Source organism: Danio aesculapii, chromosome 6 (assembly GCF_903798145.1).
Source record: "Danio aesculapii chromosome 6, fDanAes4.1, whole genome shotgun sequence".
Classification (NCBI taxonomy): domain Eukaryota; kingdom Metazoa; phylum Chordata; class Actinopteri; order Cypriniformes; family Danionidae; genus Danio; species Danio aesculapii.
The window spans coordinates 31,276,484-31,348,572 of NC_079440.1; the positions used below are offsets into that span (position 1 = coordinate 31,276,484).

The following is a 72,089-nucleotide window of genomic DNA, read 5'->3' on the forward strand; positions in this document are numbered from 1 at the left end:
CCCTGAAGGATCTGGTCCATTGTGTGTTGGAAAATTGCAGGTGCGAGGGAAATTCCATAAGCAAGGTGATGGTACCTAAACCTTCCTTTGTGTGTGTTTATGGTAAGGTACTGCTTGGATTTAGTATCCAACTCCAGCTGTTGATAAGCAAAAGACAAATCAGTCTTACTGAAAACTTTTCCCCCTGCCAAGGTAGCGAAAAGATCATCCACATTCTCTAGCGGATATTCTTCCGTGAGAATGCATTTGTTGACTGTAACTTTATAATTGCCACACAACCTGACTGTCTTGTCCTTCTTGGGCACCACCACTATCGGTGCCGCCAAATCACTCCTCTCAATTTGAGAGATAATGCCGTTCCTTTCCAAGCATTCAAGCTCCTTTTCTACTGCATCTTTAAGGGCATATGGAACAGGCCTTGGTTTGTGAAAGATGGGGAGAGATTTTTCTTGCACCCTTATTATCGCTTTAAAGTCAGTTTTTTTGCCATAACCATCTCCAAAGAGTTCTCTGTTTTTTTCAAGGACATCACACAGTGAAGTGACACTCACCGATACATATCTCAGGCTGAAAATCTCCTTCCAGTTTAAAGAAATTTTCTGGAGCCAGTTTCACCCAGGTAATGGAGGTGTCTCCTTCGACCACAACCAATGGAAGTGACGACTGTTGTCCCCCATAGGTCACTGGAACCTTAAGTTCCCCAAGTACAGAGAATTTGCCCCAGTGTCCCCATCAATCGAATGGAGGTTGGATGCAAACAACAGTTTCAATTTTTCATTACAAATGTGCTCAGGGATCAAAGACAAAGAAGCCTTTGTGTCTAGCTGCATGCTAACCATTTTGCTATTTAGCTGAAGACCAATGTAAATGCCATCTGTTTTGTCTTGAGCAGAGTAAACAGTGAATAGCTCGAAAAGCTCATCATCCACTGCGCACTCTTTCACTGTTATGTGGTTTGACACGTACTGGGCTTTTGCTGCACGCTATGACCTCTGACTCTTGCATACATGCTGTAAATGTCCAATTTTTCCACAGTTGTGACACTTTTCATTTTCATAACGGCATTCTGTGTGATGGTGGTTGCTTCCACCACAATGGTAACAGTTGCTTTTATTTTTGTTAGAAGGTTGCTGCTGGGCGCCTTTTTTGTTTTGCACTGAAAACTCCCCCGTCTCTTTGGCTCCATAGGTATTCTGCACTTTATGCACACTTGTGTCCTTTATAGTTGGCTGAACACCCTCTCCTTAGTGTCCTTGTGTGCTAATTCTAATGTGAGTGCAATATCACAGGCTTTCTTAAAAGCAAGATCCTTTTCTGACAGTAACCTTCTGTGATAAACTTCACCCGCAAGCCCACAGACAAATTTGTCCCGCAATGCATCATCCAGAAATGTTCCAAATTCACATTAATTTTCCAGACGTTTCAAAGCCAAAATCTAGTCAGATATAGTTTCTGTGGGACATTGGTTGCGTTGATAAAATCCGAAGTGCTCTGCAATCAAAATGGGCTTAGGCTTAAAATGATCAGAAAGAGACTGAGTCATCTGCTGGTATGTCAAGTCAATTATTTTGACTGGCTCAACAACGTTTTTCAAGAGACCATATTCCACAGGTCCTGAAACACAAAGGAACACATTTGCTTTCTATCCACTGTCAATTTAACTTGCTGCAATACAGTGCTCAAATCTCTCCAAATAGGTCTCAAAGTCCTCTTAAATACTATCAAATTCAGGCACCTGTCCTATTGGGCCATTTTCCTTTGATTTATTGTATTATTTATTTAGTACTTCTTTCTTTCCTTCTGACTGTCACAGATTAGCCGTTACCTCAGAAGATGCTGTCATCCCTACTGAAAAAACCAACTTAAACCAGCCTAAACTGGTTGACTGGTTTTAGCTGGCTGGTTTTAGCCACTTTCAGGCTGGTTTCCAGCCATTTACAGCCTGGTCTTAGCTAGTCAGGCTGGAAAATGACCAGCTAAAACCAGCTAAAACCAGCCTGGTTTAAGCTGGACACAGCTGGTTTTGGCTGGGCTCCCAGCCGGGCTAGGCTGGTCAAGCTGGTTTTAGCTGGTCATCTCCCAGCCTGACCAGCTAAGACCAGGCTGGAAATGGCTGGACACCAGCCTGGAAGTGGCCAAAACCCCTCTAAAACCAGCCTGGTTGACCAGCTAAAACCAGCCAACCAGCCTAGACTGGTTTAGGCTGTTTTTTTCAGTAGGGATTCCCCTTCTGGCCTGACAATGTCGCTATACTCCCACATAACACAGCAAGTGACTGAGTCTGCCTATGTTCATCTTTGTTTGACTTGTCCACGTTCTTTTCTTCTTTAAAGTTTTGCTCCGTTTTTTTTTTTCCGTTTGTGTCATTAAGGATTCCAAAACCACTTCGTCTCCACTGTTATGTTTTTGTGCTCAAGGAACAATGCAGACAACCATTTAGTAGGGAGCCTCGTTTACTGTGACATGCTGCTCAAATACACTTCCTGTTACCGTATTTCTCACACGCGCCAACTGGCGTTCATCATACAACAAAGTATCATAATACACTGTACAAATGTTCATTCCCAATACATTACAACATATTTATTCACAAAGAGTTCATTCAGATGTCAGACTTCTGTTAAAACAAAATGAGTAGGGAGCAATAAAATAACAAATTTTAAAATTACTAATAATAACAATTGCTTTATCCTGGATTCAAACCCAATACTTCTGCATGCCAGTCAAGAACACTAACCATTCCACTAAAACACTTGATATCTCATCAAAACAGTGTGGGGTATAATTGCTCAATTTGTGTAGCTATTTAGTTGTTGACGTTGTTTAGGAGTAATATTTAAAAATCACCACTATGTGTCACTGCAGTGTCAGGTTTCTAAATATTTCGTAGCCTCGACACATTTGCTTTGACTGTTTCAGTGTTTCACGAAGCCTCGCTCTGCCCACCACTAGGGAAAGGTCAAGGCTGGTAGAAAAAAACATAAAAACATAAACATAAAAAAACAAAGGTTCAAACACAAGGTTCAAACGCATCCATTCATTCATTTTCTTGTCGGCTTAGTCCATTTATTAATCTGGGGTTGCCACAGCGGAATGAAAAGCCAACTTATCCAGCACGTTTTTACGCAGCGGATGCCCTTCCAGCCACAACCCATCTCTGGGAAACATCCACAAACTCATTCACACTCACACACTACGGACAATTTAGCCAACCCAATTCACCTGTACCACATGTCTTTGGACTGTGGGGGAAACTGGAGCACCTGGAGGAAACCCACGCAGGAGGAACATTCAAACTCCACACAGAAACGCCAACTGACCCAGCGGAGGCTCGAACCAGCGAAGCCAGCACTACCTACTGCGCCACTGAGTCACCGGTTCAAAGGCAAGTCAGGGAAAATGCCTACATGATGCACACAACAGTGAAACAAGACTCAGCAATGAATGTGTGTGTAAATGGTCTCTATATGGTCCATGTATTTAGTGGTGATGAACTGCAGCTATCTGTGTGTATTTAGGACGTGAGCTGAAACTGGTGTGTGACTGCAGAGCATGAAGGGATTTGTAGTCTGGTTCAGTGGCAGATCCTATGATCTTCTGTGCCCTTGGGTTTTGTTGATACATTCAAAAATGATGGTTTCTTTGAGCAGGTAAAATTAAAGGTACAATTAATACACCTGGCTGCTTGTATTAAAAGACAATGTATTCTTGTGTTGTGAACTAAAATTTAAATTGTGGATGAAAGCTTAATCAATGCTATCAATAATCAACATGATAATCATAACCAAACTTAACCATGAGACCAGTGTAGGTTCACATTCTGATTCATAAATATGTATAAGCACATATATTCATTCTTCATTTTTCTATAGCGTAGTCCCTTATTTGTCAGGGGTCGCCACAGCGAAATGAAGCGCCAACTATTCTGGTATATGTTTTACGCTGCGGATGCCATTCCAGCTACAACCCAGTACTGGGAAACACCCATTTACACACACACACACACACACACACACACGCACACACACGCACACACACACACGCACACACACGCACACACACGCACACACACACACACACACACACACACACACACACACACACACACACACACACACACACACACATTGTGTTGTACAATGAGCCTATTTTCAAGGTAAAATGGAGTGTTCTTTTAAGTCAAGCTGTCAGTTTAATGTGATGTAAGTTAAAAATAACTTTTAGAATTCATTTAAAACTTAACTTTTTTACAGTGTAGTTAGGAAAAGATGTTTTCATCCTCTATTTGTGGCCAAAATATGAAAGTATTTTCTGTTTACAGTTTTTCTCAGTGGCTTTGGTGCTTTTCTCACAACACTATATACATTTGCACAACAGTTAATGCATTTCTCAAAACAATTAGTCATTTGTGCACATCATAGTAGCAGTTTCTCATTCCTTCCAACAAATTGCAAATGCCTTTGGACATGCATCAATTGCTTTCATACAACTCTCTGCTGTTTTATAACATTATCATTTGTTTATGTCATGTCAGTCAAAATTAACTAAACTTGTGAATGCTGAATAGTCATTCCATATAAAATAAATAGTCCTCATTTCATTACTTGAGTCATTTCATACATAAATGTTGAACTAGTTGTCAAAATCTGTCAAGCTAATTTTATAAAAATCTTTTTTTTTCCTGAAAATGTCTACTAAATTGAACAATTTCTTGAATGATTTACAGACCTATGTATGCTGTAGTTTCAGTTCCAATATGTAGTGCAAAATTGTTTACTTTAGTTGTGCACAGTTCTACCCAAAGGAAGTTTATGTTTGTTGTAAATAAGGGTGTATTTATTCTTTTGCGCAATGCTGTAAATAAATTAGAGCATATGCAGTAAAAAAGTTAAACATATTCAGGGTCTTCTACTCAGATACCTCACTAAATGCAGTGATGTCTAACTTTACTGTAGTTTTCAAATGGCTGTGCAAATAGTATATAGTGCTGTCTTAATCATTTTCAGGACGTGTAACCCAAATCTGACTTTTTTTTCATTGAAAAGAATTTACAGAGTAAACTGTCATAATGAAAACATGACAAAGCCATCTGACTCTTGTTCATAAACAATAGTGTGAGAACTTTTCATCTTGATGACACTGACACTTTCATTGACATGAATACTTGCTTTTGAGGAATCAGCTCTCCAATTTGAGCAAGCGACACGCTTTTGCAGGTTATCAACTAGGTTTTGTAGTTTGTACTAATTGTTTTGAGAAATGCATTAACTGTTGTGCAAATGCAAATAGTGTTGCGAGAAATGCACCAAAGCGACTGAGAAAAACTGTAATCACAGATTTGTCTCCATCTTGTGGTTGTAATATTTCACTACTGCAAGCTGATCTTTGTATTGACCTCATGTATATTGACAATATATTGCTCTAAAAAATATAACTTATAGACAGACAGACAGACAGACAGACAGACAGACAGACAGACAGACAGACAGACAGATAGATAGATAGAAAGACAGAAAGATAGATAGATAGATAGATAGATAGATAGATAGATAGATAGATAGATAGATAGATAGATAGATAGATAGATAGATAGATAGATAGATAGATAGATAGATAGACAGATAGACAGATAGATAGATTTACACCAGTTTTCTTGCTATATTGCATTTAAAATGTGATTACCACTTGGATATATTTTTGTTTACTCCTTTCCATCTGTTGAAATGACTAAAATGTTCTTGCCAAGTTATGCTTTAAAACCAATTTTTTTGGGGACAAATTTTATATCTCCCATGAATCAACAAATGCAAATGAGAGCTACTTTTCTGTAACCTGATAATGACGTTCAGTGATGATGCTCATAAGAAAACAAAAATAATTTTACCAGTTGAACACAATTACATGTGATTTAAGGTAACGGCACAGGTTTGTGTGTTATTTCTGCCCACTCTTGGTAGTTTTATTAGTCATCGATCCACTCATGTCTTTAGTATATATTTTATTTAATGTATTACGTTTACAGTTTACAGGTTACATGTTTGTAGAACTTTGCAACCTTTTTTATCAGAATATAAATCAAAAATACCTTTAATAGTTAATTTTGAAGGATAGGGGTATTTATTGATTCATCAAAAGAATTCCATGCTTAAAAAAAATAATAAATAAATAAAATAATAATAATAATAATACTAATAATAATAATAATAATAATAATAATAATAATAATAATAATAATAATAATAATAATAATAATAACGATGATTAAGAAATTAAATAAATAACTGGCCGCAGAAAAGAAGCACACATTTTTACATTTACATTTATTAATTTAGCAGATTTACACCATAAGCGAAATGAGGGGTGCAAGCTATTCATCATGTGGAAAAGAGAAGGGCTAGTAATACAAAGTTTCGACTATTTTAAGAAAAACAAAAGTCAGACGAGGGAATGTACTTGGGATTTTTTTTTAAAAAGCTAATCAAAAGTTAGTTATTACTATATATTTATATATTTAGCATTTAGCTTTGCTTTTTCTTTTCTTCCTATCAAAACAAATCAGTGAGCCACTGATAATAACTGATCTGAACTCATAGATTAAGGTTTTGAAAAGGATTATATTTAGATTGCAATAGTCCATCACAGTGGAACACAAGATCAATAAAATAAAATAAAAACTACACAACAACCAACACAAACTGAAATTATGTTTGATTGCTACTGTCTGATTTCATGATTGCATTATGTGAAGATCTCATTCTTGTAAATACAAGTTGACGTAATCAGCAACAAGACATACTGCTGTCTTTTTCATTATGTGTATGCACTGACCACACTGATATACTGATATACTCAGAGGAGACGCTATACAGGCGAAGGTGGCACTGATGCATTCAGTCTGATGATCAATGAGACACAAATAGTTTTTATTTTTAATGGGAAACAAAACTAATTTGGTGGACGAGCGCTGAACTTCCATTTGTGTGCTTCTACTTAATGGTAAATACAAAAATGATCAATCCAATTCAAACAGTCCACGAATAGCCATGATTTTTCAATGTCTTACTATATATCCACCTAAGATTCAATTTCTATTGGATGGATTTTATATTATTTTAAAATGACATTGGAAAACATGATCATCAAGGTCATCATCCCTACTTGGTACATGGTATCAATATGTGACCAGGGGTGTAATGTGTATTCTGTAGTACATTATTCGTTCTGTATCAATACAGCCCTATTTTTTCTTCAACATGCAGTCACTACTTGTCAATTGGCTATGTAGAATAATCAGTTCCGAGATTCCAGTCCAATCAAATTCCACATAGAAAAATTGCATCCGACTCACCAACCTCAAAACACGGACACAAACTCATTGATGAAGAATGGTGCAAGTGTTAATTGTGTTAAACATCACTGCTAGATTTTGCCGATTAGATTACACAGATTTCCCTCCGCATGTAAAACACATAAACCTTTCTGTCGGCTCATCATAGGTGAATATATTAATCTCACATTTTAAATAGTTTTTAATGGCAAATAATTGAACTTACAATTTGAAACATCTTTAACAAAATACAGGTGTGTGCTATATTTTTTATTCGCAGGGTAATACGATGGATTACTTTTCACAGTGTAAATGTCATTACTTGCTGCTCTTGAGTACTTTTACAAGGGCAACTCTCATACTTTGATTAGTATATAGAACAGGTGCTTTTCATCTACTTGCACTTCGTTTTTTTTGGTAAGTAATGGTACTTTTATACTTGTATAATTTTTCAGTCGTCTTTCCACCACTGTATGTTATATAAGATTATCTGTTGTGTACAAATGTACAACACACACAAAAAAGTATTGATTTCTACATTTTTTTTACTTCTATTTCATTGCAGACAATACATCAAACATTATTTAATGTGTTCTTCATGATTTTTTTAAATATGTATTTTATTTTTCAAAATAAACACGTATTCCAATTTTGGTTCTTGCAACACATTTCAAAAAAGTTGTAACAGTAAAGCATTTACCACTTTGTAATGTTGCCACCTAAAAGACATTTAATAACTGAAGACAGCAAGTGATGAGTAATTTTGTCCCATTCTTCTTGCAAACAAGTCTTAAGGTGGACTACAGCATGGGTTTTTCACATTCTTTACTCTACACATTCTCTATTGGAGACAGGTTGGGACTGCAGGCAGGCCAGTCAAGTATCTGTATCTTCTTCCTCCGCAGCCAGTACTTTGTAATGTGTGCAGAATGTGGTTTTGCATTGTCTTGTTAAAATATGTATGGGGTCCCTGGAAAATATGTCTTCTTGAAGGCAGCATACTGTGCTTTAAAATCTCTATGTACTTTTCAGCATTAATGGTGCCATCACAGAAAAGCAAGTTACACTGACACAACCCCATACCATGACAAACCCTGGCTTTTGGACTTGTTGCTGGTGAAAGTTTGGATGATCCTTTTCTTCTTTGCTTTTGAGCACATGGTGTCCATTTCTCCCAAAAATACTGATTTATCTGACCACAGTACATGTTTCCACTGTGTGATGGTCAGATGCCTCTGAGCCCAGAGAAGTCGATGTCACTTCTGGACACTGTTAACATAGGGCTTCCATTTAGCACAGTACAGTTTTAACTGTAGTTTATGGATGTAACTACATATTGTATACTTGACAAAGGTTTGCCAAAGTAGTCCTGAGCCCATGTGGTGAAACCGCTTATAGATGATGAATGACGATTCGTGATGCAGTACCGCCTAAGGGATCGGAGATCATGGTTGTTCAGCTTAGGTTTGCGCCCTTGTAATTCATGCACTGAAATGTCTTCAAATTCCTTGAATCTTTTAATGATGTTTTGTACTGTTAAAGGTGAAAAATCAAAATGTCTTCCAATCTTTCTTTGAGGAACATTGTTTTTTAACATTTAAAAAATTTTCTCATATATTTGTTGGTAAACTGGCAAACCTCAGACCATCTTTGCTCCTAAAGGACTAGACCATTCTTGGATGCTGCTTTTGTACCAAATCATAATTACAATTACCTGTTGACATCACCTGTTTCAAATCACATCATTATTCAAGCAATTTGCCTGATTACTAGCCCTTAATTGCTCCATTTTTTAAAATGGAGCTGTCCAGTTGTCCAGACAAAACATGAAATATTTTGTGTTCATATTGTCTGCAATGACTATCACTTCTTTTTTATTATTATTCACATTTTCCATACTGTCTCAATTCACATTGTAATTTTAATTTAACCATAAATTTTAGCTTATATTTTTGACCTTCTCTTTCAGTCAAAAAAGCATAATGCTGTTTTCGCTGTTAAAAAACGCATTGGCCTTCAATTTTGTAAAATTATGTACTTCTGTCCATGACCCTGGCTGATTTAATACTCTGGTAGTAAGAACCTTTAAGACTCTTTAAAGTGAATAAATCATTCTCATTATTCACTTCAATTTAATGACTCATATTTTCCAGTTTTATAAGTTTTTAGTAATGATGTAATCTGCATGAAAGATCAAGAAATGTCTATCTCAATCAACATAGTGAAAACCTATAAATTATTAAATTCACTCAGAATTGCACCAATACATTCTAGTTATCTTTTGGTCAAAAACTGATTCTTTACTTTCAAAGATTCTATTTCCATTCAAAAACTATTCAAAAGTCAAAATCCCTGCCAACATACTTTGTTTCCTAACATTACTTAGTGTAGTTGTAATATGTTTTTTTCAACTGATTGTTGACTGATTCATAATACACAAAACATATTTATCACCATTTACTACTTATTATGTGACTTGCAGAAAGAACAAAAAAGTGAATAAATGTTTTGGTTAATGTACTCAAAGATTTATTGCGATAAAATGCCCCCGAATACATTTTACTTTCTTAGTAAATAAAGCATTTTAGAATATATGTTGTTTTGATCTTGGTCTGTGTTTGTTAATAAAGGGTTAGTTCACCTAAAAATCCCCATGATTTACTCAACATCAAGGCATAGGTGTATACATTTGGTCAAATCCAACCGGAGTTGGAAAAACATGTCCTGGCTTTTTCAAGGTCTACAGTGACAATGGCTGAGTGTCCAAAACAAGCCTAACAATCCCTCCATCTATAACAAAATGTGCCTCACATAGCTCAGTCGCATGAATAAAACAAGCTAATATGTCCTATACGTATTCTGGTGGACAGGCATGCTAGTGGTATTTACACAAAAACTGTTAATAAAGTTTTAAAGAGCCCCTATTTTGCATTTAAAAAGGTCATATTTTGGTTTTGGGGGTCTCCAACTAGATGTGGATATGCGTACAAGGTCAAAAAACACTTTCATTGTCTAATAATATGCATTTATTTTTACCTAATTATCCCAGCGACTCCCATATGATTTGTTCAGCGATTCATTTGTTCTCAAACCCCTCCTTAATGCGAAGCTAATCTGCGCTGATTGGACCAGTGACCCAATCTGTTGTGATTGGTCGACTGCGTTCAGTGCGAGAAAGAAAGAAATGCCTACTACGCTACAGCATGACGTAGAAGAAAGTATGTGAGAGCCCAATGCAGGAATGCAATAAAGCAATGCAGTTAAACACCAGCATATCACTCTACTCTTAACCATAACCCCAAGCAATAACAGCGACACACATTCAGTATTAATTCCCCACAGTGGCAAAAGTTGAACTATTTTGAAAATTGACCGCGCTGCGCGTATAAGGAACAGCTGATGGTGGCCATAGCAACAAACAGCAGAGGATCACTAGTTCAGAAACACATTTAAATCGGTAACGGAAAAAGCACGCATGACATTTTTAATGTGGTTTTGGATGCGATATCTGAATAACCCATAAAGATTTAACCTGAACAGTACAGTACAAGCACTGATCTATAACAGATCCGTGATTACAAGCCACGCGGGGCCATTACCACTCATAACACACAATTAAACACATATTTTGCAAACTACACAAAACGAGGCAACAATTTTAATTACACTTACATGTTATGATCCGGAGGAAGAAGAAACTAGCCCATTTGAACTGTAAGAGTTATTGACAAAGTCCCTGTCAAAGTCTGACAAAGTCCCACGGTCTCTGCTGCTCCTTCAATAGCAAGCGGCCGGCGAATCCCGCGTTGCAGTGTAGGTTATTATCAATTGTCAGAAAAATGACAGGAACAAACACAGCACTTGGCACTTGTTTGGCTATGCTGTGGTATTGTTCTGAAAATGAACTTTAACCGTTTATTCCCCTCAGCCGAATCTCCATCTGTCAGTGATCGTCATCTTCGGGTCATGATGAGTCCCGTGATCCCCTGCGCCTCTGCTAGTATGTGGAGAGAAAGCGCATTTACATTTTACCGAAACTGGAACTACATATTTGGTCATGTACATTGTCGACGTCGATGTGATTGATCAAAAGATCTGAACCCAACTCGATTCATTTATTTGACTCTGAGTCCACTGTTTTGTTAAAGAATCAATAGTTTTAAGCATGCTGCACTTTCGGATTTAAACCTCAGTTAGATGTTTTCATTCACTTAGTGCTGTGTTGCGCACTGCATGGAAGCTTATTTTCAAAAACCCATGATAGGGGCTCTTTAAATATGGATATTTTTTTCTTACCAAAACGCATCAATTTGCCTCAGTAGACCTTGATATGCACCCCCTGTTGAAGAGAAACACCTTCCTGTTGCCAGTGTAGAGTTTGAAAATATACAATTTGTTTGATGCCCTCTTCAATTTCTTAAATACTCCTTTTTGAACCAGGTGCTAGTTCAGAGCCAGTGCTATTGCCAGTTCAGATCTGGTTTGTTTGGTGAGCCTTAGCTGCTTTGTTTTTCCACTGTCTAGAGAACAGGTGCCAAATACAATTCCTGGAGGGCCGCAGCTCTTTACAGTTTAATTCCAACCCTGCTTCAATGTACTTACCTGTAGGTTTCAAACAAGCCTGAAGGACTTAATTAGTTTGATCAGGTGTGTTTAATTAGGGTTGAAAATAAACTGTGCAGAGCTGCGGCCCTCCAGGAACTGGATTTGACAACTGTGCTCTAGAGAGCCACTGTAGAGCCAGCTGAGACATCACTGCATATGCCTCTTTCTCAGCAACCCTAGAAGCACTAAATACGCAGTATCAATGATGCGTTGCTATTAATATTGATAACTTTGCAAACCTACACTGACAACAAAACACAGCGTAACCGATGTGTTCATGCAGCAGAGACAGAGACTACAAGTTAAAATAGCATGTTCATACAACACACCATAATACAGCATGACATGTTCACATAGCACACCTTAATTTATGTGATTACATGTGAGAAGATTTTCAGCAAATATGCCACTCAAAACGGGTGACACAGTGGCTCAGTGGTTAGCACTGTTGCTCCAGAGCAAGAAGGTTACTCGTTTGAGTCCCGGCTAGGTCAGTTGGCATTTCTGTGTGGAGTTTGCATGTTCTCCCCGTGTTGGCGTGGGTTTCCTCTGGGTGCTCTGGTTACCGCCACAGTCCAAAGACATGCGCTGTAGCTAAATTGTTCGTAGTTTATGTGTGGGAATGAGTGTGTATGGATGTTTCCCAGTACTGGGCTGCAGCTGGAAGGGCATTCGCTGTGTAAAACATATGCTGGAAAAGTTGGCGGTCATTCTGTTGTGGCGACCCCTGATAAAAAGGGGACTAAAGCCCTGGTCAGATTACACGATTTTTATTGTCGGTTACGAAAGTCACTATGTCAGATCAGGACATTTTTTCTTGATAAAATGTTGACTTGTCGTGGGTAGCAAATGTGCCAGACTACACTTTCCTTCATGATCAGTCATCCTGTGACGTCTACGACGAGCGTAGTTTCCCAAAGCAGTCACATAGGTTGCTATAACAATATATTTTTAATCAAATTTTTAATATGTTTTTTTTTAATCTTATTTTAATCTCATTAAACACTGATGCTTGCAGACAACTAATAACTAAGCTAACTTACATTATTTAACGGCGCTCATTAGGATAGGATCAAACCTATAATTTCTTTTTAACAGGGGTGTAGCCACGGGTGTGCCGGGTGTGCCTATATATATATATATATATAGCTATTGTGATTTTCGAAAGTATTACATCGCTTTGTAAATGTTTATTATTACCATTTGTTGAGTCTCCCCATACAGTTTGATATAGCGCTTGGACCTGGAAGCAGCTTCGCGTGATGTCACGCTTAACAAGCAGAACAAGGCTACAATTGAGCACTCAAACTGCCTTGGTGGAAAAAGGGTATGACTTCAGTTGACTGAAAGAAGAAGTCATAAACACAGGGATGCCTAGAGGGTAATTAAAGGTGCAGTAGGTGATTGTCTTTAGAAATATAATATTTTTTGTTGTGCTAGTTAAAAGTTTCTTCACATTTTAATAGTAATGATTAAAGTAAATGATATAAATGTGTTTATATGTTTTTTTTATATTCTGGGTGAGGCATAAGACTAAAAAATGTTCATCCAATTAAAAATTCTGATAAGTAGACCAAACTGTCTGTCAACAAATGTAGATTTGTACAACTGCGCACCTCTATTCACACAGATTTGCCATTTGCAGTGAAACTATTTAGTCACACAAAGCTTATGTAGATTTAGTTGTGTTACGAATGGGCTATATGCACAGAAGTGTTGGTCAGCCACTGAAATCCACTGAAAGCAAAAGATTGATGTGACTATTTTCAGTTTCATAAGGGACCTTTTACAGCATTGATAATACCGATAACTTTCATTTAGTTTAACAACAAAACAGAAGTAAATAGCACTATTCTGCCGAGCCTGTTTTGGTTGTTTTTAATATTCACTGCTGGTTTTATATTTACAATGGTTAATTTTTGAACAATGACAACCTGTGACGCGCTTTCTATATTGTTTACCATGGTACTGAAATATCATGTAAGTATGGCTTAGTATTAAGTGTAATTCCTGCATATGCCGCCGACCAACCACTAAGCATACAGTAGTCGCTTTAGGACAGCGCGTGAGAGAATAAGACCAGCGATCCTTGCATGCATGAAATATTGCAAATTATGACAAGCTTTGCTTGCTACACTGAAAATGTTCTAGATATAATAGTTTTTTGTTCAGAGTTGTAGTATTGTAAAGTACTAGTTTTCTAACTGGTGAATGACATGATCTAGTGGGTCACTGTAATCTTCAATGCGCACGTTTGTGTTTGTGAAAATGGGTGAAAAGCCAACCCCCACTATTATGTTTAATTTACATAATATTGTGTTGTAATATGTAGTAGTACATTTGATTTTTATTTTAATTAAAATAAGTATGGGTTGTTTTGACAGAAAGTCTATCTTTGACGAATGAATCACTGACTGATTCATAATACACAAAATACACTAACTTATCGCCACCTACTGCTGATGTAACCTGCAGAAACAATGAATCAAATTCCCAACCACTACATTTCTGATCCAGAGAGCAATGCATGATTCTGTACTGGGAATGTGACGTGAGGGAATGTGATTGGAGGAGGCTTGAGCTATATAACTCAAAGGCTGCTGCTCCTCCCTTTCGCCAGTGGAGTTTCACTACAAGCTTCTGCACCACACAGGGCAGACGGGAACACAAACACAAGTAAGTCACTCTTCGTTTCGCAAACCAGCCTGCATTATATGTTTGCGAGTCTCTGTTTTTGACTTCTGATTTACGCACGTCGACCTGAATGATCTGTCGTGAAAAATGTGGTCTGGCTCGACTCCATGTCAATTTCTCCCCACTGTTTCACCCTTTGCTCTAGTCTAATGCCTACGTGGACTTGGTGTGGACAGTCTCTAATGCTGATCTTTTGTAAACATTCACATTTGGCCATCAGAAAAGAACGTGCTTTTAGTGTGCGCTTCTCGGGCGTTGTCATTCTCCAAACGTTTTGTTTATAATGGATAAATAAGAGTAAAGTTTTAATCCAGAGTGTGTTAGCGCTCGCGCTAGCTGGTGTACGTGTCACTATCGCGCACGCGCAGCTCAAAGTTTATTGGAGTTGGTATCTTGCCAGGACAAGTTTTTCATCTCCGCAAACCCAGAAAACTGAAGTATGTCTTTATCACGCGCATTACTAATTCGATTAACTGCGCCCTTGCCATCCTTTCTCGTATTTAAGACATTTTTAGATTCGAATGATTGTGCCTTTTAAGTGTTAAACGAGAAACCCGTCTTTTCTAGCCCGTTCGTTAGCCGTTAGCATGGCGTGTCATGAGTTGACGTAGCGCGCATGTATACAGATTATTTTGCGTATCAGACTCGTTTTTATTCATAATCGCAAACCATTTATTTTATCTACTGTATGCTGACCTCCTTCCCGGGTTCCATGTTTGTGTTATTCCGAGAGAAAATGTTAATCCGCCATATTAAAATGTGACATACACCGGAATGGCCACGTTAGCAAAACGCATGAGGGCCATTTCAACACTTAAAGACATGCGTTTTTGTTTAATTTAGCCTATTTTAAAGTATTTATACAGATATATCGTCTACTCTGTACGTTAAATCGTTTTAAGGACGTTTGTGATTTTAATATTTGATCATTAAACGTTAACCATTTAACTGGCTAAACTGGATAAATCAGTCTTTTACTTCCTATTTCCAACTTCAGTTAATTAGTGCCATTTGCATGTATTTAAATAAATCACGCGGTGTCATAGGAAATTCAAGCAACTCGTGCCACGTAACTCTGTCAAACTAAAATGGTTTTGCATCATCAGTGACAGTCTGTTTTTTCTTCTTCTCTCCTTGACTGTTTTGTTTTTAGGCAAAAGCTGGCAGGCTGACACGAACGGGCAGCTTTACAGGACGGATTATCTGGTAACTGACCATTTAGCTGGTAAGACTGACCACCGCCTTTGTTTCTACTAGATTAATTTGCTGACCAGGCCCAATGTTTGCTTAGAACCACAAGATCCTTGTTTGTCTTGTGTTTGTAGCCATGGGGTCACAAGTTGTTCGCCTTGGTCATTAAGTTCACATCACATCTTATGAGTGATCATATGATTTAATGTGTTATATAAAACTAGTCATTTGAGCATCTGGAAGATTTTTGCTGTTGGGTTTGTCGTGAACGAGCTCCTGTGGAGTGCTTTTGATCTGCTTTGAAAAGCTATATGTATGTGTCTAGATTGTTTAGCCTCTGGGTTTGAGTCTTTAGGAGGGTTGTGGAGGAAGTGGCCCTGGGAGGGATGTGCAGAAAAGCACATTAAAACAGCCTTTTTACTGTGCAGAGAGGTTTGGAGTTTGATTTGGGGCACTTTGAGGGGCCAGATTGTCAGAGCGAACTGGAAGGAATGTTGTATGACTTAATACCAAAATGATTACCCAATTATCTCAAGGGTTAGTCCATCTATCGATGACAGTCTTTCACATTGCTCTGTTCTGCACACCATTTTCCCATCCTACGTATTAGTGTTTGAGAGCCATGTGTGTCTGACATTGGAATTTATACAGCAAATAAATGGTCTTTCAGAACTCAAGGCTGCATGGCTGTAACAGTAGCCTCGGCTTTTATGTTTTTGTCTTCGTTTTTCTCGCAGTTCTGTGTAGGGAGTGGACCACTAGTCTGCCAACTAGATATTTCACTTGAGGTGTGGCATGCATGTTTTCAATTAAATGCTAGTGTGCTTTGTGGACCTTTTTTTGTTTAGTAGAAAATTATTCTTTTAGCTACTCTACATACTGCACACGGGTGAAGCAAATGAGGGTTAGTAGGGAAATCCTCTTAGCTTTCGAAGCTCGTTCATCTAACTCCATGGCTTAGAATTAGCCCTTGGCCAAGGTAACAGACGGACAACTTTGACCTTCCACAAAATGGATCAGTTCTTAAATGGCACTTTAATGGTACTCCTACTGATAGTATTCACTTTATATTGGTTTTAACGAACTACATGTTTTGTTGAATAATTGTCAAGTTATCTAAAATAATATATGTATGTTTTTGGTAGTGCAATGTAATATAAATAACAGATTGAAGGAGATTGTAAGACCTTTTACTGTTTAAAAAATTCACTAGCAGATATCTACAATGTCAAAATCACTGATAATTTTGATCTGTAAAAGTGCTGTAATGTTCATTCTCTGCCAGTAGCTGAAATAACTGTAAACATAATAATAATAATAATATAAGCTACCCTAAGGGCTGCACGCTTCTGGCTAAAATAAGATTTTAAATGTGTCCTGGTTGTTAATTCACAGTATAGTGATGATATCAGAATACAACATTCATAAATCTGATGTTGAATTGTGTTTGAGACATGCTTGTCATTTGTCATTGACAACATTATTAGACCTTTTATTTTCACTGATAAAATGAGACTATTGTAATTATTAGATTAAGCTCTTTTGAATTATATTCAAAGTTATATAGGCTTGAATAGTTATACTGACCTTGTTACACGTTTGTTCTCATGCACACTCTGTTCAATATGAAAGTAAAACATATCTCTAAAACAAATCGTAACTCTAAATGCGATGTGATCATTTAAATGATGTGCACGCTTTTGGTTTCACTTTCACTGCAGAGTGCAACTCATGGCAACTGTCACTTTAAGAAAAAAAAAACATACATGCAGCGGCTCCCAAACGATTGCTCTGTGCAACAAACTTAACATTATTCACAACTTCATCCACAGCCTATGCAGGTTCTGTTTACTAAAGAAAACTACATTGGTGGGCATGGCACGCGCGCTTCCTCATGGTACTAAACAAACAGTGCTTTAGCTTATGTGTGATTTCGAGGCTGTGAATGCATCATTAAATTAAAAAAAAAATTGACATTTTGTGGTGAATTGTACATTATAAATTCTAGGGATGCGACTTCTCGGTAACAAACCTTATCGTCCCGTTGTCTCCCACGGTTCGGTGCGCCCTGTGATCCGCGGTTAAGAATATGCATTATTAATATTGGTTTGTTGTTAAAAACAACTGCAACAAAGCAGTTCCGCCTTTGTATTTTTCCGATTACCTTTCACATCCATTGCACGTGCGAAGTCCTGTCCAATCACCTCTTAGTATGTAAATTTGTTGTTGACATCACGTTGACACTCAATGTAAATTTAGACAGCCAAAAAAACACAACGAATGTCGTTTTTGTTGTTGTAAAGAGAGCTTGATCAGTGGTCACTAACAGTCAGATCGAGGTTCGTGTCCAGACCCAGAAGTGTCCCATACAGACGGGGACATACAACAGGTCTGTTACTTCAGTCCTGCTCCTGGGTGTTCTTTCGCACCCGATCGCTTCTGCTGTTCACTCTGTTTACCCACTGTCTGCTGAGAACGGTTTTCTTTTCGACTGACTGTTCCGGCTGAATTAAGAGAGATGAGCCGAATGCTTTTTCTTTGCTTAAATTTCATTCACTACGATAGTGCTAAGTAAAACAGAGCTCACTGGAATCATAATAAATCATATAGAAATCATAAATAAAAATGTAGTGTTGCATTGGTAATGCAAGCATAATGTAAACAGAAGTAATCAATACTTTAAAAGTGCTGAATAAGGATGTTGACATTATTATTATCTGCATAATTAGTTGAGACTGAGTCGAGATGTAAAATAGAAAAAAAGGAAATTTAAGCTTATTTTATTAAGCAATTTATTTGAGCATACAATTTCCAAAATGCTCTACTTTTATTTAATTAATCCAAGATCATGCAAATTTACAGTCATACATGTATGAAGCTGTTGTATTGTCAGATGTTTGTTACCCAATAAATATGTTTATTGTTCTTTGAATTGTTCTATAGGCATTTTTGTTCGAAGCATAGCACAAACCATACGTATCGAAACCGTGATGCATACTGAATCATGTGTAAATTGAACCATTGCATCCTTAATAAATACATTGTGACACTTTCCACACCATTTGGAGATGTCTATGCTGCTGAGCAACGAATATAAAATGTGAAGACTTGTGCGATTGCCACTCATCTCTCCTGACCTTCAAAGTATAATTTTGCTGAATCATAAAGCTGAATTAAGATTAAGGTTGAATCGAGATGATCTTTTTTTCAATCAATCATGCAGGCCTAGCTAACATTTTGTGCAAATGTGCATTATATGCACAAACAGTTCTTTACATTTACATTTACATTTAGTCATTTAGCAGACGCTTTTATCCAAAGCGACTTACAAATGAGGACAAGGAAGCAATTTACACAACTATAAGAGCAGCAGTGAACAAGCGCTATAGACAAGTTTCAGGTGTGTAAACAGAGGTGAATGTGGTATTTGTTTAAATTATTTCAACCTTTACATTTAATTGCATCCAAAAGCATAAATTAATGGCCAAATACACAAGTTTGTCATTTCTTTTAAGATTTTGTGTGAATGGTTAATTCTGGCACAATTCACAAGAAAGATGTACAAAATCGAATTATAGCATTTCATTAAACATTGAGGTTAAAAAAAAAATCTACAGCGATAAATAATTCACGATGAGTAACATGGGTGTAGAAAATGGGTTGAATACTTATTTCATTCAGACTTTAATCTGTTCATGGTTTCCGCTACATTCATTCTTCCATGGCGGGGCGCTGCGCCAAAATTCATCCCGCCACGGCTACATTACAGATTCTCATTCAAAACATTTAATTTTTTTAATAGCAGGTGATAATCGCACCAAAACGTATTAAAAGGTAAGTGAATTATAACAGCGCCAACATTTCTGACAGGTGCCTGATGCATGAGGCCAGCAAACATGACGTATAGCTGTTTCACTTTACTTTAGGACGCATTAATACCGCTCTATAGGTCTATTGGAGACATTCATAAATATTCCTAGCAAATCTAATAAATGTTGGGGACATACTCGTTTCATAAATGCACTAAATCACACTTCAGCAGCGTTTATTTGAGAGTGCACAAGAAGATCTGTGCTCAGTGTTGCCAGATGATGCTGACTGTTTCCAGCCCAAAAGCTGTCAAAAATCACAAGCGTTTATACACTGTTCTAAGCATATGTATGTTAAGAACGGGGGCTATGGCATCTCTTTGGGAGATCAAAAGGGTATTATTAGGGCAGACCGGGGCTGGCGGCCACGCTGTTGCAAAAATGACCAAATTTTCACTACCACTTCTACTATTTTCACTTTTTACCTGCAAAAATAAATTCAAAACCAAAACCGCCCAATCTGGCAACACTGTGTGCTTGAGCAGCGCATATTTGTGGGTGCGCAAGAAGCTTTGTGCACGAGCAGAGGAAATTGGCGCGCAAGCTAAGAGATTCGCATGCTGTGAGCTATTACATAAATGCTATCTCGACTCGTAATACTGCGCTCACGACATTTGTTATTGAAATAACGCCACAGGTAGTTAGTAGATCTGTGTAAAAAAGGTCTGCTGCCACAACTGAAAAAAATCCTAGAGGAAACACTGCTGTTATCGTGAAAGTTTACACTCCACCCTTGTTGATAAGGCTTTGTATCTTAACTTATGGTGTTTTTTCTGTTTTTATGGTTGTAACTTTACAGATATGCTGAACACTGTTCCTTTATGTAGTAGTCACCTGTGCTCCTTCTCTCTTAGTGGCACACTCGGACTCCGTGTAAACGTGGGATTTCGACCATGAGCTCAGTCGCGGTACTTACGCAAGAAAGCTTTAATGAGCATCGCAGTGGCCTACTGCCAGAGCAGGTCAAAGGTGAGTGGTGGTTGTGACTGTTTAGATTTGCAAGTAACAATTATCTGTCAGAATAAATGACGAATATCTCTCCCTTAGCTGCTGCAGGAGGAGACCCTAGCAGTGTGGAAGATGATGACAGCCTCCCCACCTACAAGGATGCCTTTCCTCCTCTGCCTGAAAAGCCTTTGCCAGAGGGGGTGCAAGAAACTGAAAATGCCTGGACGACTAAGATTAAACCTCTGAAGTCCTCAATTATCACCCAGGTTTGAGGATCAAGCTACTTGTAGTCCCTGTCCTACATTAGAATCCACATTGTTGATTGACCATTTTCTACTTTGATAAATATAGGTTTTTCATGTGCCTCTGGAAGAGCGCAAGTACAAGGACATGAACCAATTTGGAGAAGGAGATCAGGCAAAAGTTTGTCTTGACATCATGCACAAGACTGGAGCCCACCTGGAACTCTCCATGGCCAAGGATCAAGGCCTCTCCATAATGGTCTCTGGGAAACATGACGCAGTCATGAAAGCCCGCAAAGAGATTGTGTCGCGACTGCAGACTCAGGTTATCTACAAAATTTCCATTGTATGCTAAGATTTATATGATTGTATAGTACAATGGTGGTATAACTAGGACTGGGTGGCATGACATCTTGTATCAAGATATAGGTTATCTCATATATTATAATGATGTATATCACAATATAGTACCATCTCTGTAAATTCAGTCAATAGGTAGTTTTTATATACACTAATCGCATGTAAAAGACTTTCTTTTTTTACATTTTATAGTGTATACTCAGAAATGTACAAATTTTTGTGTGATTTATATTTCTCACTTTAAAAAAAACTTATATGATTAATTCCATTGTAAAATAAAAAAAATTGCTAGATAAAAGCCATTGTGTTTTCAAAACGGCAACTTTATCACAATGCTATTATTTGTTTGTCTGCATCACCATAATGGTGTACTATTGCACTCCTTTAAATTATAAAAAGTTATTACTGTAAACTTTGAATGCATAAAACAAACGATGGACCATAATATGAAATGGTAGGCTATGTAGTCCATACATTGTCCTTTCTTGTCAATAATGGAAAAATCTGTATGTAGTTATATTGCGCAGCCCTTATTGTAACATCTTTATATTGTAAAATTAATAACATTAATTTCTCTTTTATAGGCTTCAGCTACTGTGGCCATCCCCAAAGAACATCATCGCTTTGTCATTGGCAAGAGTGGGGAGAAGCTGCAGGAGCTCGAGCTAAAGACTGCCACCAAGATCCAGATCCCTAGACCCGACGACCCCAGTAACCAGATCAAGATCTCTGGAACCAAGGAAGGCTTAGAGAAGGCCAAGCATGAGATCCTGCTCATCTCTGCTGAGCAGGTTTTTAACTTTGTTCCAATTTATTCTAATCTCCTTTTTTCCTTGCTAATCATAGTTCCGCAACATTCAGCCTTGAAAAATTATGGTTTCAATAATTCATTGCAGGATAAACGTGCTGTGGAAAGAATGAACATTGATAAGGTGTTCCACCCCTTCATCACTGGTGCTCATGGCAAGCTGGTGGGGGATTTGATGCAGGAGACCGGTGCCCGCATTAATGTTCCTCCACCCAGTGTGAACAAAACTGAGATTGTCATCACTGGGGAGAAAGAGCAGGTGGCCCTGGCCATGGTCAAGATCAAGAAGCTTTATGAGGAGAAGGTGCGCAAAGACAGAAGACTTTCATTGACTTCTACAAATGCTTATTATGCTTCTGAAACTCACTGGACTGAATATCCATTGATATAGCTAAATGTTGACTCTGGAGGATGTTTAAAATGTGTCTTATTGCTCTTTTCAGAAAAAGAATGCAACCACTATTGCAGTGGAGGTGAAGAAATCTCAGCATAAATATGTGATTGGGCCTAAGGGTAACACCCTGCAGGAGATCCTGGAGAGGACCGGCGTCTCGGTCGAGATCCCACCCCTCGACAGCAGCTCAGAGACAGTAATCCTGCGTGGGGAGCCAGCCAGGCTGGGTCAGGCACTCACTGAAGTGTATGCCAAGGTAAACAAGCCTGTTTTCCTCCTCCCATGTTTCAATACTGGAATTCTTTCCTTCGAGCACTTTTTCTTTCAAGCTCTCTTTTGTGCTGCCTTTTTTAAATTTAGGAAATGCATGGATTGCATTACTGCAGAAACTTAATCAGTTTGATTGTAACCTTTGACCCTTACTTTCCCTGCACAGGCCAACAGCTACACTGTGTCCTCAGTCTCTGCTCCCTCTTGGCTTCATCGTTTCATCATTGGCAAGAAAGGACAGAATCTGGCTAAGATCACGCAGCAAATGCCCAAGGCGAGTCAACTTTCTACTAATGTTGGAGTGCTTGGTTTCTCCATTGTCTTGTCTAGATGTGACTTTGGTCACAAACATTTGTTGAAAATGAAGTGCATGTCAATGTGACCGTATAAAGGTCAGTAATTGCGTCAGGCAGTACAGGTTGTTGTGACATGTGAATAGTTTCAGCGAAAGTAATGCAATACATATAAAATGATGCAAAGCTACATCAAGTACTTTAAAGAAAAGCTTAAATCATGCTTGCTTGACCTGAAACTGAAAGTCTGTTCAAGCTGTCATTTTATATTCAAATAATGATTCGTATGAATTACATTTACGAGATCTTTAGTAACATTAGAAAAATGGTTGAATGAACTTTTTCATGAATGACGATGTAATATCTCAGATTTATTTAAGTGTAATAAGAGAATATGGTACATTTTTTTTTTTAGGTAAACAATTCCATTAAAATGAGGCCATCAAGCTAATTCTTTGTATCTGTTAACAGGTGCACATTGAGTTCACAGAGGGAGAAGACAAGATCACGCTGGAGGGTCCCACCAAAGACGTACAAATAGTACAGGGCCAGATTGAAGTCATTGTTACAGATCTGGTAGGACTTGTAACCTTCCTTTTGGATGACAAATGCAGGCTTCCACTTGCCTTGTTATATTTAGACTTGTATTGACCTCATTGCATCCTAAACAAATATTTTTTTTGTATTTTTATATAGGTTAGCAGAATGGACTACACAGAGATTAGTGTAGACCCAAAGTTCCACCGACATCTAATTGGGAAAGGCGGTGCAAACAGTTAGTATTTAGCATTTTCAATGTTTACAGCAGATGTTTTTTTTTAACCTTTTTAAGTCAATGTGGTTTTTTTTTTTACCTCATCAAGTTAACCGCATAAAGGAACTGCACAAAGTGTCAGTCCGCATTCCACCTGACAACGAGAAGAGTAACCTGATCCGTATTGAGGGAGACCCCCAGGGAGTGCAGGAGGCCAAGAAGGAGCTGCTGGAGCTTGCGTCACGCATGGCAAGTCCGACATATTTGAAATCGAATAACGAAGGCTGTGTTTACAATTGTCTTTACAATGTTCTTTTGGATGGAGTTTATCACTTAATGTGCATGTAATTTTTGCGTTTTGTCTTAGACTATTTACTTTGCTTCTGTACGCAGTGAACATGTTTGTGTTTCTTAAAGTGGAGTCAGGTGCATGTCAGTAGAGGAGAAAAACATCCGTAGGCACTTCAGCCTCAGAGTGTGAAGTCCTTTGGGTGTGCAGGAGTTGCCTGGCAACTCTTGACTGAACGTCTCTAAGAATGTCATGATTTCAACAGGAGAACGAGCGTACAAAGGACATGATCATTGAACAGCGTTTTCATCGAGCCATCATAGGACAGAAAGGGGAGAAAATTAAGGAGGTTCGGGATAAGTTCCCAGAGGTAAATGCTTTAAGATGCTTTGTCTAATTTCTTCAGTTGACTTGTGTAACCCTTTACACACACCAGTCTTCACTGGTCAATGAGATTTCATGTGTGAATGGGAAAGCAGGACCAATTGGTCATATCTGGCAAATTTCTGGATTGAGAAGTTTTTAGAACCAAAAAGCGTCTCGTCTCGGCGTGCATTTCTGAAAACCATCATTAGCTAACTAAGGTCACAATGTCTGTTGTTACATAGTTCATTGATTTGTCGTTTCCCAAATCCGTCGTTCCAACGAACATTTGCAATTTTGTATGCTTACAACTATACCTCTAGAGCTGTAGTTAGAAGCATAGTTCCTGGTTGTGTTCTATTCCCCGTTATCATCTGTATGCTCCATACCAAGTTGAAATGTTAGAATGTTCTAAATTAATGATTAAAAAAAAGCATTAAAGTGATCTCTCTTAGGTGTAATTTGCATTCAAAGTATTTTTTCAGGTCAGTTTTAGCGATCTTCATATTGACTATTGCGTTCCCTTCGTAGTGCATTTTAAAGGGTCACGAAACCCCAAAACATATTTTTTGAGCTGTTGACGGTCTTATGTGTCCCATGCTGCTAAAAACACTATTAGGACAAATATTTCACAAAAAAAGTGAAAATGGGTTGTTTTTGCATTATTTCGAGCAAATTCGTTCCGGTTTGAAACTCATTTTTGAAGCTGCGTCATGGCCATGAGATCTTGGCGTGTATTCCAGCGTGTAGACTGGCTGTACCTGGGAGTACTTTGTGTGACGTCTCTGAGTGTGCTGCATTCATTCATGAGAGACTTGGTTCAAACCTATCAGCGCGCTCGACTGTGTATGCGGTGCAACTTTATTAAAATGCATGATAGCCACGAAGACTGTTTTTACCTGAGACCGTGTTCAGACTGAAGAGAGACACTCACTTGTTTTGGCAACACAACGTGAAGAAAAACAAGAACAGTTTGGAGACACTGGTTGTCAGTGTTTATTATTGTGCTGCAACAAAGGTTTTGTTTTAATTTTCCCGCTATGAGAGCGCAGCTGGACTCACGTGAGGATTACAGTGCACGCGACGCGCATTACAGTGCACGCGACGCGCGACAAAAATACATGTCAAGGAACATTTTAAACACCGCTGTGGCTCATGACGAAAACTATAGGTGACCTATTATTTAAAAGTGCAATTTAGGCTATGTAACGTCTCCAAAGCTTGTAAAAACAAATATATACGTTAATACTTTTATAGTAGGTTATTTATTAAGAAATTTATCAGTGCAGTATAAGACATGGGCCTGTTGGTTAGAACATTTCTGCAATGGTTTGAATGTGTCAAATTGTAAAAGTAGACTGAAAAAAAAAAAATCATTAAACTATCCTTCTTAATAATAATAATAATAATTATTATTATTATTATTATTATTATTATTATTATTATTATTATTATTGTTGTTAAGTAGGATTTTTTTTTTCGTATCTTAATAAATAGGCTATTGTAAATTAGGCCAACAACCATTAACCATTTATATGGTTTATATATGAGATTAGAATGTGTTAGCTAGGTGATTTTTATATGGAATATTCTCAATAATATTTGTAAAGAGAACTTTTATGTAGGTCCTATGTGTCATTTACATTTCAATTACTATGGAAAACGAGTCCATGTCCATTTTTAAAATGAGTGCTGTAAAACAATTTGCACAAAAAAATGAGTATTTTTCTCTAAAGTTGTTACTCCACCCTGTTTAGAGCATCATTATGGACGTTTTACATTATAACCAACGTGGTTCAAATGATGGATCTGTGACAGCATCTATGGTTTTGGGAAACACTCGTTACTACATAGTGCGATGCATCGTTTGGAAAAAAGTACGATGAGAGTTCAGCCGCGAGTTATGTTGTTGTTTGGGAAATGCACCCCAGGTTGGAAAATGAAAACAGCCACACAGTTTGCAGTATCTTGGCACTAATGGTGAATGTCTAACCAGTAAAAAAAACACAAATGTGCAGTTTATTTACTGTAAAGTAATTCTGGTAATTTAATTAATACTGTTTAAAGGGCTTAATTCTGCATCCATTTGTTTCCAAATGTTCATTTGAGTGACATTTGTTTCCGCTTGCTTTTTAGGTAATTATAAACTTCCCTGACCCAGCGCAGAAAAGTGACATTGTACAACTGCGTGGGCCTCGCACTGAGGTGGAAAAATGCTCAAAGTTTATGCAGAAAATGGTGGCTGAAATGGTATGCACTAATTTCTAATGTGTTATTGTATTCTGCTTTTGTAATGAGTTAGAATTTCATGAAAACTTTGAGTTATTTATTGCTCATCTACTAAACAAGGGAGCTTACAGGCTTGTTAAACAATTATAACTATATTTGTGTCCGTACTAACGATTAGATGCAGACAAATGTAGTTTAAATAAGACCAAAGACAATTTAAAGACTATGGATATTACTACACAGATGAAACCCATTTAATGAAATTGAAAAACTACACTTTCACTTTAGCATTTCTAAGAACGCTCTACTTTGTTCTGTTCTTTTCCAGGTTGAGAACAGCTTTTCTGTTTCAGTCCCCATTTTTAAGCAATTCCACAAAAACATAATTGGCAAAGGAGGAGCAAATATAAAGAAGGTAAGTGGTTACTTTTTTTTTTGTAATGAAATAATTCATTCATTCTCAAATCTTTTACTAACTAACTCTTGTGATTTCTTCGTCAGATCCGTGAAGAGACTAACACTAAGATTGATTTGCCTGCGGAAAACAGCAACTCTGAAATGATTGTCATCACTGGGAAGAAGGCAAACTGTGAGGCAGCAAAAAACAGGATCCTGGCCATTCAGAAAGAATTGGTGAGGCTGTTTTAACATCGGATTTCAACACTGATAAATTTTATTAGATTTTTTTTCAAATGTTTTTTTTTTTGGGGGGGGTGGGGGATTGATTGGTTATGGTGGCTGATAATATAGATAGTTCCATCCCAAAATGGTTTTAAACCATAATTGTTAATGGGCTTTTCATGTTTCAAATGGAAATTTTACACTTTAAATCATAAATCAAACTATTAAGAGATTTTATGAATTATTCGTGTATATTATACACAAGTCAAATAAAATTCCTAAATAAATAAATAATTTATTTTTTTTTAAATCCGTTAAAAAGTTAAACAGTACAAATAATCTGCTTTAAGATGCAATTCTTAACTTCTGGCCATCAGAAAGTAGTATTTCAGCCCAGGAAGACCCAACTAATGTCTCAGTTATGAATTTTTGGTTTTGACTTCTAGGCCCAATTCTATTTTATACCCCTATGCCTACACATTATCCTTGGCACTTGAAACAGAGTCTGAAGGGGAAGGGTTGAAAATGTTCGCCTGAGAAATGGGACACCATTACTATACACCCGTACACATCATATGCCGTCACTAGCTTATACGTCACACATGATGTAACCACAGTATTTTCAGAAGCCGCAAGCACATTTACCAAATTAGTTGCTAACCAAGTTGTTTTGATCTATATGGACGAAAGCTGTTAATTCATCTCAAGAGTATGAGCCTCTGGGTTTCTTCAGGCAGCCCTGTTAGTAGTGGCAGATCATTCATCAAGAAGGACAAAACTGCACTTTGTATTTACACAGTGCTCCTATTCATGGATGTAACCACAAGAAAATGACATTAACATTATACCAGACATGATGTAAAAAGCTAATTCCTTGCTACCAGATGTTTCTGACGGACTGAACCTAATCTGTCAAGTCATCAGATAACATTAACAGAATATATAATGTGTTGTGAAGCATTTTCCAGTGGTTATCATAAGAGACTACAGTTAGTGAAATTTGGCTTTTTAATTTTATTTTTGAAGATCGTAACACATTAACGATGTTATGAATGTTATAAATCAGATGCTTGTTTGTAGTAATCCTTATGCCTTTTTAATTTCAATATTACATATTGCAGCCATGTAGCTGATGTATTCAGAGAAATGTATTATATCCTTTTTGTAGTGTGGTCCTGAAAAATGTATTGTCCTTGCCCTTACCCCGTATGTGTACAGCAAAAGGTAATTGGGACACCCCTACATGCACCAAACTGAGGGGTAGGGGCAAGGGGTACATTTTGGATTGGGCCTTAATGTCACCCCACAAGTGTTCAATTGGGTCGAGTTCAGAGGGTTTAGCTGACCACTCCATTACTTTTAATACTTTTTGCCTGAACCGAAGTTGTTGTTTGGTGACTCGTGTGATTGGGCCAGCCTTATTTTAAGATATTTTCTCTTTGCCGTAGGGTAACGTAGTCTCTTAAAGAATTTTGATTGTATTGAAACTGATTTATGATATTTGGTAAACGATAAATAATTCTAAAGTCACTATGAGAGAGCAAGTTACTCAGAACAAGCACCACATGACAACAGCTGAGTTTTTTGTAGTACACCAAGTTCACAAGTAAATCACTTGCAATGCATAAGCAGGGCTTAATGTATTCCGGCACCATGCCGGATCTCCGGTGTGCGGACGTGAGGGGAAAAAAAAAAATTATTTAGAGCCTGCGCATGCGGTTTAATTAGGGATGCTCAAAATAATCAATTAACCGTTAACCGAAAGGGTGCATTTGTAACCGATTAATGGTATCAGTTAAATGATTTAAAAATATATTTTTCAAGTTTAGCTGCATAAGGGGCAGATATCTGTTGAATGGTTTACTAATGGCCACGAGTGTTTTACGCGCTGCTTAGACCTCGTATTTTGCCGTTGCGCGCTGTGTGCTCCAGCGGAAAAAGCGTGTTTCTTCAATTGTGTCTTTCTTTCTTCAATCAAATGAAAGCAGAGCAGGTTTATTGTTGAGGTGACAGCGGGGTTTGGGTTTTCAAGGCGACTATGGCAAACTTTTAATGATGGAGGAGAGACTTGTAGTCGCTGTTTCAAATTATCCAGAGCTGTATTACTTTACAGATCTAGAAAATCACTATTATTAAAAATGACAATTATAACTTCAGCAGCAACACGACTCGCGCACATCAGACCAGGTTGGAAAACCTAATGTTACCTCGCCAATCTGGGAACATTTTGCATTTGGGGCAAAAGAGAAAGGCGAACCAATAATTTGGATGAAGCTATTTGTAGTTTTAAATGAACAAACACGTCGAATCTCCATAGCCATCTGCGGTCATGTCTCCTAGCCGTGCCACCCAGCCAGCCATAACATGCGGAGCCATCTCCGGTCTTCATCTTCTGAATGCAAACGCCAAGCTAGTCAGCCAGGCATTGCAAGAAATGGCCAAATACAAAAGAGAAAGTGATAAATAGTAGGCGTTGACAAGAAATGGAGCAGCATATTTAGTAGTTGAGAGCGCGTCGTTCCGCAGTGTAGAGAAGCCAGCTTTCCGAGAAACCCTTTCTTTGCCACGGTTGCGAAAAAAGCATTTACGCTACACTATCTGAACGGGTGTTCAGTGCTGTTTTTTTTTTTTTAATATCTGACTCATATAGTTACAAGCCTAATAGGCCAATATTTTTGTTTTTATTATTAGTTACTATTTATAATATTATTGATTAGTAAAGTGTCATTTTAGGCTATATGTGAAGTTCTTAATGTAACGTTTAATTGTTATACTGTTTCAAGCGGTTAAAGTTATTTAATATTTAGCTACATTATTTATAGGCTTTATTGCTTTATTGTGGTGTTTTATCAACAAAAGTTAAACAAACGCGTACGTTTTTATTTTAGCATAATACTTTGGTCTTTGTTCTTAATTTTTACATTAAATGTAAATTAACTAATGTAGGCTACTTTTGTACAGAGGTGTAATTTGTTGGTGGTACGGGAGAAACATTTTGCCAGTGAATATTGTCCTCATTTTAAAATTAATAAATAAAACACCTTACGGAAAGGATGCAATGAAGGAAAATCATGCTCTTAATCATTCTTCATAATCTGATTCATAGCCTACATGTAATAAACCTATATTGCGCCGACAAGAACAAGCTCCAAAAGGTAAAGTCTAAAGCGAGAGGAGTTATTGATATGTTATTAATATTAGTTGTTAATATTGATCTTAAACACGACCTGCGTTGTATGATAAATGCTGTCACTGTTGTGTCTGCTATCTTTTCTCGTTGAAGAACAGTTAATCCAGGTTATCGCCGTCTTCCCAACCAGGTTTTCATCCACAGTTTTCTCTTGTTTCTTCTCAAACAATAAAGTATCGCTATACAAGCAGGCCCGGCGGCAGGATGTCATAACAGAGGGGGCATTTTAATCCCATTACACTTGACCGGATGACTGATTTTGGTCTTTGTTCCTTTCATTTAGGCTTTTTATTCACTCATTACTTTGCACTACTGCCCAAGTTACTGACTTAAGGCAATAATATACTTTTCATAGTAACAATAGTGTGCACAGTTTCACTATTACCGATTGTATCAATGAAGGTTAGGCAACGATGCTGTTTACATTTAATGCAGACAGATCATGGCTAAGCACCAAACAAGTGGTTTAAATTATATGTTAATCTCCTTATTTCTTTCCGTTTTATTTAAAGTAATATAAATGTTTAAAGTTTTAGGTAAAGACGTCAAAATATGCCCAATATTTTGCGTTATGACAATATCAGCGTTATGAAAAAATTAAATGTTACAAATGAATGCCATTTAAAAAAAAAAAATAGTTACTAAAAATGTGCTACTTGGTTACATTTTAAGACGTTAGTGTAGCAAAACAGAGAGCCTGTCTACCTACCTACCTAGATTATAATTCAGCCTGCAGTGCATGTAAGGGGTAGATCTGCGGTAAATCCACATACTCGCGCACTATATCGCTTTTTGTCATTTATAACACTGTAAACTTTACTTCGCTGGCCTATCATCTTTAAACTCAAAAGGCATTTTTTAACCTAACTTGAGACTGCTGCTGTAGAATGGGATGTTCTTTTTACTTTATTTTTGTTATTATCGTCAATATTTAAAGGGCACATAGTTTACCTCTTTTTTTATGATTTAATATTATGGTTCTTCTGAGTGTGCCAGATTAGGTTCAGTTTAAAAGACAATTCAGATTTTTTTATTATGTGTTAAGTGTCACGTTGGGGGTGTGTCCAGTTCGCTGATTTAAGGGTCTGTTGCTTCACATGTAAATTAGTTTCGGCTTCCCACGAACGTAACAAGGAGGCGGGGCCATGAGCTCACCCGCTCTGCGTTTGCAACAGAGTCTGACAGGCAGACTGAGAGGATCCGCATTCAGTCGTACATGTACGACTTTGACACAGACCAAGCAGAGAGTACAAAATCATGTGTCTTTGTACAGTTTTACTGCCAACTGTGTGCTAGTTTCAAGTGCCGAGCTTGTACACAGAAACTAATAACCACGCACACTGAATTAACTTTGAGGCACCGGATGCGCTGCTCGAAGCCGTGACACGGCACACCAGACACTCTCTGTGGCGCGGCAGAAACATGAAGGGTCCCGAATCGTCGCGCCACGCATTTTTTAATTCTAAACATAGGTTTCTATCAGGGTACACACAACGGCAGCCTGGGATTGCGAGAAATGCAAATGCTGAAGTATAAGGTAGACCTAATGAGAAGTACACATGTTTGCAAACCTACCTAAAGATACAACCAATAATTCCGATTAGAGCGATAATCTAGAGAATATTGATCTTCTGTTGAGCCCAATGAGCCTTACATCTAAAAATAGAGCTAGGGTGTTTCTTTAGTGATATCGCTTCGACTCACGCTGAAAATGGTAGATGTGAATCAACAAACTGAGGATATGATGACGCACCTGTCAATCAATATTGGCGGGCAGGGGGACCGACCGATTGAGTTGCGGACGATCTGAAAACCGCTCCAATTGGTCCACCGTTTTTAATGTTGTTAAATTGGAAAAAAAAGCACTGGGTGTGCTTATATCACCCCAATATGACGGTTTATACACCATACATGCACATGTCTGTCCAAACAGCTTGAAAAGTAGATTTTTTTTACCATAGGTGCCCTTTAAAGTCCTTCTGTGCAGTGTCCTCACCCCCCCCCCCCCCCCCCCCCCCCCAAAAGCTAAGGATTGTTATTCACTTTAACCCCTGCATAAGAGTAGATCAAGGGGTTACTGATTGTAATGTTTTTAGATAAAATTCTATGGTCAAATAGATGAGATGTAAAAAATTGTTTTCAGAAACATTGCACAATCCAGTTGCATGATATTGATAGAAGAGAACTTATTTACTGTTTTCATCTGTGCAGGCAAATATTACAGAGGTAGAGGTGTCCATCCCCTCAAAACTGCACAACTCCCTAATTGGCTCCAAAGGGCGTTTCGTGCGTTCCATTATGGAGGAGTGTGGCGGTGTGCACATCCATTTCCCAACAGAGGGCTCTGGCATCGATGCAGTGACAATCAGAGGCCCAGCGGAGGAGGTGGAGAAAGCCAAGAAACAGCTGCTGTCCCTGGCAGAAGAGAAGGTATGTTTGAAGGGATGGGTTTCCTGAAGAACTTGAATCTAAAAGCCGGTAAGGCTGATGTTATGCTTGGAATGTTGTCTGGGCTCAATGTTTAATAAGTATTCAAACTGCTTTTAAAACAAGATCACTGAGTTATTGCAATAAGAACAGTTTAATTTGCTTTTAAACTGTACATTGACATTATTTTGTGAATTTTTTTATTTATTTATTTTTTCTTTTGAAACTAGCAAACTAAAAGCCACACTGTTGAGCTTCGTGCCAAACCTGAATACCACAAGTTCCTCATTGGAAAAGGAGGTGGAAATATCCGGAAAGTGCGGGACAGCACAGGTGCTAGGATCATCTTTCCCACTGCTGAAGATAAGGATCATGAGCTGATCATAGTCATCGGCACAGAGGAAGCTGTCGCAGAAGCACAAAAGGAGCTGGAGGCACTTATTAAGAGCTTGGTTCGTATTTTTGATGAGGAATATTTTCATGATGGGATCTGTTTGGTCTAATTATTTTAAAATGGTATTTCTATCATCAGGATAACATTGTAGAGGATTTCATGATTGTCGATCCCAAGCATCATCGGTTTTTCGTGGCACGTCGTGGGCAAGTCCTGAGGGACATTGCTGACGAGTATGGTGGTGTTATTGTCAGTTTTCCTCGAACTGCTGCACAGAGCGATAAGGTCACCCTAAAAGGAGCCAAAGACTGTGTGGAGGCTGCAAAGAAACGCATGCTGGAGATGATCGAGGATTTGGTAAATACATGTGCAACAATATGCAGTTATAACTCTGAAAACTGCGGTTTTTGTGCTGATGTAAGAATGGTAATGGACTGTGCTCTTCTCAATCTGCAGGATGCTCAAGTGACCATGGAGTGTGTGATCCCTCAGAAGTTCCACCGCTCCATAATGGGACCCAAGGGCTCTCGCATACAACAGATCACGAAAGACCACAATGTTCAGATCAAGTTTCCAGACAGAGAGGAGCAGCAGCAAGGTAATTGCCACAGTGGCGATCAATAATTAACCAACCACATAATGAAAAATGGAATGTTTCTAGATCATTTGATTAAACCAACTCTCTCGTGTAGTAGTAGTAGTAGTAGTCCAGGATCTTAAAGCTAAAACTCAAAAATGGCACATCAGCACTTGCTTTTTACACTGGTAGTCATTTTTCAATACTGTGTTTATTAGCACTATTAAAACAAAACCTAGTAATGCTGTATCAACTAGACCAGCAGAGAAGATGCATTCAATGTTACATAAGTCAGTTATTTTTAGGTATGTGCGTTTGCTGTCATCTTGCATTTTGTCTACTCATTGCACGAAAGAATCTCATCTGTTTATTTATAGAGCACAATTAAAAACAACTTGGTTGACCAATGTACTGTACAATGTTCAACTGTACAAACAGACAGCAAACATCAAGCCATACACCATAGTGAAAAGAGTTGAAAATGTATTGAAAATATTATTAACTTTTCATTTTAAAATATATAATGTAGGTGCTGTTCTAATGTGGATTGGTAGCATGTTCCAAAGTTTAGATGTGGCTATGGCAAAACCATGATCAGTCCAAGATTTTAATCTTGACTTGGGAACAATCAACAAACTCTGGTTGGCAGAACATGTTCCTTAGGCCGAACAGGCTTACAAGCTCTTTCAATGATATGTGGATAACAGATCAGAGAGGTAGGAATAAACAAGTCCATGTAAAGATTTAAATACAAGCAGAAGCACTTTAAAATCTATTCTAGACTGTACTTTGAGCCAATGTAAAGACACAGTTGTGATATGTTCATATTTACAACCAACTGTCAAAGGACTGGAAACTGCATTGAGCCATTTGTAGTGTACATATTTAATCACTGCTTATACCCTGATACAGAGAATTACAATCAATTCTAGAAGAAATAAAACATGAATTGATTGCAGATTCAAATTGCTTAAAGGGTCATGATAAAGATAAAAGACAAAGTCTGACATTCTTCAATTCTTGTACAGCTCTTCTGACAAAAATGCTTGCTGCAATCCAGCAGCTTTGCTGTATAGGCCCTGACAGAATCGTGGTAAAAGACATGCAACAAACTCCATAGATCGTGGAAACCACCCAGTCATTGGGTCTCACAGCATTAACAGGTCTGCCTTGCCTTCGGAAAGCATGTGCTCTCATGAATAATTAAGAAGCAGGGTCTTCTCATAGGATAAGAAAACTCCGCTATGAATAATAATAAGAAACCGCCGCGTCATCACTACACTACACTAGCAGATTTGAGCTGTCACAGATTTTGGTCGCACCCAAAAAGTTATTTTAAACCTGGAAGATGAAATTAGCTGACAACCTTAAAAATATCCAGTTTTTCCCACAATGAAAACTAACTGGTGCTAACGTTTTCTTAACTTATGCTCAACACACACAAATCTGTTAATTTTAAAAAAAGTACTCCAGGGTGTCTTGAACCTTTTAAATGTGAGAAGTCTTTACTTTAATCAACACTTATAATTGGTAAAGAATTGATGACTGAATTTATTTGTTTGTATCCCGTGTCCCTATCTGTTAACCCCACTGCATACAAATGTGGCATATGTATTCCGCTCTTCCTTTTTTACTGCATAGGCTTTAATCTTCATATCCAGTGCCCTCTCTGACAGTGTTTTTCTGCAGCACATGCAAACAGAACCACATGCCTACTTATAATGTGTCTCTTTTTCTGTTTCAATCCATCAGCTGATGCTTCAGTTCAGGAGAATGGGGAGGCAAATGGAGAGGTGAAGGAGCCAGTTGACCCTACAGCCCCAAAGAAGTGTGACGTCATTGTGCTCTCTGGCCGCAAAGAGAGATGTGAAGCTGCTGTTGAGGCGCTAAAGGTACGAATACCTTCATTTTCCTCAGTAGTTCTGATTTGAGGTTGGCTGTATTGTCATGCGTTTTTTTTTTTTTTTTTTTTGTCCTTTAGGCCTTGGTTCCTGTGACCATTGCAGTAGAAGTGCCTTTTGAGCTTCATCGCTACATCATTGGTCAAAAAGGAAGTGGAATCCGCAAGATGATGGATGAGTTTGAGGTTAGTGTCCATTTTGTGGCACTTAAAGCGTTTTAGAGATTTTTGGTCCTTTTATTCCTGACAAATATGCTTTCCTCCAGGTTAATATTCAAGTGCCTGCTCATGAGTTACAGTCTGACATTATCTCCATTACCGGCCTGGCCTCTCACCTCGACCGCGCCAAGGAGGGTCTTCTTGAGCGTGTCAAAGAGCTACAGGCCGAACAGGAGGATCGGGTAAGCTTAGTATTTTAATTACAAATGAAACGTTGTTTAAATAATTTTCAGTCTATTCATGAAAGTATTAAAACCATTGTTATGGTTAAAGGATGTGTGTGTGTGTGTGTGTGTGTGTATGTATGTGTGTAAATAAAAATCTGTTCTGCCTGCAGGCTCTCAGGAGCTTCAAGCTGACCATCACTGTGGAACCCAAGTATCACCCCAAGATTATTGGACGGAAGGGTGCCATAATCTCCCACATCCGCCATGACCATGAAGTTAACATTCAGTTTCCAGAGAAAAATGATGAGAACCAGGTAAAGGCTAAAAATTGCACTAAATTGAAAGGGTATTTTGAAAACCTAAAAATATATATATATTTTTAATAAGCTTTATTTATTTATTTTTTGGATTGGTGTTATAGGATCAGATTACTATCACTGGCTATGAGCAGAATGCTATTGCAGCACGTGATGCTATTCAGGCTATAGTGGATGAACTGGAGGAAATGATTTCTGAGGACATCACCCTGGACAGCAGAGTCCATGCTCGCATAATAGGGGCACGTGGCAAGGGAATTCGCAAGATCATGGATGAATTTAAGGTGAGATAAGAAGTCTTGCATTACAAAGATCTATTTCCTTCCCCCCAAATAAGTTTTTTTGTAAGTTCATTTGTAAATGCATATATCTACTTTTCTACATAGTTTAGCTCCTACCCTAGTCAAACGCATCTGAATAAGCTAATCAATGTCTTCTGGATAACTAGGAAGCTAAAAACAGGTGAGTTTGATCTGAACTCAACAAGAAAGTGGTGCTGGAGTATGGCATGGTATTATACATTTATATTTGGGTATTTTGAGGTCAATTCATAGACATTCTGAGGACTTTTTTTCGTTTCACACACTTAAAAAAAAAGTTATGTATGTTTTGTTTTGCCTTTTCCAGGTTGATGTTCGGTTCCCTCAATCTGGAGCTGCGGATCCCAATTTAGTGACTGTGACTGGCCGTCCAGAGCATGTTGATGAAGCCATTGATCACCTTCTGAACCTAGAGGAGGAATACGTAAGTTTACTTTGGTCAAATGTGTTCATTTGGAAATGCTAGGGTTGGGTGATAAGAAATGATTTAGTGATTTAGGTTATGCACATCGTCAGTGAAGCACCATGGTTTTGTGATCAGTAGTAAATATCTATCAGAAGGGCAAAGCGCTCACACATGGAAATTATAAGTATGCTGAAGAAACCAAGGAAATCTCATGGCAGTTGCTGAATATAAATGGAAGATTTAACTGCTTTCATTAATTTTCAATATTACTAATTAAACTGAACCATAACACATGGGTTTATTTCAAACTTTAATCTGAATTTATGAAGTGAGTTTGGAGTAAACGTGTTATGTTGTATTTTTTACATGGTTTCAGATGTAACATTAGCAGCCATAGCTGTGGTTTGAGAAGTTACACAAACAGCTGACAGTATCTTTTATTTCATTATTTCACAATTTGTCTTTTGGTTTTACGAATGTAATATTTCTTAGCTTGTTTGTCAACTATAGCTCCATGTAGTAAAGGCTGCTCCATCTGAAAGTATGTACTGAAGAGTTACTACAGTTACTGGCTGAACTGACAAAATGTACATTAAAACCAGTCTTATTTCCCAGTCCTAGAAAAAGCTAAAAGAATGTCTTTATCTATCTTTATAGATGGCAGATGTTGTTGAAAATGAAGCCAAAATGGCCTATATGAAGCCTTCTGGTTCCAGTGCCTCAAGCATGGAAGAACCCCGTGGCCCATCCAAGGGCTTTGTTGTGCGGGAGGCTCCATGGGCTACTGGCAACGAAAAGGTAAACTAATGTATTGAGTGTCAATTATTTGGTGTGAAGTTAAAATGCAGGTTAGTGAGTTTTAAATGGGTTTCCCATGGGTCATTGAATTTCTGGGATATCATGATATGTACCAGACATTGATGGTCAAGGATTTAATTTTTGTCCAGCTAATGGAAAAACGAGGACTTTTGTTTGTCACCTTTAAATTTTAGGTTCAGTTTATCAAAATGTATTTTTTTTTCCTCTACCAAACATGCTTTTGATTGTTCGGCTGTGGTTAAGCTCCATTTTATTGCTTTCGCACTCATCAGCTGACAGTCACTTGGGTCAATACAGATAATGAATATTTTCTGATATAAATTTATATTAGTAAATGCATTTTATGTTGACAAATTAATATAATTTTAATAAGGTAATAGATTAAGAGCTTTGGATTCAAAATGACCACTTCAGTTAAAAAGTAGATAAAACAGCTAAATGAAGAGTTTGTAAAACTATGGAGCCATCAAATATGGGAGAGAGGGAGTACAAACAGCAACAGTTCTTACACGTACAGTAATGTTGTTTTAAAAATCTAAGGTAAATCATAGGTTTTTATAGGAGCTATTAGTCATGCAAATTCACATTCAAGCTGAAAACAAACCGTTAAAAACATTCAGCTAAACTTATTTTTACGTTTTATTAATATGGAAGCACTGAAGAAACCTGTTTTTCTATTCATTAGATGTCATGGAAATTCCACTTTTATAGTCTGAAAGTCTCTGAAATGAAAAGATGCTAACTAAATGTATGCGCAAAACTTGATTATTGCATAAGACATGCAAATAAAGAAGCGTTTCCATCAAAGGGAACAAAATCGTCACTTCCACACACTTTTATCATTACATGATCTTTTCTAATCCAATAAGGTTTATCCTACTCTGTTATGCGCATGATTTTTCTTTAAAAGTGTATTTTCAAAATTGATGTGCATCTTGGTGTTTCTATCAACTGTTTTATGCACAGATCCAAAATTTGCATAAAAATAGTTGGATGGAAACATGGCTATTGCTTAAAGTTAACCTGAGATGCATGTATAATTCTAATAGTGAAGTTTAATCTGTTTCTGATTTTAGGCTCCAGATATGAGCAGTTCTGAGGAATTCCCCAGTTTCGGTGCACCTGTGGCTGCTGCTGCGAGAGCATCTCCGTGGGGACCCAAACGTTTTTGAATTGAGTCCCCTTCAGTGGTTTTATTCCAACCTCCTGGTTTTCTCCCTCATTATTACCCTCATTTTGACCCATTTGGATGTGGACCGACCACTTAATCTGACCTCAATATATCAGCACAGTTCCTCTGTTCAAATTAATTCTAACAAGGGTCCTGTTGGTTCTCTCAGTGACCCTTTAAAACAAAACAAGTGGTAAACACTTTCCTCTTTATGAGAGTGGCCTATACCAGATTGGCCTAAATTACTATGAAATGAGGCAACCTGTTTGCATTTTTAGAGAGAATCCAAAATCGAAGGAAAACAAAAGTACGCCTGACCATGCTTCGGGTCTGTAACAATCCAGGTTTAAATGATTTTTGATATGACTTCATTACAAACAAGAACATTTTCATTACAAAGGTTATTTTTTTGGGTTTATTAAGCTGCTCTGTCTCATAGTTGCCTTTGCAATGCGGTTGGGGAAAAATATACTGTATACCTCTGAAAGATGTTGCTTCTGGTTGAAGTCCGATTCATTCATAGGAAATGGGTAACCAGCTGTACTTTTGCCTCGTTCCCTAGGGGTAGCCATTTTGTTGCCGTCATTTCACTTGTGTCTGTCCCAATCCCTTGTTTCCTGACTATAGGAAGTGGTTCTGTGCAGCCTTTACAACTCTCCGACCTACAAGAGGGACTCTCACTACAGTATTTTCAAACTGCCATTAGCTTTGGAAGTCCCAGGGATGTAGTCACTGGGGCAGCAGAAGTCCTAAGGTTCCCAAAGTCTCTAAAATGTACACTAAACTGCTTCAACTTCGTTTTGTTTTTGATATTCAGAAACCATGTTTATTAAAGATGACGATATTTGGAAGAATAGGAAAAGAATAGGAAAAAAAATACCATTTTGTGCCAATGAATTGTCAAGTAATGTCATGTGTTACTCATTCTTGCTATTGGGTCAGTGTCCAGCCCCTTTTTGTCTTCCAGTTGCTATGCAGGTTGGTCTGAAACCATAGCAGTGGCCCTCTTAAATAGCCTTATAAGAATTATGCAAAAACAAAAAAGGAAACGATTATGGATAACACTGGAAAATAAACTGTCCAAAAAGCAAAATAAAAATTGAAAATGTATCTGGACTTGTTGTGAGACTGATTTCTTGTGCAGTGACTAATGAGAATCCTTGGGTGTGGGATAAGGCCAAACTGGCCATGTAGATTGACCCGTCTGGCCTTCCAGACATGACCTTTGTGTAAGAATTTTTATTTTTTCTGTAAATTAATTTTGTTGTCTAAAATACATACTCTGAATTTGTATTACTCAAACAGTTTCTTTTTTGAATGTATTACTTTGCTACTGGAATTCACAGTACATGTAAAGAAACAGGCAAAAATACAATGAAATAAATGCATGGATTACTTTCTATTTACAGTGAAACTGTTAAATGTGGCATGTCCACTAGGGCTGCACAATATTGGAAAAATCTGACAGTGATATTTAGTTTTTCCGCAAAACATGTTGCAATGTGAATTTAATTTCAACAGATGAATTGAATAGCTCTATTTGGAAAGATTTAATTCATTTAAATAGATCCGAGTGATCAAGTATTTTTTATACAGTGCGTTTGCATAATAATATTATAATAAATGACAAGCATATATAAATACAACAACGATAAGTGAAATAAACGGTGCCTTACGGTTTTATGAAAAGTCTAACAGTATTCAGGAGTACTGAAATTGAACAATATAACTTAAAATAACATGGTCATTGTATAAATTATATAAATTTAATACTTTATCAATTTCATAAATCCTGTAATGTGACTATTGCGGATGCATTGCGATATCGATACTTACAATATATATATTGTGCTGTCCTAATGTCCGCTGATCTATTCTCTCGTGTAAGCCTCATAGTAAAGTATCTATCATATGTACTGTTTGCTTTTATCAAAACTGAAATTGGACAAACTGTACTTTGTACTCCAAGTAGTTTGATGCAGCCTTGGAGTCCTTTCTAAACTTGAAAAATTATGTTAAGTACATGTACAGTGGATATAAAAAGTATACATCCGTTAAAGTGCCAGGCCTTTTCTGGTGTAAATAAATGAGAGCCAGCTAAATATGTTCAGAACTTTCATTTATTATAAGCTTTTACCAGTACAGCTCCACAAAAAAGGCTTAATTTTTTATTTTTGGTGGGAGGAAGAATAAAATAATTTAAAATAGTGTAGTTTTAAGTGATGGCCAGGTAGAAGAATGTTTTTTTTTTTTTAGGAGACGGGTTAGGAGGTTGTATAGCATATTCAATGTATATCATGTAGATTGAATATTGTCGCTCAAATTTAACGTTACATCGTTAAAAAAATAAAGTTTATACCATAGACCAATTACCAACCAACGTCACACGGGTTCCCGGTTGCAAAAAAGACAGGTTTCGATAGGAAACATGTCCTGTTGTGCAGCAGGACGCCAAATTTACCATACACCACACTGCTTTAATGCCAATTGCAGACGTCTTTGGCTAAGAGGGAGCTGAAAGAAGAGACGACCTAATTAGAAATGCTGCAGTTATATCAGGTGAGTTCACGCTCTATTGAATCATACACATTACTCGTTATTGATTGCAACAATGATTTCAGAAAAACAGTTTGATATAATTAAACTGCGGACACTGAATGGTCGGAATGAAATGTGAAAGTGTAAGTTATTAAGGTAAACTTGGTTTTATATTGACATATTCATTCAGTGACAACTTGACACACTCCCTATTGTTTACCATGGCACTTTGAATATTCGGTCTGAAATAGCCTGTAGGCCTTTAAGTACTCTCTTGTAAAATCACTTGGAGCTTCAATGAGATTGAATATTTCGGGCTGGATGCTTGGTCATTTCGTCTTATCCAATATCCATTGAAAGGGTGCTATCACAAATGGACCTGTCAGACGAACGCCGCTCACTCTTACGTTAATTTTGCCGAATCACTGCTTATCGCTATATATATAATGTTTAATCAATATATCTTATTTCTAAGACAACAACAAACTCTGTACCGCATAGGATGTCATTCCCTCGCTGTAGCGCTCCCGGTTTTTTCTGCAACCTCCCTGCGCGCGCATCCAGAATGTTTATAAACATAGTAATTGGTCTATTGGTGCGTTCAGTGAATAATCACATCGGTTCTACAATTAATTTGTTTTCAACACGTGACAAAAAACGGAATCAACTTATGCAAAATACATTGGCCAGTACGGGGATCGAACCCGCGACCTTGGCGTTATTAGCACCACGCTCTAACCAACTGAGCTAACCGGCCACGTCAAAGAAGTAGGAAATAAGCCCTGAAGAAAGGTCTATTAGACAAACCATATAATTTTACTGTTCCAAGCGGACAATATTGTGGTGAATTTTATTCTATTGTAGTTCCAGGGTTTTCATATTTTAACAACTATATGACATATATCAAAGTCAATGTGGCCGGCGAGAGCGCAGATTTACACCAAATAGGATTCTAAGCATATACACAGGTAGATTAACGTCACATACGTTTGCCACAGTTTTTGAACGTAACGCTACAGAATTTTCTATTATGTAAAATTTTCAACTCGAGCGTAAAAGTTTCCGAAAAGCGAGCGAGCGACGCAGTGCTTTGCTATAAAAGTCCATGCTGTTTTCTGTCTTATAAAAACTAGCGTTACAGCTAATGTATGTTTGTTTTGCGACCCAGGTCAGAATTATTTGTTGTTCAACAATTATGCTTCTCTCAAATATGACAGAATTAAGTAGAAATTAAGATAATTACTTATGTCCAGTGACATCTGTCCTTGTGTACGGTGACAGGAAAGCCTACTGTGGGCTTTCAAAAAGCCGTACACAACTTTTGTACTTACGGCTCGTTGGTCTAGGGGTATGATTCTCGCTTTGGGTGCGAGAGGTCCCGGGTTCAAATCCCGGACGAGCCCTACTTTTTCATCTATTTTTACTTTGAATAAACCAGGCAAATGTTCATTATTTTGTTTTGCTTTAAATGGTTAGTCCAGAATGTTTTTAAGGCTTGATTGTGTTTATGGAGTCCAAAACAATGTGAGCTTCTGCTTTATTTTAAAAGAATCACTGTCCCAAGTGTCTTTAATATACATTAAAGTATACATTAATATACATGTCCCGAATATACATTCGGGTAGTAAGAATGTAACGTTCACGTACCTTTTGCAAGTTCCTTATTTCAAATGTAGAGCGCATGGCAGGCAACTGCATAGAGAGACATTGCACCGCTGGTGAGGATTGTGGGTGTTTACAGGGATTTTGCATTTAAATTATTAACGAATATTTAAAATATAATATCGTAGTGGACCACCCTTTCAAGATTACGCCACATGAACCATGATTTCGTAGGGAAGGAGCTTTATTGTGTTGTGCTCACACATGCTATACATGCGTTGGTGGTATAGTGGTTAGCATAGCTGCCTTCCAAGCAGTTGACCCGGGTTCGATTCCCGGCCAACGCAGCATGTGCTTTTATTTTTTCCATAAGAGTAGCCTAAATTTGTGTTTTAAATGAAGTCTATATTTTTAACAAAAACATACTAAAAGGCAAAACTGAGCACTCTCACTAATTCCAGAAGCACCCTCAGTGATATTATCCTGAACTGGGCTGGCATTATTAAACATTAGCCACCTCGAAAATGAACCATTCATTCAATTCAACCAATTTATATGTTTCCGTTAGTTTGTTTTTGGTTATATATTTTTAGTAAAAGCACAGTTTATTTTTCACTTTTCTATTTGTTACTCAGATCATTTCCTAAAGTATTTCCACTTGTTTGTGTTTTTTATAATCTACAATGAGTCTCTAAGAATAACTGCCTGCCTCCCATGCAACTCACTGTATTTGAGATAATAGTTGCTATTTAAAGAAGTAGTTCATGCAACAATGTTAATCAACTCACCCTTTACTTGTTTCGAACCTTTATTTGTTTCTTTCTTCTGTTGAATGCAAAAAAAGATATATAAAAAGCTTGGAACCTGTATGTATTGACTTATTATTATTTGTTAAGAAAGAAAGAAACAAACTCAGAAGAAACAAACTCCAAGGTTTAGAACCACTTGAGGAAGAGTAAATGGTGTGTAAATTTAGATTCTTTGGTGAACTATTCCTTTGTTTAGAGCGACATGATATTGAGTTGTATTATTTTCATGTGTAATTTAAGTGGTCTTAAAATAAAGACTAATAGATGTTGTTCACTGGGCTGCAGTGCATTGCTGTGTAAAAATTAATGCCATGGAAAAGTTGCCTGAGAACTTTAATTTAAAATTAGAAATAATAATTTCAAACATTAGAAGGTAAAAATGGAAAAAAAAAAACAAATCAAGATAAAAAAAAGTTACACTTTTAAGTTTGAGTACTTAAAAAAACTTTTAAGCCAGTGAGTTGCCTTTATTTGAGTTCTATTAACCTGTCAGGTTAACTTTTAAATGTCAGTAAAGTTCTTATGTAAATTAATAATAATAATAATAATAATAATAATAAATACATTTTATTTATAATGTGCTTTTTTAAGACCTCAAGCGCTACAACAACAGAGAAATCAAACATGCAATAAAACACAAGTATAAAAAAGTTCTAAAAATCTAAAAATGCAGTCTTAAAATGATGAGTTTTTTGCATCTTCTTAAAATTAGCTAGTGTGGTAGCATTTCTTACAGAATAAGGGAGAGCATTCCATAACCCAGGTACAGCAACAGAGAAGGCTCTCTCCCCCATTGATTTAAGTCTAGGGTCGCTGTTGAAGGGTGAGAGTATCAGCAGACCGCAGGGAACAAGAAGGTGTATACAATGTCACAGATATAGAAAGGAGCGGTACCATGTAGAGCTTCATACGCAAGTGTGAGTGTTTTAAAAATGATACGGGACTGAACTGGGAGCCAATGCAATGTATAAAGCACACCAGTAATATGCTGCCGGGGTGGAGTCTGTGTGAGAATGTGTGCTGCTGAGTTTTGAATATACTGCAGCCGTTTGATTAATTTAGCAGGTAAACCAACAAAGAATTAATTACAGTAGTCAATCCTGGAAGTGACAAATGCATGAATGAGTCTTTCAGCATCAAGTTGAGTGAGGTAAGAATTGTTTGTAATATCCATGTTTAATTATTTGTAAATGCCTTTAAAGATATTGAGGTTTGTGTGCAGAAAATTTACCAACCTACCTCTATAACTACAAACTAAAGACTCTGCAGTATGCAGGTATAAACAAGAAGAGAGTCGCGATCCTGGAAACGGGCCTGGGCACGGTTCGGATAGCATAATGTGAGTAGGCCCTAAAGGACTGTATGACCAGCTTGACCAGGATCTTTGTAAGGGACCGTTATTATAACACAGTTAGGTTATTTCGAAGTGTCAATGTCACAGGGTTGGTTAGTTATATAAAAGTTAGTTTTAAATTGCCACTATTATAGATTATAAAAGGTTTATATTTTGGTTTTGGGTGTCCCCATAGGCTGATATATAGTTGAAGTCAGAATTATTAGCCCCCCTTTGAATTGTTTTTCTTTTTTAAATATTTCCCAAATGATGTTTATCAGAGCAAGGAAATTGATAATATTTTTTCTTCTGGAGAAAGTCTTATTTGTTTTATTTTAGCTAGAATAAAAGCAGTTTTACATTTTTTAAAGGCCATTTTAAGGTCAAAATTATTAGCCCCTTTAAGCTAATTTTTTCCCGATAGTCTACAGCAGTGTTTCCCAACCCTGTTCCTGAAGGCACACCAACAGTACACATTTTCAACCTCTCCCTAATCAAACACACCTGAATCAACTCATCAGAAGATTAGAAGAGACTCCAAAACCTGAAGTTAATGGGTCAGATAAGGGAGACATTCAAAATATGTACTGTTGGTGTGCCTCCAGGAACAGGGTTGGGAAACACTGGTCTACAGAACAAACCATAGTTATACAATAACTTGCCTAATTACCCTAACCTGCCTAGTTAACCTAATTAACCAAGTTAAGCCTTTAAATGTCACTTTAAGCTGTATAGAAGTGTCTTGAAAAATATCTAGTCAAATATTATTTACTGTCATCATGGCAAAGATAAAATAAATCAGTTATTAGAAATGATTTCTTAAAACTATTATGTTTAGAAATGTGTTGAAAAAAAATCTTCTCTTTATTAAACAGAAATTGAGGAAAAAATAAACAGGGGGGCTGATAATTCAGGGGGGCTAATAATTCTGACTTCAACTGTACATGCAAAGTCACTTTTATAAAACACTTTTGTTTTATAACATGCACTTCACTTTTTTACCTTACTGTCCCAATGACTCCCAGTGGATTTTTTTAAGCAATTACATTTTCCAAACCCCTCCAAATTGCCTCACGCTAACAGAATTATATATACAGTTCAAGTCAGAATTATTAGCCCCCCCTGTTTATTTTTTTCCCAAATTTCTGTTTAACGGAGAGAAGATTTTCTCGACACATTTCTAAACATAATAGTTTTAATAACTCATTTCTAATAACTGATTTCTTTTCTCTTTGCCATGATGACAGTAAATAATATTTGACTAGATATTTTTCAAGACACTTCTATACAGCTTAAAGTGACATTTAAAGGCTTAACTAGGTTAATTAGGTTAACTAGGCATGTTAGGATAATCATACAAGTTATTGTATAACGATGGTTTGTTCTGTAGACTATTGAGAAAAAATAGGTTTAAGGGGCTAATGAATTTGACCTTAAAAAATGGTTTTAAAAAAATTTAAAACTACTTTTATTCAAGCTGAAATAAAAAAATATTATCAAACATACTGTGAACATTTCTTTGCTCAGTTAAACATAATTTGGGAAATATTTTAAAAAGAAAAAATAAATTCACAGGCGGCGAATTATTTTGACTTTAACTGTATATTAATCATATAATTATATATATAAAAATTATATATATATATATATATATATATATATATATATATATATATATATATATATATATATATATATATATATATATATATATATATATATATATACACATATACATATACATTTTTTTAATGAAAATGTCCTAATCATTTACTCACACTCCTCAACAAAGATATTTTGAAGAATGCTGAAAATCAGCAGCCGTTGACATAAATTATATGGTTTTTAATTGTCAGAAATGACATGATGTAAACACAGCTAGTGTAAAAATATGGTGTTTGCTAACAACACTAAAACCGTCAAGAAACTAATAATGCATAAAACAAAACATCCTCAACTGTGAAAGATCATCATACCATTGATTTCTCTTGGAAGTTTAATGTTGGCAGTACAAGGTGTGATGCCATAGCCTATGGTTGAAACCTCATCTGGTTGTTGCTAGTACTGTAGAAAATATTATCAATTATTATACAGTGTCATAAAAATGATGCTATATTGATGTGCATATCCGCAGCTGGATCCTACCTGGACTTTACCCTTGTATCTGGTCCAAATTGTGCTAATGGTTAAGATTGGACCAGGATTGGATTTGATTTGAGGAGCATATTCAAATAAGTTTTGATTCAACACATACAAAAACTCTATTATAGACCATTTTGAGGACGAGAATGCAAAAAGACACAGATTAATAAATACTGTTATGATAGCTGGATATTATTAGGACATAATTGCGTTTTCTCGTTACAGTTATGAAATAGTTTGATACTAAGCAGAAAATGTTCATGGACCAATGACATGACCACGTTGAAATGGTCTATAGCGTCACCTAGTGTCAGGTGGATATAGCGTTTCTCAAGCAAATTTCTCCAGTTGAAACATAAACGTCGTGTATTTGAAACCACGTATTCTACAATTAAACAGTCAAGTAACTGATGTAAAAAAGTAGCCTATACTCAAACCATATTGTTAGCCAAATTGAAAAAACAAAAACGGATAAGCTACTAGCTAAGCTAATTTACTTAACGTTATAACGTTACGTTAGGCCTAAATTAATTAATGATACATTGAACTTCAAACTTCGAACAACTTGTGCTGGTGTTTGTTGTAAGTAACCCATTTTTCTCTATTTTCATTGTTGTTTACTTGTTTGGTCATGTTTCAGTTTGTTGATTTGATGAGCTAATTTGGGGAAATGCTTTAAAATAATAGAAACAAGCCTGTATACATTCCTCTAGCATACATATAGTCAAACAGTGTGTACCTGTGTATTTGTGTGCAAATGATGCTCCTGTTGCCTGTGAGTGAGTGTGTGTGTAGCAGCGCTTCTAAGGTGTTCACTTACACTTTGAAGGTCTTCCCATCTTTGCTAGTAGTTTTTAACGGATGCAACGGTTGCTCTCATAGGAGCTTAGAGGCATAATCATGGTACAATTAAGATAATTTCAGAACGACAGCTGGTGGGTAGAGAAGTAATTTTCACACCTCCTAATCGAGGAGGGCTGTCAGATTAAGATAGAGAGGTGATTTGAGGGAAATTGTCTTGGCCGAGTCTTTGGAGTGAGGCCCAGGTGGCCGCAGGTATCTGCTCGTCCGTGTCTGCTGCTGCCCAGGAGGAAATTTGCTTTTGATTTGCCACACTGGAGAGATCATGGGAGAGCCAGACTTCCTCCACATGTCTGTTGGGATTTTGTCAATTTATTACCACCACCCTCTTCTGCCCGTCACTATATAAGTTTGGCTGGGCTAGACTGAACGTTTCTTCAGCTCTCGATGTCTGTTGCTGTATTCTTTGTTCTCGAAGTTCACCCCCCTTTTAAAATATATATTGAATCCTGAATTGATAATACAGAAATTTCTAGTTTGCTTTACGTTTTAGGCTCCGTAATCAGCTGAAACTTTAAATGTATATATACCTTTTAAAATCAATATTCATGTATTTTATAGACGTTTTATGCATTTCTAGAGGAATATATTTTTCATATAGAGTTAAATTCAGTAAACATTGGTGTTGTGGAAAATCAGTAAGCGTGCACGTGATTGGTATTTCTACTTATTGTCCACTAGATGTCAGTGTTATCCATACTTCGTCGATAAAAAAGATAAACTCCAGTCAATTCAAAGGAAGATTTTTTTCCAAAGCAAATCCAAAATACTTCCTAAATTAGTACATAAATGGATGAAGGAATAAATATAAAAAAGTGTAAGTATAAAGAAAAATTTAATACAACCTATTCAACGCAAGTTAGGAAGTTACTGTGGGATCCTTTGTTGCTAATTTGACAAATTTGTGCTTTTACACCTTTTACCTTCTAGAAATTAAATAATATAATATTAAAAAAGTAATTCAATCTAATAAAATAGGTTAACTATTTGCATTTAAATAAAATAGCAATTCAATAAAACGATTAATATTTAATATTATTTATTAACAATGCATTATATATATATATATATATATATATATATATATATCATTCATTAATTTTCTTTTCGGCTTAGACCCTTTATTACTCCGGGGTCCCCGCAACGGAATGAACCACCAACTTATCCAGCACATGTTTTATGCAGCACATGCCCTTCCAGCTGCAACCAATCTCTGGGAAACATCCATACACACTCATACACTACAGACAATTTAGCCTACCCAATTTACCTGTACCACATGTCTTTGGACTGTGGGGGAAACCGGAGCACCCAGAGGAAACCCACATAAATGCAGGGAGAACATGCAAACTCCACACAGAAACACCAACTGAGCCAGCCAAGGCTCGAATCAGCGACCTTCTTGCTGTGAGGCGACAGCACTACCTACTGTGCCACTGCGTCGCCTTGTCTGCGTGTATATATATATATATATATATATATATATATATATATATATATATATATATATATATATATATATATATATATATATATATATATATATATATATATATATATAAACTTGTTATAAATATATAAACGTGTTTATATATATATATATATATATATATATATATATATATATATATATATATATATATATATATATATATATATATATATAAACTTGCCAAATGCCTAAAATTACTTTGTGATGTTTTTGATTTTTTTATTAAAAGAAATTAACAGGTTATATTTTTACACAGACTCAGGTTATCAGTTCGTTAGCAGACATTACTGAAATAGTTTTGCATTAAATAACAATTAAACAAAAAACAATTAATCACAGATGTTAATAGTTAATGTTAGTTCAAGTGCTATTAAAATGTACTTATACATTGTTATTCAAAATTTAGCCCACATTAATCTTAATGAAACTAACTAATAAATACATATGAATTATGGTTTTCATGGCTGCCCCTCTACCAAATGGTTGACCATGTTTTTACTGTTTTAAATAATGATTATAAAGAATGACTGTTTTAAATAATGATTATATAGAATGACTGTTTTAAATAATGGCTTACACACAGCATTGTTGCTTTACAAAAAAAAAATCAAACAAACATCCTGTTACACTACTACACTTGATTTTGGTTTTATTGTAAAAAAAAACAAGAAAGCATGTTATATGAGAAATTTTATGGTGTACTTCAAAAAATAACGATGATTTAGTAGTCAAAAATGTTTTATTTTGAATATTTTTTTAATAAATTGGTCTTACACTTTATATTTTCTGATTTTTCATAGTATGTGTATTAAGCCCGGTACTTTTACCATAAACTCACATATCAACCATTTGGTAGAGGCTGATATTTTAGAAATGATGGGATGTGTCGAAAAAAATTGCATTGAGTGTGTTAACTAGCGACATTAGGTGTTAAGAAATACAATCCAAGCATTTTTTTTCTTGGTGGGGTAGTTAAAGGGTTAATCAATGTACACTAAAAATTCTGTGTTATTTCAACACAAATTTGGATAAAATATGGACAAAAACCCCTGGGTATATTTTTTCATTAAATTTATAATCAAAATTTAACCCAATTTTTAGGTTTGCCCACCTATATTTGAGTTTTAAATAACCCAGATTGTTTTAGAGTGTACTTGTAGTTAACAGATGTACCTTAATTGTGAAGTGTTATATTTTAGTTCATCCAGCAGGTACAAAAGATGACTTAAAATTAATTAATTTAGACAGTTAACCAACCACTAAGCAACTACTCACCCTTTGGTTGTCTGCTCTTAATATACAAACAGTTTAATGCATTCCCTAATGCATTTCAGCAATAGTAAAACAATGATGATTACTTGCTTGACATAAATCTCATCATTCAAACAATCTTCCTAAAAAGCAAATAATGCATGATGTCAGAAAACAATTATGTGCAAGTCCTCTGTTAAATGATGACAAATCATTGATTTCACCAACAAAACTGCAACTGAATTGATCCACGTCAAACAAACCTGATCTCATTTACACAGTCATATTTATACCAGATAAACTCCACATTCTAATCTATTTCAGTAATGGGTTTTGTGTAGTTATAGAATGCGCTCTCCTAATTATGGGAATTGCTTTGAATGGCCGAACAACAATGAAGACCGGCGACCATTAGCGGATGGTTTCCGACCACTCGGGTAAAGCATGATCTGCACAGTCAATAACAAACACGGCCGTTACGTCTCCAATGTCTGAACGTACAGAGAGCAATCAAGAGAGAGAGAGACGACCTATTCAGAAGTGAGTCACTCCTCGGGGGCCGATATGAAAATATGAAGTACTCTGACTGAGCTCTAGAAAAGGATTAATCATTTTAAATGCCACTGAAATTAAAAGGCCCCGAACAATAATTACTTCTGCTTGCTGTTGCCACCCACGCTTCCCATGACTTAACCTGTGGTCAAAGGGGGCAGAAGGATGTGTATACAACCAATCAGCGAAGCCCGAGCCAGGCACTGTTCTCCTTTTTCCGCGTGCGCTCTGTTCTTTCCTTCCGCTTTTTAATTGATATTCCGGGCGCTTTTCATCATAGTCCTCCTGGGCTCAACCTTTCAGAAGCCAAACTTGACAGTGATATTTCAATCGAAATCATGCCAGAGGTAAAGGCTCTACTCCAGTGTTTTTAAAATGGCTGTCATTTGCCGTTGGTTGTTAAGAATTGGCTATTCAGATTGGTGGTCAATAGATACGTGTGTGTGTTTTTTTTTTTAAATTATATTCTTCTTGCATTTGTTGTCATTCCGCATTCTAAGTATGTGGATACACTAACATATTTACACAATTTAGTTGTCAAAATGCTAAATGTTTCTGGGAATTCGGTGCTCTGTTTGTACTAGGATAATATCATTTAGGTAAACAACTTCTTTTTAGTCCAAATGCGTGCTCAGTTGGAAAACCTGAGTCATTATATATCTAGAGAATAAATGTGAACTTTGACGCATGAAAAACTCATGAAACATAATGTCCGTTTCATTCATACTGGAAGACAGAGGGCGCCTCTGCACAAATTATGCAGATGAGACTCATAGAAGTCATTCCATTGATTTCCTAATATGGACAATGACATTTAGCCATTGCTGTAGCTTAATAAACGGTTCCAGCCTCTTTTTTTTTGAGATTGCTATAGTAGATTTGAAGAAATGGCAAGTAACACACTGAATTACACACACAATTTAGAACTAGAAAAACAGAATTGGTATTTTCTTTACTATTTTTTTGTTTACAATTTCAAAAAGCTACAGACATTTTGAATATAACACAAATATAGTAAACACCATTGCAACCATATGCATTTTCAAGTCATCTTAAACATTATTTTGAGAATATTTTATATTTATAATTCAATAATGTGATGTGTATCATGATGTATCATTGTATGATAATTAATCACAACAGATCACAGAAGGAAGTTCTTTTTAACACTTTGACTAATGTTGTATTTTGTAATTTTTGTTGTATAATTATGCATTCATCTTCTCTATAGCTCTTAAGCACCCCTTACCTGGCCTGAACATTACTATTTATTTGACCTGAACATTACTATACTACCCCTTACCTGGCTGAACTAATCAATATTTAAGTTATTTACTATGGCTGTGCAATTAATCGAAAATTCGGTTTCGATTTCGACTTCTAACAATTATGAAAACCATTAATCAAGATAAAACGATTATTGCATCATATACTGCCCCCTTTCCAGTTGTACACATTTGTTGCTCTGCAAAGCTCAGTTTTACATGAAAAGGACTAAAAGCATGTACTGTAATCTAATTTTTGCAGCAATGGATGCGCATCATTCATTGATGTACATTCGAATCATTCATGTTTTTAGAAACGCGAAAGAGATCGCATGCTGTTGTGTGTGTGCGTGCTCAGCCTCAGAGATGAGCAGAGCACACACATCTAACGCCATCTTAATGTGAGCGCTTTAATGGTCAAATACATGCAAATTTGTGTCAAAACACGGTGATTAGTGATTATTCATATTAACCTTGATTTGTGTAATGAACAAACAAGTTGAGAATCAAAAGACAGGTCAAAGTGAAACCATTAATCAGAACCGCACTGCTCTTAAAGTGACAGTGCGCAATGATCCTGCAGCCGACTGTTTTTATGATTAATCAAACAACAAATGGACAAAATCACTCACTGCTCTTGACTGAAAGACTTTTGTAGCTATAATTAAAGTTTTTTCCTTACAGTGAAAATGCTTAAAGCACAATTTGTTTCATATTTTTATTCTATTGTATTTCCCTTTGATTATTTACAGGGAAGAAAATAACTGTATATATACAGTCAGAATTATTAGCCCTCCTGAATTATGGGCCCCCCGTTTCCCCCCAATTTCTGTTTAATGGAAAGAAGATTTTTTTCAACCCATTTTTAAACATAATAGATTTAACAACTCATTTCTAATCACTGATTTATTTTATCTTTGCTATGATGACAGCACATAATATTTGACTAGATATGTTTCAAGATACTAGTATTAAGATTAAAGTGCGATTCAAAGGCTTAATTAGGGTAATTAGGCAAGTCATTGTATAACAGTAGTGTCTTCTGCAGACAATCAAAAATACACATTTCTTAAGGGGGCCAATAATATTGACCTTAAAATAGGTTTCTAAATATTTAAATCTACTTTTATTCTAGCCAAAATAAAACAATCAAGCCTTTCTCCAGAAGAAAAAATATTATAGGAAATACTGTGAAAAATTCCTCTGTTAAACATCATTTGGGAAATATTTATATATATATATATATATATATATATATATATATATATATATATATATATATATATATATATATATATATATATATATATATATATATATATATATATAAAAATAAAAAAAATTCACAGGAGGGCGAATAATTTTGACTTTAACTGATAATCGTTTTGAATAATCGTGATTTACAATTATGACCAAAATAATCGTGATTATGATTTTTCCCATAATTGAGCAGCCCTGTTTTTATGTTGTTCATCTATGGCAATGATACGTATGTTTGCCATACAGCCGTCACAAGCACACCAGTCACATACATCACCTAGAAAACACATTAAATGGATAAATATGTAAAATATTCACAAATATTCATTCTGTCAGCCACATAAAGAATTTCAGAAGGAAGAAGGAAAATCTGCAGTTTTGTGGTGATTTTAAATGCTGAAGTTCTTTATTAGCAAGATCATTTCTAATGGACTTATCAGCTGGGAAAAAAATCTTTTATAAAATTATTCCAACCACCATTATTTATTTATTTTTTTGTTGGACTTGATCATTAGAGATGGTTAAGCTATAGCCCTTAGTGTAAATGCATGCCAATCATAAACTGTAAAAGATATGGACATAGTTTCGGTGACGTCACCTATAGGTTTCTGAAGAATGCAAATGAGGCTACAAAGGCGTGGCCAACCATCGCATTGCAAAGATCAGGGGTTACCTAGAAAGGGCAAAGAGGCGGAGCTTGAGCGGAGCTACAGAATTTTGCTCAGATGAGTTTTTTCTTGGGTGAAATGCTTAATGCTTGTGCTTGGTGGTATACTATATCAATAAAGTGTTTAGTCTTTTAAAAAACACTGTTGTAATACATTGAGCCACTAAGCATTGTTTTTATGATGTTTTTCTACAGGAGGAAAATGCTAATCACTTCCAAATACTTAAATTATAGTTTGTGATATATGCAAGGCTATTTATGAAATCTAGGCATAAAACTGTATGACAACGTTTTATATGACTGTTCAATAGCCTACAGCTAAACCCTCTGTCTGATTCTGGAGTGCATTACAGTTGTAAAGAAAAATATAAAAGATAAAGGATCTTAAATAAAACAAATACATTTATAGGTATATAGGTATATAACATGCACTCACCTGGGAAATGGAGGCCACTTGAATGGCTTGTGAACACAATTAAGTGCACAACATCCCTTATTATCTGATAATTGTAAGAAATAAATCTAAAAGGCAATTGACTGTGTAAAGCCACATAAAACAAAACAAAAATGCAATGTCAATGCCAAGTTCAGCAGCCACGCCCTGAATTATACAGACTTAATATAACTTAATAAAAACGAAACGAATGAGTTATTAACAAAATCACCCTCCTCACAGTTGTCATGAAGGGTAAGATAAACCAAAATCGTTCTTTGTACCAAGCTGTAAACACCTTTTTTTTCTGTTGTAAGGTTGGCCATTTTAACATTGGGGTTAATAGAAATGTGCTATTATGGAGCCATGACTAGTGGAGTTTCCATGAATTGCAGTTTTAGTTACTTCAGTATTAGCTTCATTAGGGAGAGTGGGATGTTCATACATGCTTAAAGATTTGTTTTAGCCCCCCTCTATTTTTAGATGTTTGAGTGGAACTATAATTGTTTTTCTTAGAATATATCCATCACATTGTAAGAATTCAAACATCATTGCAATTTTCAAAAATTTGCAACATTTTCTAATAAGAATGTTTTTAAAATGGATGGCCTTTTCTTTATCAATCATGGGATTTGTTTTTTTAAAATTTTTATTAAAAACTGAATTGTCAGAGCCGTCTATAGCATGTTTCTGCCAGTTGTGTGGTAAAAGCTGTATTGGAGACGATTGTTTTTCTTTTTCTTATCTGAGTGTGTGTTGTTAGACAGCGAGCAATGTTTTTAAATGTTTTATTGTGAGCACTTTGGTGTTGGCGCGTCTCGCTTCACTGAGCTGTGACACAGGGGTGCCATTCAGATCCAAGGCATGTGATGAGACTGTAAACACACTTGTCTTTGCATTGTACCTTTTCTTTCTAAATGTTTCTGGGTGAAGGGCACTTAAACAGAATTCTAGTGCTTCCGTGACGATGGAAGAAACCACAGGGGAATGGATTGGATCATGCATTTTATATATACATTTATATTGAAAATAACAACAACAAACACTGTTTAATATAAGATTTACATATTTGTAACATGGTGGTTCTAGACAAATAAACTGGAGCCTATACAAACTTTGATGGAGGCTTTAAGACTATTTAGTATTAAGACAAAACAACTAAAATATAGGCTAAACGGTTTTTCTTATCAATATTGTTGTGGAGATTGGAGAGCCTTGAAAACTACAACCTACAACCTACTACAAACTATAGCACCAGCAACAACTTTAAATGAATATGTCTGTGGAAATGTTTGTCGTCAAACCCCTGACAGCAGCTGTGTGTGCATCCTGTCGCGAAATGTAGCGAAAAATACTACAAAACGGTAATAGTTTGATTTCGGTGTTTACTTTCTGTACTGCACTTCAATAATATGACTAAAATAGGAATACTTCACATGTCTTTAATTCGATTTCTGCTTAGTTTGATTATGACTTTGCAAAGGTAATCACAAATCGCCATTTACATGGTTCACTATTCTTAAAGTGACAGCGTGTAATATTCCTGCTGCTGCCTGTTTTTATTATTAATCAAACAACAAATGGAGAAAATCACTCACTGCTCTTGACTGAAGGACTTTTTTTAGCTGAAGTTTTTGTCTTACAGTGAAGATGCTTAAAGCACAGTTTGTTTCATATTTTTATTCTATTGTATTTATTTCCCTTTCCTTATTTACAGGGAGGAAAATAACTGTGCATATATACAGTTAAAGTCAGAATTATTAGCGACCCTTTCCCCCAATTTCTGTTTAATGCAAATATTTATTTTCAACCCATTTTTAAACATAACAGATTCAGTAACTCATTTCTAATAATATTTTTCAAGATACTAGTATTCAGCTTAAAGTGATATTCAAAGGCTTAATTATGGTAATTAGGCAAGTCATTGTATAACAATAGTGTCTTCTGCAGACAATCAAAATTATATATTGCTTAAAGGGGCTAATAATATTGACCTTAAAATAGGTTTCAAAATATTAAAAACTGCTTTTATTCTAGCTGAAATAAAACAAATTAGCCTTTCTCCAGAAGAAAAAATATTATAGGAAATACTGTGAAAAATTCCTCTGTTAAACATCATTTGGGAAATATTTATATATATATATATATATATATATATATATATATATATATATATATATATATATATATATATATATATATATATATATATATATATATATATATATATAATTCACAGGAGGCCGAATAATTTTGACCTATTCGTTTTGATTATCAGATTAGCTGCCCTAATATGGACCAATCGCTCCCTTTTTAAATGTCTAATCATCTTGTTTAATCCCGCCTCTTTTCGCAGTGCCATACTACAGAATTTCGCAAGCTCAAACTCTAGTGTGATTCAAAAGCACACAAAATGGAATGGAAGTCAGTGGGGTGTCAAGTGCAGTATGACTGTGGCTTTATGCTACACAAGTGTAGTGTGGTGGGATGAAGCAAAATTTTGCAGGATAGTGACCCTCCAAGAGCAGGATTGGACAGTTCTTATACACAATAGTATATTTTGGCCTTCTGTCCACATCAAAACACATATTTTCCAAAGTTGATAAATTAGCACACGCTGTTTCATTGTGAGGGATGAGAAAGCAAAAGTCTTTCAAAAGTGAGGATGTGTTTTAGTCATGTGACACAGTTGGCAGCACAAGATGATGAATGACATTGTACTGTCATTTTATGCTCACCAGTTTTATACGTTTTAAGATTAATGTCAGTTGGATTGCATTTCGTTAATGGACACCAAATGTTTACTGGCAGTTGTTGATTGACTGTGGAATGTGGGAAAGTTTTACTCCTGTTTACAGACATTCTTTTGGAAGATGCTTTTAAAACGCTGGTGTAGACAAGCAACGCTTTTAAAAGAAAACACAATTTTCAAATGCACCTATACTATTGTAGGCATAGCCTGTGTTTCTACTTCAAAAACTGCCAGAAAAATAATCAAAATGACCAGAAACTAGATATGAATGTGCTGTTTAAAAGATTTAATAGTACAGCTAACTCTTGCTTTTTAAATATGACTATCTGCTCTCTGTCTGAAAATCTGTAACGACCTCTCTGGGAAGTATTCTGCCCAATGTCATGTCTCATCCCCATCATTTTTGTTAATGGTAACTGTAAAGCTGAAAGCAGACATGCCGGTTGTGTTCACTCTCTTGCTCAGAGATAGCACATATAAGAGGTGATTCCCCATAGTCCGGCTCTGAGATCCATGGTAAACGGTTGTGAAATGGTGGGAGAAAAGGGGATTTGGTGAGACGGTCCAGCACAATGACATTGTCTGGACTACAGCCCTTCAACTCGCCTGACTTCAGTGAAAAGCCCCTTCAGTATTTCCTGTCAAACAGAGCATTTTTTTCCTTGACTTCTCCTTAAGTGTCTAGACAGTGGTTTTCTTGCTTCGTTGGTTCTCTTGGACAGGGGCCAAATCTCCTCTCTTGAAGGCGATAAGAAAGCCGTGTTATCAGGGCCTCAGAAGGGAGAACCAAGCCCAGGCGCGTGTCACTCAGGTGGGTTGTGTGATGATTTGAGGTTTCCTCCCTCCCTTTTCGTGAGTGTGGCCTTGACCGGGTCCAAAGGAAACCATGTGGCCTGTGTATTTTCATTTAGAAGCAGCATCTGGGGCTAAACTGATGTGATTATAGTAAAGTGAAATCAAAGATATATATATATATATATATATATATATATATATATATATATATATATATATAAAGAATTAGTACAGTTATATTATTTATTCAGCCACAGGTTGTTATAAATCAATTAATAAAAATAATCCTAACCCTAAGCCATCAGAAGCTACACTGTGGTCAAAAAGGATGGACATGGTGAGCAACAATACTCCGGTAGGCTGTGGCGTTGACACGATGCTCAATTGGTACTAATGGGCCAAAAGTGTGCCAAGAAAATATCCTACACACCGTTACACCACCACCACCAGCCTGAACCGTTGATACAAGGCAGGATGGATCCATTCTTTATTGTTGACACCAAATTCTGACCCTACCATCTGAAAGTCGCAGCAGAAATCGAAACTCATCAGACCAGGCAACGTTTTTCCAATCTTCTGTTGTCCAATTTTGGTGAGCCTGTGTAAATTGTAGCTTCAGTTTCCTGTTCTTAGCTGACAGAAGTGGCACCCGGTGTCTTCTGCTGCTGTAGCCCTTCCGCCTGAAGGTTGGACGTGTTGTGCATTCAGAGATGCTCTTCTGCATACCTCGGTTGTAATGAGTGGTTATTTGAGTTACTGTTGCCTTTCTTTCAGCTCACACCAGTGTGGCCATTCTGCTCTGACCTCTGGCATCAACAAGACATTTTTCTGACCATTCTCTGTAAACCCTAGAGATGCTTGTGCGTGAAAATTCCAGTAGATCAGCCATTTCTGAAATACTCAGACCAGCCCGTCTGGCATCAACAACCATGTCACGTTCAAAGACACTCAAATCACCTTTCTTCCCCATTCTGATGCTCGGTTTTGAACTGCAGCAGATCGTCTTGACCAGGGGGGCCCACACTCCTAGAGAGCCAGTGTCCTGCATAGTTTAGGTCCAACCCTAATTAGACACACCTGAATCAGCTAATCAAGCTCTTTCTGTATACTTGAAACTTCCAGGCAGATGTATTAAAGGAAGTTGGAGCTTCCCTCCAGGACCAAGTTTGGACACCCCTGGTTTTGACCACATCTACATGCCTAAATGCATGGAGTTGCTACCATGTGACTGGCTAATTAGAAATTAGAATTAACATAAATATATATATATATAAATATACATAAATGTAAACAATCAATAAATTTCCTCATCAAAAACACTGTAAAAGTAATTCATATGTAAGGAGCAGTTTAAGTCTCCTAAGTTTTGAAAATACAATATTTAATTGTTTTATTTATAAACATGAAATTCTGTAAATCTCAACATTGTGTACACAATGCCTGAAAATCAATCTAATTGATTAGTGTGATTCTTTGTTTATCACATTTCATTACATAACTTTTCAATCCAGATGGATGGAGCAACCATCACTGCATCCAAAATGGTAAAAAGCCTTGGAGTTACGATTGATGACCAACTGAACTTCTCTGACCACATTTCTAGAACTGCCCGATCTTGCAGATTCGCACTCTACAACATCAGAAAGGTCCGACCCTTCCTATCTGAACATACAGCTCAACTCATTGTTCAAGCTCTTGTCCTCTCCAAACTGGACTATTGCAACTCTCTGCTAGCCGGGCTACCAGCTAGTTCTATCAAACCTCTTCAGCTGCTTCAGAACGCAGCAGCACGAGTGGTCTTTGATGAACCCAAAAGAGCACATGTCACTCCGCTACTCACCCGTTTGCACTGGCTTCCAGTTGCTGCCCGCATCAAATTCAAAGCTCTGATGTTTGCTTACAAAGTGACCTCTAGCTGTGCTCCTTCGTATCTGCTCTCACTTCTGCAGATATATGTGCCCTCCAGAAACTTGCGTTCTGTGAATGAACGTCGCCTTGTTGTTCCATCCCAAAGAGGGAAGAAATCACTTTCCCGAACTCTCACATTCAATCTGCCCAGTTGGTGGAATGAACTCCCTAACTACATCAGAACAGCCGAGTCAATTGCTGTCTTCAAGAAACGACTAAAAACGCAACTGTTTAGTCTCCACTTTTCCTCCTAATCTGCAATTGCCTCTCTGGCTATACCACTAACTGAGCCCTCTTTCTTTCTCTCTCTCTCTCTCTCTCTCTCTCTCTCTAAAAAAAAAAAAAAAAAAAAAAAAAATTTCTACTAATGTTTTGCTTCTTAGACTTTTACACGCCTGAAACTTGTCTATAGCGCTTGTTCACTGCTGCTCTTATAGTTGTGTAAATTGCTTCCCTGTCCTCATTTGTAAGTCGCTTTGGATAAAAGCGTCTGCTAAATGACTAAATGTAAATGTAAATGTAAATATGTGTATATGTTTATCAGCGTTTGTACAATTTTAATGAGGACTGAACATAGGATAAAAAATAAATAATGGCCTAAATGAAATAATGCTTGAACATACATCAACATGATATGAACTATCAAAAAATTCTTTCTTTTGTAGGAGAAGGGTCTCTTTCTTCGTTGATGTTTAAAAAAGCCATGTATTTTGAAGGCAACAAATAAATTGCAAGTATGTCATTATATTATAGTGGAGGTTTTACCAGTTATATGTTTTGGAGGGCTCTTAAAACAAGAATAGGATCGTCTGCAGACTTTGACGTCATAGCTCATACGCTGGCAGCATCTAGGAGGTCTGAATTGCCTGGAGACAGATATACGTATGCATTCCTATTCTTCTATGACAGCTGGCCTTCAAAAGTATGTGATCTTACTGAAAACTGAAAATTACATTTTTCTTTCCTCATGGACACCAGTCAGCTGACATTTTGAGAAGTATCTGACTGCAGATCGGGTGTACATGCAAGGTGAGACTGCATGCTTTTTAATATCGACACCTAACCCTGCCCCTACCCGTCACAGTGATGTCACTAGCTCTATAGAGTGGATGCGTCTGAGTTTGCTCGTCTCAGCTTGCATGTGGAGGTCTGCAGTCAGATATTATTGGAGATTTTGCAACCAAATATTTTTTGGCTGAAATCATTTTGGAGGGTAAAATCATTGACTGCAATGTAGGTCTGTGCAATTTTGGGAAAATATCTTATTGCGATTCTTACTGCTAAAATGCAGTGACTGTTATTGAAAAAAGAAATTGAAAAGTTATTAACTAACTCCAACTTCGATTTAAATTTGTTTATAAATATTCAGAAATTAAACACAAATTTTTCTCTACAACAAACAGTAGTGAGTTATGGCGTTAGTTATCTCCTGGTGCCTTCGTCATGTTTTTTCATATGGTGTAACAGCTGCAAACAACTGAAATTGTACTTTGCTGTTGCTCACTAAAAGATTGAGTGTCACTGGCAATACATTCAGTTGATTTTTTTGGCAAGACACTCCACAAATAGCCTCCTGCGGTGCTTTTTTTAGCTGCTGGTTGTTGTATTTTCTCCTGCTGTGGCAACAATTCTGCAACAGCTCTTACAAATTACCTGTTTTTGTTCGATGTCTGTGACTTTAAAACCAAAATATTCCCATATTACTGACATGCTTTTTTTCTTTGATATGAATTCATCTATTAATGCTTCTGAAGTGGCAGACTCCATCATTCCACTTGTTCCAGCTTTCCTGTTTGTTTGTTTTATTGTGGGTTTTCCGCATAGTTCAGTCGTGCAATTCTGATTGGGCAGAACAAAAGTGTGCTCACCCAATTGGATAGTAAGACACACACAGATGGTCACGCATTTGCCTTGGGTAGGAGAAATTATATAATGCATATAAATTTCATATCGCAGCCTCGTGCCATGTAGCTAATTGCAACGTTTCAAATCGTGATTGCGATTCGATTTTCATTAATCGCACAGCCCTACTGCAATGGTTACATTTAATTAGCAATTCTTTGCTAACATAATATATTACAAAACATGTCAGGCGTGTGGATGATGGTAGGACTGCAGTGTTTCCTCTAGGATTTTTTCCAGATGTGGCGGCAGGCCTTTTACACAAATCTACCAACAATGACAAATTGAGAAATGTTGTGAGCGTGTTATTACAAGTCGAGATCTCATTTATGTAACACGAGCATACGAATCTCTTTGCTTGTGTGCCAATTTCCTGTGCTCGTGCACAAAACTTCTCGCACGCCCCTCAAATATAAGCTGCTCAATCGCAGATATTTTTGTGCGCTCTCAAATAAACGCTGATGAAGTGCGATTTAGTGCGTTTATATAACAAGTATGTCTCCAACATTTATTAGGTTTGCTAGGAATATTTATGAATGTCTCCAATAGACCTACAGAGCGGCATTAATGTGTCCTGAAGTAAAGTGAAACGACTATAAACTCCAACAAGATAAAGTCACTGTATGCAGAGCCACAGACCTTTATCTATAAATAAAGTATAATTATAGAAACTGTGTTCATCTTAACTGAAAGCTACGTCGTGTTTGCTGGCCTCACGCATCATGCATTTGTCAGTTAGTCAGTATGTAAAGGGTTGAACAAATAACGCACAGCACTATTACGATTACAGGAAAGTTTGCGCTGTCATAATTCACTTACCTTTTAATGCATTTTGGTGTGATTATTACCTGCTATTAAAAAACAACAATGTTGGCGCCAATAGCCTAGTGGTTAGTGCGTCAACATATAGCACCCAGGTGCTCGCGGTGACCCGAGTTTGATTCCCAGCTCGAGGTCCTTTGCCGATCCTTCCCCTCTCTCTGCTCCCCATACTTTCCTTTCTGTAAATCTCCACTGTCCTGTCATTAAAGGTGAAAACCCCTAAAAAAAACAACAACAATGACTGATGCTGACTGAATGTTTTGAATGAGAAGCTGTAATGTAGCCATAGCGGATGAATTTTGGTGTCACGTACCACCATGGAAGAATGAATGAATTGGAATCCATGGACTGAGATGACAAAATATTTTCATTTTCTTTATTGAATCTTTAAATTCCTTTTCTTAATGATCAGTAAAAAAAACCAGAGGACTAAAGTAAGTCATTTTAGAGTTCACTAAAACTGTTATATTTTGTGTTTAACAGAAGAAAGCAACTCAAATAGGTTTGGAACAAGTGATGGGTTAGTAAATATTAAGTACTATTCATTTTTGCCTCAATATGCCTGTATATTCTGTATATTCAGTACCTATAACAACACTATGTAATTTTTCAACCTTAATATTATGTTTCAAATTATTTCAGTGGGTAATTCTACTGCCACTGCTACTAGAGCAGCCTCTAAACCTAAAACCATGCTTACACCTATTTCACACATACTCCATCTGCAGTGCATTTGCGGCTTCTATATTTTTATTTGTGACCCCAATTTGCAGCAGTACAGCAGTTGTTTCTGCACAGAGTCTTTTTTTGCTGTGCTGCAAATAGAAAATACAAGTTTTTTTGTGGAAAAGTTAACATTATTGGATGCAAAATTGTATTTATGTCATCATACACGCACAATTAAAGTGTGAATAGGCTATTAGGACGTTTGTAGAAGGACATGTACAACACGGGCTACTTTACCCGGTCAGTGGTCACGGTTTTTAACACGTTTTTGTAACAAGGTTTCATGTGTATTGCATAGTCCACATGAAAGCTTATACAGCCACAATGTTTACAACACTGATAGCAGACATTTGCGCTAATCTACAACAAGGGGGATCTGTGAGCAAAAATGTTACATAGTGTTGCTTGAAGCAATAGAGGGTTTGCACTTATGTTAGAATTTGGTCTGTTACCTATATACATAGCCATACTGGCTATACTTGGATGTAAAAAAAACAGCATGACTGCATGGGTATTGTAATACTGATCAATTAGGACAATTTAGAATATGACAGTAAATAATCATTATCAATAATTATTGTAGTTAGCTAAAAATGCTAATTTTGTTATGTTCAGTAGCATTGTTTATGTTCTGTGCCTTTTATATGGCTGACTTGTGATGTGTCGTGAAAACACTCGGTAAGATAGAGGCTGTGACTGTGGTATATGTTATGAATACAGGCACAATACAACATGCCTGAGTATCTTATTTATGTTTGAATCAGTTACCACAAAATCCGAAGTATTTTGAAGGTACTATTAACTCCTTCCTCCAGAAAATGACAGTAATATTTTATGGCAATAGAATGCTTCTTTGTGTAAAGGACCTCTTCTGATGGAGTTCTAATATAAACAGAAGGCGCATTCCATTCAACAGCAAACACAGACTTTGTAGTGGATTTCACAGGGTGCTCTGCCATCTTAAGTGTGAAATTCCAATCCAAAGTGACCAAACAGTTATGATATATATATATATATATATATATATATATATATATATATATATATATATATATATATATATATATATATATATATATATATATATATATATATATATATATATAGATAGATAGATAGATATATAGATATATGTATATATATATATAGATAATGGTATGTCAATACATCACTTCTTCAAAAGGAGGTTGATAAGGAAATTTACCAACTAGTCATTGTGCATCACTATAATGCATAACAATGTTTTAATTGAATACATCTGGTGACAAGATGCAAAGATGCAAAGTCTGCTGGTATATTGTTGTTAATAATACCTAATACTAATGCAAACAGCATGATTACAGCACAATAACATAAGACGCATATAACCAAATTGTTTTTCTTTTCATATTAAACACAACAGCAGAAATTTAATACACTTAAAAATGATAAATGATATTTTTTTTATTAATTTAAGAAAAGTAAAATATATGTATTGTACTCAAAATTTAAACTCCTTTAATATGCATGACTTGAAATTTGTCTACTAATATTGCAGTGGGTTCTGAATGTGCGTGGTCTCTTCCAGAAATAGGCAAACATACATTGAAATGTGTTTTAAAATAAAATACCAAATACATCAATTTTACATGTATCAAAATAAACTACAAAACGCAGCAGCCACAACAAGTATCAAACTACAAAATACATTTACATAGAAGTAATAACATTTTTCTTCTCAAACCAATCAAAGGTAGAGCTGCACAATTAATCGAAAAAAGATCGCGATCTCGATTCCACCCCTAGAAGATCTTAATCCAGCATTTCTACGGTTCTGCCAATCATATTTTTAAGTTCAGGAGAGAAGGAAAGGCGGCTGCACGAGTCTTTTCATTGTTTCACACACATTTCTCAGCGACATGGACACCTCCAAATGATGTTGAAAGAGTCACAAACTTTATTTATAAGGTATAATTCACCTAAAAATGTCATTTTTGTCTTCATATAATGCTGTATTCGTGGCCGGGAAACACACGTGACGTGAGCTGCTGACCGTGACCTGTTACCACAAAGAGGGCGGGCGCATGCGCACCATACTTAATGATAGACATGTGCGCGTCTATTTTAGTGAACAGAACCTGCATATGCTGTAACAGGTAATAAAGTTGTAAATAATATTCAGTTTGTGGCACAGAGTGATCGTTTGAGAGCATCATTTAAATAATCAGATCGCATTTTAGAGTTATGATTGCGACAAGCCTTTGATATGTTTCTACTTTCATAGCGAACACACAGTTGTGCATGAAAATAAATGTTTACAGCGTCAGTATAACTACTCTAGCCTATATAATGTTGATTTTACCCGTGAATAAAATGGTCTAATAATGTTGTCAATGACAGATTGCAAGCATATATCTCAAACATAATTCAACATCAGAATTATTATAAGTAGAATAGAATTATTTATAGAAACCAGTAGACCTACACCTAATATTATTATTGTTGTTTTACCGTATGTTTGAGAAAAAACCCAATAATAATTGCCAACTCATATTAATCTTTATTTTACAATTGAAATCTTTAACACCTAATGTGAAAACATGATTTCTAAAAACTACTAAAATCTTCAGTTTCAGTAATATTCATGAATCATGTTTTTTTCGCAATTGTAATCTTCAATGCACAACAAAAAAATGGAGTTATCTCTTTTTACAAATGAACTCTTCATAAACATCCTGCTGCTGCAGTGTAACGGGAGTCTGGAGTTTTTCACTGTATAGACTGGAATATTATTAAATATTTGTGTCTCGTATACTGTATTGTGCCCCTTTGACATTTCTTCATTAATTGTACACTGCATCTGCTGGCATCTGAAACAGCCTATGTATTGTAGGAATCGCCACTGTAGGACTTATTTGTATGTTGTTTGTCTTATTTTCTTGGCATCACATCAGCAATCCATCCTAAACTACTATTATTTGGGCAGTTCACTCATTCACCCACAATTTTTTCAGTTTTTCTATCTAGCCCTTCCCCTTAGCCCTACGCCTTAAAGTCCTACCCCTTCACATGAACACGCAAGACGAGGGGTAGGGGTAAGGAGAAGGTCTAAGTGGAAGAGCTAAGGGGGAGAATTGGGATTGGGCCCTGAATTTCATCATCTGAACACAAGATGGCATCTAACGCACAATCCTATTGTGTATCATTTTAAAATCAAATATTATTTTATTAAAGTATCGTTTGTGTACATGGCAGAAATCAAAAGTGTTATTATTAATAGACAGTGCACAAATGGTAAAATAGCTATCACAGGGTCTGACCAGGAAGTTGAAAATCTAATCCATCTGAGGGATTTATTTAGTAAAAAAAGTCATCTCTTCTTATTCACTCACTCATTTGCTCCTTAAAGTATGCTAAGATAGGACATAGTGAATGAGGGTATAAGGGGTGATTTATGGTAAAAAAAAAAAAGTTTGGTACCATTGACAGTGGAAACAGACATAAATAGTGTACTGCTCAGTGGAAATTGGCCATAACTGTACCAAGCTAAATCTCGACCCCTTAATTTGATAATTGCTAGTTATGAGCTCTCCACCAATTCTCAGAAATGAATTAGTTTGAGTTATAAAGTAAATCATACTTTTCCACATATCTTTTGTGTGCCTTTATAAGGTCCTGTCTTTATTATACGTTGTGTCACATGCTAGCCGACGCAAGTGATGGAAATGACCTGAACATATCCAATCATGCAGCCGGCAGCTTTTATTCCTTGCACACTGAGGCTTTGTGTGGGTGTAAACTCTTACATTATTTCTCTGAGAGATTTTTTTCTTTCTTTCTTCAATCTTACACAACCAACTTCTTGTCCGAGTTGAGCGTGTAAGGTGAAAAGGTGGCCGAATGGACAGAGACGTCCATGTTTGCTACAGAACAGCAGAGCAAACAATATGTGACAAGAGGCACAAAACTGCTCTCACCTCCTGGCCATTCTAATATGGTCTATGAGAGATTGAGGTCACCCCAGCGAGGTCTGAAGGTACCTATATTCCCTTGACTCAGGCCACAAGGGTAATACATCACCCATTCATGCCATTCACAGCTTTATGTCCATCTTCGGAGGATATTGTGTGTTTTGAAAAAGTCTGAGGTCCCTGAAGTAAAAATCAATCCGTGAATTGTGCGCCGTCCCTTGTTTGAAGTCTATTGTGGCTTAATTCCCCAGCCAAGTAACACAAGAATGCCCCCTTTCTTCTGGGCATAGTTGATCCACAATATTGGCTACTGGTCCTTAATTCCTCTCTATGCAAGGTAACTCTCCAGCTCCAAGTCATTCAGACTCCTTTCTCTTCATTTTGAAAGGACAGCCTGTGTTGTGAAACGAAAAGGATTCAATAGATGTGAATGATTTATTCAAGGGAAAGCATCAGACTTTGGTATGAGAAGCAAAACGCCATTCTTTCTTGAAGGACACACGTTCGTTTACAGCAGCACAATGGGAGCATATTCTATGGCAGTTTCAATCTGTTCCCATTTTTCCCCCCTTCATCTTTTTTTCCACATACAAATGAATTGATAAGAGGCAGTTTTAGAAGAGAAAAGTTTTGCCCGAGAATTTTTATGCAACAAGTCAAATTAGATTGGCCAAAATTTCATTACCATCACACAATGGAGTTATTTTCTGTTCCCGGGGTTATTCAAACTATACCTGAGCAAGCTGGCAATTGTAAAGTGTGTTTTCATGCTTGATGTGTCAGAGGAAGCTGTCGGCACCACTTGAGGTTAAGGCTGCGACGGACACATTTCATTTTTGCTCTCGTGCTTTTTTCATAATTAATGTGAAATATATATATATTTTTGTCAGTTCATTTATGACCTTTCTTCATAATTCAAGCAAACCAAACGATATTCATCACTTTTTTGTAAATGCATTTCATAGCATGTCAACTTTTCATCTCACTTCATCTTTAATCTTCTTAACTCTCACTGAAAGCCCATTTTGCTTGCTGGTTTCTCTCACTGTGACCTTCTGGCATAAGTTGTTGGGCTTGGGTTATTCACATTTTGCGATTCCCTGGAAGCAGTGTTGGGTAAGTTACTTCAAAGAAAGTAATAGATTACGAATGACTGATACTGGAAAATTGTAATCTGATTACATTACTAATTACTTCATGTAAAAAGTAATCAGATTACTAATTACTTAACTTTGAAGTTACTTTTAAAACATAAAGTTTACCTATAAAAATAGAAAATAAACTGCAGCTTTTTCAGTAATTTAATATTCTTGAAAAACATTACGAGTTGATCACAGCAGCTTGACATATTCAAAAAAATTTGGCCAAAACTTAAAATTCTGTCATTATTCACTTGTTCCAAAACCTGTTTGTCTTTTTTTTTAACACGAAAGAAGACCTTTAGAAGAAAACTGCATACCTGTAACCATTGAAATCCATAGTATAAAACAGCACTGCAGTTTTTGGGTGTTCTGTGTTTGTCTGAGGTAATTAGTCCACCGAAATGTGTATATTCCCAAGTATGAAGCTGATTGGTCAGTTTTTGTCACGCGACTCGCACCTATCCCCAGTGCACCTGGGGAATGAGAGCGTGATCAATATGCGATCTGAATATGCGTGCCCGCAAAAGATGCAATATACGTGTGTGTATATATAGCACAGGCACAACTCTGCCTGGGAGTAACACTGCTATCAGGATTTTCTACACTTTTTAGGTACAAAGTACTGACTGAGTTTCATTCTATTTCATGACCTTTTGTTAGCATTATGGGATGGGAATGTTAACAGCAGTGGAAAAACTAACAAATAAAAAAACTATGATTGTTTGAATCATTAAATATACATGGTTGAAGAGCTCTACTTTCTAACTCAGTGTTCTTGTCCAAGCACATCTGAACTTCAATGGAATTTTTTAGTCAGTTACATCTTAGAAATGATCCAAACTTGGTAATGTGGGCAACTTTCAAGTTCAGATTTTTATTGAATGCTGCAGTTATTGGGGAAAAAATATCACAGAAAAAATGTATGTATAGGGGTGCAACAGCTTGTCACTGGGCCAGTACCCTCAAGGGGAATCTTTGCACCTTATTGATTCTGTGAGATTCTTCCTGTTTACAAGATACAAGTTCTACAAGGATTTGGGAACGCTTTACGAATTGGAATCTTATTTTAACAGGAATTTAAGAATGGCATGAATGCACCTTTAGCTGCAGTACTAATTAAACACACCTGAACCAAGCTTGTGCAAAAAATTGCATAGTTTGCTGCATTGCAAAGTTCAAGCTTGGTGAACTCTGACCTGCGAAATCGCATAACAGTACTGCGTGAGGCCAATCGAAGATCAAAACACTATCTCTCTATGTGCAGAAATAAAAAATATGGAACAATCACTCGCTTTTTTTAATGTCTAATCATCTTGTTTAATTCTGTCCCTTTTCGCAGCGCCATATGACAGAATTTTGCGTGCTCAAATTGTAGTGTAACTGCAGAATAACATGCATGTGCGTTGGGAAAGTTTAGAGCAGGGCATTTGATTGGAAACCCTTGAGATCTGGATTTGAATGTAAACTCTCTTCATAGCTGGCAAGGCTGTGACTTTATTTTATATTATTTTGTTGGCATCTGCTCAAGATCCAGTTTTTTGCTCCCGTTCTGAACCACTTTAAACTATTGTTTTAACATGCCAGATATCTGAACATTGTCCTAATATTTTTACAATTCCCCTCGGACTTCCAAATTACTGCAATTACATGTTTTTTTTTCCACAAATAGGGCTTTTTCATGAGTGTACTTATACAATTGTAGTGTAAACTTGTATGACTTAGTAAGCGATTGATTGTACACAAAAGTAACCTTAGAAACTTAACTTTTAACCTCTGCCTACTGAAAGTTGCTGTTTTACGCACACAATATCTCTTTCTCTTGATAATTATTAAGAATTAATTCAAATGCATGTAGAATAATCCTACTGCTCTACCATGAATAAAACAACATTGGTTTATTATTGATAAATGTATTTCTGGAAGTCCTGCTCAATCAAATTCAACCAACTTAACTATGCTAGTCAATAATCATGGTACCACCTAACAAAAATTGTATAAACTATTTTAATAGCGCTGTTATTCAAAGTCATCCATGTGGATTGCAAAGCAATAAACAAAGTAATATTTTTAAGGGAGGGGATTAATATAAACAGAGGTGGGACAAAAAATGTAATATATTTAAAAGATCAGTGGTGTTATTTAGAAATGTGGCATACTCACAACAATGGGAAGCATGCGCAAGTTGTAAGTAAACTCTTAACATATTTACCTTAAATACAGACTTAATTGAACCACTTTAAATCATCATTCATTCATTCATTTTCTTTTCAGCTTAGTCCCTTTATTAATCTGGGGTCACCACAGTGGAATGAACCGCCAACTTATCCAGCAAATATTTTACGCACGGATGTCCTTCCAGCTGCAACCCATCACTGGGAAACGTCCATACACACTCATTCACACACATACACTAAGGACAATTTAGCTTACTCAATTGACCTTTTGGACTTATGGGGGAAACTGGAGCACCCGGAGGAAACCCACACGACCACGGGGAGAACATGCAAACTTCACACAGAATTGTCAACTGACCCAGCAGGGGCTTGAACCGGCGACCTTCTTGCTGTGAGGCGGTTGTGCTACCCACTGCGCCACCATGCTGCCCACTAAATCATCATATCATAAATAAACAAATATGTCTTCTATGCCATTTGTTCACTTTAAGGAAGGTTTCTATACAAACTTTTAGAAATGAAACCCCAGGTCAAGATTTACAGTACAAA

General features: G+C 36.6%; 1 protein-coding gene and 3 non-coding genes across 5 annotated transcripts; 3 read left to right on the forward strand and 1 right to left on the reverse strand.

The window, feature by feature from the left end:
* Positions 1–14,523: 14,523 nt before the first annotated feature.
* Positions 14,524–40,280, forward strand: hdlbpa (high density lipoprotein binding protein a). Of its 2 annotated transcripts, none has more exons than XM_056459969.1 (28): positions 14,524–14,608; positions 15,780–15,851; positions 20,541–20,655; positions 20,734–20,900; positions 20,986–21,201; positions 21,821–22,027; positions 22,133–22,348; positions 22,488–22,694; positions 22,875–22,982; positions 23,473–23,577; positions 23,698–23,776; positions 23,865–24,004; positions 24,310–24,414; positions 26,544–26,657; positions 26,965–27,051; positions 27,138–27,269; positions 32,659–32,877; positions 33,105–33,326; positions 33,407–33,625; positions 33,725–33,866; positions 35,598–35,737; positions 35,827–35,931; positions 36,012–36,146; positions 36,302–36,445; positions 36,553–36,732; positions 37,076–37,192; positions 37,832–37,972; positions 39,070–40,280. In XM_056459969.1, exons 3-28 carry the CDS (start codon positions 20,580–20,582, stop codon positions 39,163–39,165), a joined length of 3,819 nt encoding a protein of 1,272 aa, XP_056315944.1. In that variant the 5' UTR covers positions 14,524–14,608; positions 15,780–15,851; positions 20,541–20,579; the 3' UTR covers positions 39,166–40,280. The 2 variants fall into 2 exon arrangements, with proteins under 2 accessions (XP_056315944.1, XP_056315945.1); XM_056459970.1 differs by lacking the exon at positions 14,524–14,608 and adding an exon at positions 15,034–15,063.
* Positions 40,281–42,385: 2,105 nt separating this feature from the next.
* Positions 42,386–42,459, reverse strand: trnai-aau (transfer RNA isoleucine (anticodon AAU)). The gene has a single exon. It is a non-coding gene; the product is annotated as a tRNA-Ile (tRNA).
* Positions 42,460–43,033: 574 nt separating this feature from the next.
* On the forward strand, positions 43,034–43,105 carry trnap-ugg (transfer RNA proline (anticodon UGG)). The gene has a single exon. It is a non-coding gene; the product is annotated as a tRNA-Pro (tRNA).
* A 474-nt stretch (positions 43,106–43,579) lies between these two features.
* Positions 43,580–43,651, forward strand: trnag-ucc (transfer RNA glycine (anticodon UCC)). The gene has a single exon. It is a non-coding gene; the product is annotated as a tRNA-Gly (tRNA).
* Positions 43,652–72,089: the final 28,438 nt, after the last annotated feature.

Excerpts from the sequence above, each read along its gene's own strand:
- hdlbpa (XM_056459969.1), top strand. The coding sequence starts at position 20,580 with ATGAGCTCAGTCGCGGTACTTACGCAAGAAAGCTTTAATGAGCATCGC. Across the intron at positions 24,415-26,543 it reads TTCGGGATAAGTTCCCAGAG|GTAATTATAAACTTCCCTGA; the intron begins GTAAATGCTTTA and ends CTTGCTTTTTAG. Across the intron at positions 27,270-32,658 it reads TGGCCATTCAGAAAGAATTG|GCAAATATTACAGAGGTAGA; the intron begins GTGAGGCTGTTT and ends TCATCTGTGCAG.